This window comes from Pongo abelii, chromosome 3 (genome assembly GCF_028885655.2).
Source record: "Pongo abelii isolate AG06213 chromosome 3, NHGRI_mPonAbe1-v2.0_pri, whole genome shotgun sequence".
NCBI classification, from domain to species: domain Eukaryota; kingdom Metazoa; phylum Chordata; class Mammalia; order Primates; family Hominidae; genus Pongo; species Pongo abelii.
This window is the reverse complement of record NC_071988.2, coordinates 39,554,167-39,626,255: the sequence shown is the minus strand read 5'-3', so window position 1 is coordinate 39,626,255 and position 72,089 is coordinate 39,554,167. Positions and strand designations below refer to the sequence as shown.

Here is a 72,089-nt window from a genome sequence, read left to right as displayed (position 1 = left end):
CTTCTGCCTCCGCCTCTTCCCTTCACCCTCACCATGGCAGAGAATTATACTTGTCAAGTTTCCACAATATGATGCAGGCTAGAAACACTGGCCAGGCTGCCATCTCCCTCCTCCCTCTCCCTTCCCTCTGCTCCTCCCTCTTTCCCTCATCCCTCTCCCATAGCCTCTTCCACATGGATTCGCTTTTTCAGAGAAAGTGGATTGAGGTTGAAGCAGAAAAATGACTCAGTATGTGACAAGTCATTCTCCTACCAATAGCATGAAGAAAACAGACGCAGTTTTCAGCAGCCTCTTTTCTCTCAGCCCAAGCCTCAAGCTAGGAGAAATGTTGTGAAAAAGAACAGCCCATAAATGGTCCCTGAGTGACAGCCACAGAGTTAAAACCACAGGAGGGCTCTGCCTGCTCCCACAGCTGCAGGGTGATGAGGCTTGGCTGGGTTCCAGATCACAGGCCTGCAGTGGCCCAGGCTCCAGCGTTAGTCCTGTCTCCCCGAGGAGCCCAGGCCCAGGCTGGCTTCTTCCTGCCCACTACTCAGGAGGAGCTTGGACCCTGTGGGAACTGGTAATGTTGCCCCAAAGGCAAGCCCTCTGACTTTCTCGCTTCAGGCAGCCCCTGCTCGCCCTCAGGCACTAGGCACCAGCTTGGCCACTTTCCCAGGCCCATGGGGCATCTGCTCCTCCCATCTCAGGCCTGAGGGAGAAGCAACAACCCAGAGCTTGACCCGGAGCAGATGATGCAACCAGCTTTGCAAAAATCTTAACTAAGGCAATTATGACAGTGAAAGAGGTCAGACCTAACTGACCCCATCTTCCTTCAAACCCCTAAACTGTCTTTATTCATTTGTGGGTATAGGCTGAACTAGCCTTGGGAAGGAATTTAGTTTATAGTTTAAACTCTGAAACAAAATTGATAATAGCCTTTTCCCGAAAAACCCCTTCTTGCCTGGGGACCAGTCTGCCTTTGTAGGATTAACAAATTATCTACAAGATTAGAAATTACGGTTTAGCGGCCATGCAGCCTTTGGCTGCAAGAGTCTGAACTTCTCCAGATTGCTCCTGGGAATGACATCACTGTTGCAAAACCTAACATCAGTGCTTGAGATATTTTGCAGACCCTGCATTCCAGTGCAGCAGATGACACCACCTAGACTAATAATCTGGCTCAACCAGTTCTGCAATCCCACCCAGGAGCAGAAGTCAGCAAGAACAACTCACTTCGACCCCGCATGATTTCATCTTCAACCCGACCAAGGAGCACTCTCCACTCTCCGAGCCCATACCACCAAATTATCCTTAAGAACTCTGATCCCCAAGTGCTCAGGGAGATTGATTTGAGTAACAATAAAACTCCAGTCTCCCGCACAGCCGACTGTGCATGAATTACTCTCTCTCTCTCTTTTTTTTTTTTTTTTTGAGACGGAGTCTCGCTCTGTCACCCAGGCTGGAGTGCAGTGATTCAGTCTCGGATCACTGCAACCTCTGCCTCTTGGGTTCAAGCAATTGTCTGCCTCAGCCTCCCAAGTAGCTGGGATTACAAGTGCCTGCCACCACACCTGGCTACTTTTTTTGTATTTTTAGTAGAGATGGGGTTTCACCATCTTGGCCAGGCTGGTCTTGAATTCCTGACCTCATGATCCACCCGCCTCGGCCTCCCAAAGTGCTGGGATTATAGGCATGAGCCACCACACCTGGCCTGAATTACTCTTTCTCTATTGCAATTCCCCTGTCTTGATAAATCAGCTCTGTCTAGGCACCCAGCAAGGTGAACCCATTGGGTGGTTACGGTAATACCCTGGAACTCCAGGACTCTACTTGAGGAGATGTAGGGACAGCAAAACTCCATCCACCTCCACGCTCTTAGGGTCTCAGCTGGACCCAAAGGCTAAATTGACATAAGATCGATTAACAGGAGAAAAGCATACAACTTTATTTCATATAAGTTTTACATGGCACGGGAGCCCTGCTAAGGAAATGAAGTCCCCCAAAGAAGCAGCTAGAGTCAGTTACTTATTAATATATACTGGATTGGAGCTAGACTAGTAAGTTGTGAAGAAGCAACTAAATTATGTAGAGAGGCTTAAAAGATAAGAGTTATTTGAACAAGGTCTGTGCAGAATACTCCTGGTCTCTACTTCTCATCCTCGAAGATAAGGATGTTGTGTCTTTCACACTGGAATTTCATCTCCTGCTTTTTTTTTTTTTGAGACGGAGTTTCGCTCTTGTTGCCCAGGCTGGAGTGCAATGGCACAATCACGGCTCATCGCGACCTCCACTTCCTGGGTTCAAGCAATTCTTCTGCCTCAGCCTCCTGAGTAGCTGGGGTTACAGACGTGCACCACTACGACTGGCTAATTTTGTATTTTTAGTAGAGATGGGGTTTCACCATGTTGGTCAGGCTGGTCTTGAACTCCCAACCTGAGATGATCCACCTGCTTTGGCCTCCCAAAGTGCTGGGATTACAGGTGTGAGCCACCATGCCCGGCCCATCTCCTGCTTTTAAGAAACAGCACAGAGGTCAGAGTGACCTTGCACCCACTGTTTTCCATGTGCCTTTAACTTAAAAGTCAATATGCCAGAATGGCATGTTTTGGGTGGCATATTCTTAATTCTTTCAGAGATCAGGGGTCCATAGTCATCACCATCATCATCATCATGTGCATGTAGGATGCACTAATACATGCTGGGCAGATACCAGGCCCTTTACATTCCATATTCACTCTCACAGCCACCTCCTGGGGTATTATTGTCTCCATTTCACAGATGACAAAACTGAGACTCAGAAATACTATAAAGCTTTCTCAGGGTCACTGAGTCCCACCAACTCCATTAACCCATCAGAATTCTCTTCTTCCCTCTCTTTAGTTATGATCACGTGTTGTAACTGTATTGCAGCCTTTCTTCAAGAGAAATGGCCTCTAGGAGTCTATTTCCAAGATTCACACTTGATAGGGCATTTTATAGGCAAAGAGAATGGCCAGATAGTCATTGTTAGACTAGACACAGAATAAAAGAATGGCTGGTTAGGCCAGACATGGTGGCTCACGCCTATAATCCCAGAACTTTGGGAGGCCGAGGGGGGCCGATTGCCTGAGGTCAGGAGTTCGAACCCAGCCCGAACTCCTGGTTTTACCAGGAGTAACATAAAACATGGTAAAAACAGGAGTTTTACCATGTTTACCAGAACATGGTAAAAACAGGAGTTTTACCATGTTTACCAGAACATGGTAAAACCCGTTTCTACTAAAAATACAAAAGTTACCAGGCATGGTGGTGCACGCCTGTAGTCCCAGCTACTTGAGAGGCTGAGGCAGAAGAATCATTTGAATCCAGGAGGTGGAAGTTGCAGTGAGCTGAGATTGCACCACTGCACTCCAGCCTGGGTGACAGAGCAAGACTCCATCTTAAAAAAAAAAAAATATATATATATATATATGTGTGTGTGTGTGTGTATATATATATGTATATATATACATATATATGTGTGTGTATATATATACATATATATGTGTGTATATATGTATATATATGTATATATATGTATATATGTATATATATACATATGTGTATATATGTATATATATACATATGTGTATATATGTGTGTGTATATATACATATATGTATATATGTGTATATATACACATATATACGTATATATGTGTATATATATACACATATATACGTATATATGTGTATATATATACACATATATACGTATATATGTGTATATATATACATATATATGTATATATATACATATATACACATATATACATATATATGTATATATATGTGTGTGTATATATATATATATATATATGGTTAAAAGTCAACTGGGCTGTTGTCTGAAAGTCTGCAGGGGGTCAGGGAGCGAGGCAGGTGTGACTTGTTTCCCAGAACAGTCTTAATCCCATCAAAGTCCATCAGAAAACAGCTTGGGCGTTTTATTAGGAGCACTGAGTTTCTCCCCAGAAGGAAGTTGTGAATTACACACATACAAAAAAGGGTCTGTCCCAGACCAGGCCTGGGGCAATTTTTCTTTTCAGTGCTATCATGGTGAACATGACATTCTACTGATGACTAGACTATTCCAATTCTATTATATAATCATAAAACATGGTCATGGTGTCACAGCAATCACTTGCGGACAGAATAAGTCCAAATCATCTATATGTCTGGCTTATAACAGATATGTAATGAATGTTTTATTCTGTGAATGAATGAATTTCCCTAAACGGAGAAGGAATGAGTAAATTAGATCACCACTGTTCAAAGTGCAACCTGCCATCCAGGGCAGGTCTGTAAACTGTTACTGGATCATGGCAAGGTGAGAAAGAAAATAAACTTTTTGTCTGAGGAATATGAGCCCTTTTAAGTGATCAGGCCCAGAGAGGCATTAAAATGAGACGGCAGTCATGGCTCACTCCACCCCTACCTGTAGGAGATCCGTCAGGGTGGTAGGAAAAATTATAGGGAAAGACACAAAGCTTCTTAGAAGGCAGGGAGGTTTTGCAAAAGCTTCGGGAGAGGATTATGGCTGAAGGCAGCCAAATTCTCTTATCTGGGGGCTGAGAACAAAGGGCAGATAACAGGGGAATGTAAAGGAACTTATCTAGATAAATCTGTTTACTTATGTCTCCAGAAACCAACCTTTGCTCATTCGTATGCAGGACTGCTCTCTACTTGGGGGGTCGACAATGTTAATTACCCCAAATTGTCTTTGGGTGGTCGACAATGTTAATTACCCCAAACTGTGTTTGCTCCAAGCCTTTGTCGTTAAATCTGTACTAAATAAATGCCAGTGTCTCTGGCTTATGGGAGCTGCTGCTGCTGCACTCTTGCTGGTGGTGCTAAGCAGCAGTCCCCTAGCCACGCTGTCAGGTAAAATACCTGTGTCAACATACTTCCTTCATCCATCGCTCGGCCAGAGTCTGCAGGACACACTTGGCAGCAACTACCACCTTGAGCTAAGTATTTATTTTGAAGCCACCTGCTATATGGACTCTAGACTGAATGTCACCACCAAGTGCCTATAAATTAACCTAACATATGCCATATGCTAGACAACATTATTCACACACTATAGTTCAACAATATATAGCCAATTACTAATCAATGTTATCTCTGTAACCCTGTGAAAATTCCTGAAAAACAACTTTTGCAATTGCCCTCTCTCCTGATTGATCCTTTTTTCCTTAAAAACTTCTCCTTTATTCTCAGGAGAACTTCTCAGTGTTTCCTGGGTTACAGTCCTTAGCCTTGTCCCAAATGGACTCTATATTAATTTTGCCTCAATTTCCTCCTTTAGGTTGACAAAGGTAAGCACAGAAATTGAGAGAATGACATATGGAAAAAGTTTGATAGCAGTTGGACAACGTCTGTTGAGTCTAATACAGGAGTTCGGCTGGCACTGTGGCTCATGCCTGTAATCGCAGCACTTTGGGAGGCTCAGGCAGGGGGATCACCTGAGGTCAAGAGTTCCAGACCAGTCTGGCCAACATGGTGAAACCCTGTCTCTCCTAAAAATACAAAAATTAGCTGGGCATGGTGGCAGGTGCCTGCAGTCCCAGCTACTTGGGAGGCTGAGGCAGGAGAATCACTTGAACCCGGTAGGTGGAGGTTGCAGTGCATCCAGATTGCACCATTGCACTCCAGCCTGGGTGACTAGGGCGAAGCTCCTTCTCAAATAATTATAATAATAAAGGAGTTAAGAAGAAACTGCTTAGGCAGATAGTGAGGGTATGGGGGTCCTCGGTAAGGTTTTCCTTTTTATTATTTATTTTATTTTATTTGAGACGGAGTCTCCCTCTGTCCCCCAGACTGGAGTGCAGTGGCGCGATCTCGGCTCACTGCAAGCTCTGCCTCCCGGGTTCACGCCGTTATCCTGCCTCAGCCTCCCGAGTAGCTGAGACTACAGGCGCCTGCCACCACGCCTGGCTAATTTTTTGTATGTTTTAGTAGAGACGGAGTTTCACCGTATTAGCCAGGAAGGTCCCGATCTCCTGATCTCGTGATCCACCTGCCTCGGCCTCCCAAAGTGCTGGGATTACAGGCGTGAGCCACAGCACCTGGCAAGGTTTCCCTTTTTAATGAAAAGTAGCCCCAAAATCATTTTCTAACACAGAACAGCCTGTAAAATCGAGCTGCAAACATAGACAAGCAAGTGGAAAGCTTGCACAGGTGAATGCCAGCAGGAAAAAAGCTACCTGGGACTAGGCATGTTCAAAATGGCGGCTCCATCTTCCCTTCTCTTTGCCAGCCATGTGTATAGTAAGGAGCAGACAATATGGCGCAAGTCAAGTGGAAAGCCCATTTAATGGCATGGTAAGATTAGGGTGGGGTGGCCAGCCTTCACCGAGCACTATGTAAACGTCACACCTGATCAAACCAATCTGTGGGCCCTATATAAATCAGACACCGCCTCCTCCAGCCTGCCTATAAAATCCGGTGCACTCTGCCACTGGCTTGTCTTTCCTTATGGAAGGCACTCTCTCTCACTAGAGAAAGAGCTATTCTCCTTTCTCTTTATTTTGCCTATTAAACCTCCACTCCTAAATTCCTTGTGTGTGTGCATGTCCTAAACCTTGGCACAAGATGATGAACCCTGGGTATTTACCCCAGACGATGCCGCTTCATAATAATAATAATAAAAAAAAATAGATTTACATTTTAATATGTTCTTGGTTTTTGGTGTTTTTTTTTTTCTTTTTTTTCCTACTAATTATTTGTCCTTCCCCCCCACCCCCCCGACTTGGAATTCACTGTGCTTTTAAACAGTATTCAGCTGTAGTGATTGGGTTTTATTTGTTTGTTTATTTTATTTTAAGATTTTTCACCACAGCAGTTAATCAGATGATAATAGACCCGCTGGGAAGGGCAGACTTCAGCATATGAGAGGTTCCATTCCTTTTTTTTTTTTTTTTTTTTGAGATGGAGTCTCTCTGTCACCAGGCTGGAGTGCAGTGGCTTGATCTCAGCTCACTGCAGCCTCCCCATCCTGGGTTCAAGCAATTCTTCTGCCTCAGCGTCCCGAGTAGCTGGGATTACAGGTGTGTGCCACCACGCCCAGCTAATGTTTTTGTATTTTTAGTAGAGATGGGGATTCACCATGTTGGTCAGGATGGTCTTGATCTCTTGACCTCGTGATCTGCCTGCTTCGGCCTCCCAAAGTGCTGGGATTACAGGCATGAGCCACTGTGCCCAGCTGAGAGGTTCCATTCCTAAGAAAATGCCCTGGCAGAGAAAGGAACCCTGAGTCCCCTCTACACAAACTTTTAGCCAGTCAGACCTAAAAACAGCCCCACCTCAGCTGACCAGTCTTTTTCTGGAGGAGAGGGAAGTTAGAGGTGTCCATTCAGGGTTCCCCATCCGAAGCTTCTTAGAGCTGTGCTGCAGCTTGAAGCCTCAGCACATGTTCTCCCTACCCCACCCCCAAGCTTCAGAAAGAACCAGGGAGAATCAGAGACCTTAGCATCGAAGCAGAGCGAAATCCGAGGCTCTGTGTTGTGGCAGGATGGGGGTTTTCTTCCCCCCTTCCCCACTCCTTTCCTTCCTCCCCTCGACCCCCTCCCCTTTCTTCCTGGGGGGAAGTCTGTTAAAATGGAGGAAAGTGACTAGGCGAGCCTAAAACACACAGCAGTTTCTTCTGACTGGTGTCAAGAGTACCAAGAGGGAGGCGTGTTGGTTTCCTAGCTGTTCTACTCTGGGTCATCCGCAAGGCTTGAGCCTCCTCCGGGGACAAAGGGGATCTGATACAGCACCTTCACCATGGAGCCCAACCTTGCAGGAAAGGCAGAGAAGGAAAGCAGAAAAAAATGGAGCCCGGGGTGGGGATGTGAAGGAGCAGCAAAGACAGAGAGAGGAGAGCTGGCCGATGGTCGCCACACTCTGGAAGGAACGTGCAGGTGACTTGAAAGGAAGTTAAAGAAATCTCTGTGGCCACGCGCGGTGGCTCATGCCTGTAATCCCAGCACTTTGGGAGGCTGAAGCAGGCAGAACACCTGAGGTGAGGAGTTGGAGACCAGCCTGGCCAACATGGTAAAACCCCGTCTCTACCAAAATTACAAAAATTAGCTGGGCATGGTGGCGCACACCTGTAATCCCAGCTACTCAGGAGGCTGAGGTGGGAGGATTGCTTGAACCTGGGAGGCGGAGGTTGCAGTGAGCCAAGATCACACCACTGCATTCCAGCCTGGGCAACAGAGTAAGACTCAGAAAAAAAAAAAGAACTCTCTGGACTTTACATCTGTCATTGTAAGATTTTTCTTTCCAGGATTGGGATGTTCCCTGTAAACCCTCCCAGTTTATGTAACCAAGGAGTTAGAGTGTGCAACCTAATAGGTGGGCCCATTATTGGAAGGGTGGTGGTAAGGAGGCCAGGCTGGGGGCCAGGTTGCCTGGACTGAATCCTGACTCTGCCACATGCCAGTGTCTTACCTTAAGTAAGTTTCCTCATCTGTAAAGGGTGGATGAAAATTGTACTTTTATCTTGGGTGCTTACAATAAGTAAATAAATTAATATATGTAAAGTACATAGTGCTGGGTATATCTGAGGTTATTACTATGAGTCTAAGCAAGGCTATTTATATATGTGTATGTATATATCTATATGTGTGTGTATATATATATGCATGTGTGCATGCACACATACACACACACACACCCCTTAGAAGCCCATGGATACAATTAACAAACATGGTTACAGGTTCCTTGGAAAAATCTAGGCTAACACCCTGCCATTACACAGTGTAGGAGTATGTATATTCATTAACATACTGATATACTGATACTGAAAGCTGTTCACAATATAATAAATGAAAAAAGTAGATTGCAAATCAGATTGCACCATACGAACCTATTTTTGTAAAAATACACACATATGTGGATAAGAAAAAGTCTGGAAGGGTAGAGACAAAAAAAGATGTAACAGTAGTTATTGAAGTGATTTTTATTATCATCTTTTTGTTTCATTGCTTCTAATCTTTTCACCAATGAATGTGCAATATCCGTGGGTTTTCTATGTCTATCCTAATAGACATAGAAAAACATCAATATAAAGAATTTCTTTCCGTTATGATTTCTTTCACTTGTGCCAACCAGGCTAGATTGCAGATTTTCCTGAGGAGTATTTGGGGAAAGGGGTGGGAGAGTATCTCTGGGGTGCCCCTGAACACACAAAGCCCCAGCCTGAGTTGTTCAGGACTCACAGCTCTAGCAGTTGAGCTTATTGCTAATAAGGCAGGCAGTGCCTCTGGCTGGCTGGCGTGTCCTGTGTCTTCCTGTTCTCTACTCTTACTGGTTTCATGTGCTAGCCTTTTTCTCTGACATTTTCTTTTTTTTTTTTCTTGAGATGGAGTCTCTCTGTCACCCAGGATGGAGTGCAGTGGTATGATCTTGGCTCGCTGCAACCCTCTCCCTCCTGGGTTCAAGTGATTCTCCTGCCTCAGCCTTCCAAGTAGCTGGGACTACAGGCACCCACCACCACGCCCAGCTAACTTTTGTATTTTTAGTAGAGACGGGGTTTCACTATGTTGGCCAGGCTGGTCTGGAACTCCTGACCTCAGGTGATCTGCTCGCTTCAGCCTCCCAAAATGCTGGGATTACAGGCATGAGCCACCACACCCAGCAGCCTTGAAACTTCCATCACAGAAACCTGAAACGAATAGGCAGAGTCCAAAGCTCCAGGCTAGAGGCTGGAAGTTCTGAGGCCTGCAGGAAGAAGTGAGAGCCCTTGGGAGCCGAAGCCTGGCCCTCAAGTCCCAACTTGCCCGAAGCCATCTGTGTGTCTTGGGCAAAGAGGAGAGTCAGTTTCTTCATCTGTAAGATGATAGGATTGGGCTAAATCCTCCCTGAGGTCCCCTTCAACTCCAAAAAATGGGAGTCCAGTAAATAACAGAGAAGCCGGGGAAAACGTTCTGCCATGTTGATTTAGGTTTGAGCTCAATGAAAGGGTCTACACTAATAAGAGATTAAAAAAATTATATGGGTTTGCATGCAGTATCCAGAGAAGTAAGGTAAATACAGTTTGAGGCCTGGATTTATGGATTATTTCCTTCTTTCTGACTTTTCCATTTGTTAAACAGAGATAGCATCGATATCTGTTTACTCAATGAATGCCTAGCAGACAACCACACAGTAAGTGGGTTCAGTTAAAAAAAATGCTCTGACAATAAGGGTGAAAATAGTGACAGCCAAGGCTTGGATGGAAGACCTCACTTCTGGTCAGTGACTGCATGTGTGTGTGGCCTGGATGAGCCATGTCACCCTCCTGGACCTCAGCTCATATACTAACACCTCACAGGGTCATCCTGAGCATCAGATGAAAGCATCATCAAATGGAAAAAAGGGAGTTTGGAGCGAGAGATCTAAGTACAAATCCTGATTCTGCCAAGCATTAGTTACGTGGGCACAGATGAGTCATTTAGCATTCCTGAACCTTAGCTTCCTTGCCTGCAAAATGAGTCAAGTAATAATAACCTACAGCATTGCTGTGATGTCATAGGAGACAGCGTACACAAAGTACTATATAACCTCTAGAGTGCTGACCAAATACTGGCAATTGTTATAATAAGACAAGGAAAAGCACTTTGGAAAATTTTAAAGTACTAAATGAATTAATGTGCGGAGATGATGACTGTGAGGATAGATTCACTTAAGAAATGTGGTTCAGCATTACTATGGGCACACCACTGTTTGATGCTAGAGCAATCAAAATTGGGTGAGAGAGGTACCCCCGGGCTGCAAACAGAAGCGATGAAGAGGAGGAAGAGAAAGGGGAGAGGGAGGAGATGTATTTGAGAAGTACACATGTGCAGTGATTTACCTAGGGCTGTCTGAAAACTTTTTAAAAAAATATCTTCAGTCCAACACCTCAGTAAGTCAATTCCCCGAGACAACAGATCTACGATGCAACAACTGCCCTTGGGTTAGCTCTGGTGACTCACTTGTAAATTGCACCCCTATCTGTTTCAATTAGTGTAAAAGTTCTACAGGCAGACTGTGCTGCCTTATTATGTTCTATTTAAACACGGCTACAAAGGACGTTCAACTGCATCAACAGTTGGGCTCCAGCAAGCTGCAACCTCGCTGCTTCTCAAGCCTGTGCTGCCACAAACATACATGCTCAGCCTGCAGATTCTTGGAATCGCTCCTCAGGGCCCTGTAGGCGAGGTCTTCACTCTGAGTCCTGTGTAGGCCCTGAGTTCTAGTCATTTCCTTCCTTTTGTGCAGAATCCATTAGAAACCGCTTGCCTGTGTAACCCCCCAGCACCACCCTGGTTCTATGAATCATGCCAATTTTCTGTTCTGCTCTATTTGATAATCCATCCCCTGAAACCGCCCCAATTCAGTCATTCCCAGCAGGCAGACAGATGGATTAGAATCCCCAATGAAGGCAGTCACTGCTGGAGGGCGTTGTGCAATATCGAACACTCATCAAGGTAAAAAGCATGTGTGTCCCTCTCAGGGCAACAGGGAAAAACCTAAGCCTGCTTTCTTTTTCAAAGAGGTTGTTTGTGTTAAAATCAGATCACTGATGTGGTCTGTCAACATCATTCGGGCCTCTCCTCTATCAGGCCTCCCTCTCCTACCAAAATGCTAAATATCCTCTCTCCCGTTTCCTAATTTATTTTCTTAATAGCACCGAACATCCATCTACATTGTTCATTGTTCTTTTTTTTGAGACAGAGTCTCGTTCTGTCACCCAGGCTGGAGTGCGGTGGCATGATCTCGGCTCACTGCGACCTCCGCTTCCTAGGTTCAAGCGATTCTCCTGCCTCAGCTTCCCGAGTGGCTGGGACTACAAGCGCCCGCCCCAACGCCTGGCTAATTTTTTGTATTTTAGTAGAGACAGGGTTTCACTGTGTTAGCCAGGATGGTCTCGATCTCCTGACCTCATGATCTGCCCGCCTCGGCCTCCCGAAGTGCTGGGATTACAGGTGTGAGCCACTGCACCTGGCTACATTGATCTTATCTGTTTATTTTATAACTACTGTTCGCACCCCTATCCCTAATTAAATCCTTAAACTCTATGAAAGTGGGAACTTTGGCTATTGCACAGCTTGACACTAAGGCCAAGGTGCAATGATAGAAACATAAGTAAATAATTAGGAAACAACACAGCAAGTCCAGCTATGGAGAGATGCTCTGTGAGTCATTGAGTCCTCCACTTTCTCTGAATCAATCCCGTAAAGAACCTAAAGAACTCAGTATATTCTGAGTGAATAAACAAGTGAATGGAGATGTCTTCACATATGATAAGGGACTGAGCCTCTGTTGATCCCTTCTGTGAGATACTGAAAGGTACCTATTTGTGCTAAGAAGCAATACTAGAAAGAATTCAAGTACAGCAAACACGGATTGAAAAGCAAGTGTATGAAAAGCGAATAAGTGAAAACCCCAGGTTCCTCTCTTCTTAGGAAGTTTACAGAAAAGAGCAGCAAAGAGTAGGAAGAGTGAGGTGTTCTGGGTCTGCCACCAATTTGTGGGCTTAGGCAGGTCAGGCAATGGTCTCAAAACATAATGGTCTTCATCCATAAACAGTAGAATCCTGCCAGCTCTGAGGTGTATAACAATAGAATGACATAGCTGCCATTTATTGTCTAGACATAATGTAGCCTTTACCCACATTAGCTCCTTTAATGCTCACTATGTTATTTTCTCCATTTCACAGATGGGGAAACTGACACACAGAGAGGTTAGTTAACTTACACAAGGCTGCAGAGCCTAGTGAGTGGCAGAGCTGAGATTCAAGTTCAGACAGTTTTGCTTTAGAACCTGAACTTTAAATTTTTAAAATTAATTATATCATACCCACAAAAGAATACATAAAATATATCTGGATATTTTGAAGAATAAATAATAGGAAAAAATTAATGAACACTCAAGTGCCTATGTCCCAAACTTAAAAATAGAACATTGCCAATACCTGTGACACCCTGGGACCAGAAGAGGTAATCACTTACTTGAATGATGTGTTAATGATTTCTGTGTTTAAAACAATTTTTTTTTTTGAGATGGAGTCTCGCTCTATCACCAGGCTAGAGTGCATTGGCACTATCTCAGTTCACTGCAACCTCCCCCTCCCGGGTTCAAGCAATTTTCCCGCCTCAGCCTCCTGAGTAGCTGGGACTACAGGCATGCGTCACCACGCCCAGCTAATTTTTGTATTTTTAGTAGAGACAGGGTTTCACCAGTGTCGGCCAGGATGGTCTCCATCTCTTGACCTCGTGATCCGCCCGCCTCAGCTTCCCAAAGTGCTGGGATTACAGGCGTGAGCCATCACACTTGGCAGAAAACAATTTTAACCCTAATACTATTATGTTTTGCTTGCATTTGAACTTCATATAAGTGAAATCATACTCCATATATTATTTTACTACTTGCTTTTTTCCTTCAGCATTGTCTATGCTCATTCATATTGATATGTATAGCTAAAATGTATTCTTTTTTATTGCTGCATAATATTCCATGGGTGAATACACCATTTTTTAGCCATTCTCTGTTGATGCCATTGGGTCATTTCTAGTTTTTGCTATTATCTACAATGCTACCAATAACATTTTCGTATATGTCTCCCAGAAAATCTATGCCAACATATCTCTAGAGCATGAAATTTCTGGGTTAAGAGTATAGGATATTCAACACTACTGAGTAACGCCAAAATTTTATACCAATTTACACTCCTGCAAGCAGCATCCGAGTTCCTATTGTTTCATTTCCTTATTAATGGTCAATAGTGTCATGCTTTTCTCTTTTTTTTTTTTTTTTGAGACAGAGTCTTGCCCTGTTACCCAGGATGGAATGCAATGATGTGATCTCAGCTCACTGCAATCTCTGCCTCCTAGGTTCAAGTGATTCTTTTGCCTCAGCCTCCCCAGTAGCTAGGACTACAGGCACATGCCACCACACCTGCTAATTTTTTTTTTTTTTTTTTTTGAGACAGAGTCTTGCTCTGTAACCCAGGCTGGAGTGCAGTGGTGCAATCTCGGCTCAGTGCAAACTCCACCTCCCAGGTTCAAGTGATCCTTCTGCCTCAGCCTCTCGAGTAGCTTGAGTGATACACTCATTAGTGTATCACTAATGCATTACAGGCATGTATTACGCATGCATTACAGGCATGCGCCACCATGCCAGGCTAATTTTGTATTTTTAGTAGAGACAGGGTGTCACCATGTTGGGCAGGCTCAGCCTCCCAAAGTGCTGGGATTATAGGCATGAGCCACCATGCCCAGCCAATGTCATATTTTTAAATTCTCTTGCCAATATTGTGGTTTGAAAATGGTATTTTATGGATAGGTTTGTTTTCATTCCCCTGAGTACAAGTGAGTGTTTATTGGTCATGTATATTTTTTCTTCTGGGAAATATCCAGTTTAAAACTGGGCTGTTTTTCTTATTGATTTATAGTTGTTCTTTATATATTATGGATAATAGCAGAGCTTCTTGAACATAAATATATTGTTAGAAGATCCACAATTTTTGAATGTTGCTATCCCAGAACTATTCTTTTGTTCATTCAGATTAGAATTAACCAACCTCCTCCTTTCTCTTCCAAGCAAATGGATGTTAAGAGTGGTATTTCCTAGGTTTTGAGGCTCAGGAAAAGGCAATTGCCCAGACCTGCAACTCATATCCTTCAGTAGGGATTTGAGTAATCATTTAATGACAGACTATGTAGATGACTAATGAGTGTATCACTCAGAGTCCTACAGGAAATGAGATTTATTCCAGGTGGTTCAAATGAAGAGACTTGAATGACAGCACTACTTAGGTCAGGGTCAAAGGACCACATTAAGGATGCTGCTGCATCCAAAGACGAGGACCAGCAGGAAGCCATTACCCCCATAGGGTTGAGGGCGAAGAGAGGAAGCACCGCCCTAGGGCCCAGTAGAAGCTGGAGCCACAGAGGGACTCATGACTATTGCCAGATAAGTAGCACCAAAGCCAGAAACGTATAGGGAAAAAACACCCAACTGTTCTCCCCTGCTACCCTCTGATTTCCTGCCAGAGTGTCCACTGGCTGAACTCAAGTGGAAGCCAGGCAGGAAGAGATTCGGGTGATTCAGTCCACAGGGTTAGTCTCCCAGGCCCAGAGGAGGGCAGGGAAAGGTGGAAGATGGAAATGGAGGAGTGGGGGCAGCAAGCAGAGAGCAGCCAGGACAGTGGGACGTGAATTACCTGAGATTTTATTCTGGGAAGAATGACAAAAGGAAGCTCCTGTAGGAAGACTGCCAAGCTCTCACTATCACCATTTCCCTGTAGTATGTAACAACGATCATTGTCACCATCTTAAATTAGCAAGTGTAGTGAACACTTAATATAATTATAGATATGATTTTTAGCTGGTCAAGTTTAATTATGCCAAAATTACTTGGTAAAACTGGGACATTTTGTGGTTTTTTTGGTTTTTGTTTTTTTTTTTTTTTTGAGACATAGTCTCCCTGTATCCCCCAGGCTGGAGTGCAGTGGCACAATCTCGGCTCAGTGCAACTTCTGCCTCCTGGGTTCAAGTGATTCTCCTGCCTTGGCCTCCAGAGTAGCTGGGATTACAGGCATCTGAAACCACGCCTGGCTAACTTTTGTATTTTCAGTAGAGACAGGATTTTGCCATGTTGGCCAGGCTTGTCTCAAACTCCTGGCCAAAACTGGGACATTTTGAAAAGTAACTGTAAAGGGGAAGTATCTCTATATATCTGTCTCTCTCTCTTTTTTTTTTTTTTTTTTTTTTTTTTTGAGACAGAGTTTTCGCTCTTGTCACCCAGGCTGGAGTGCAATGGCACGATCTCGGCCCACTGCAACCTCTGCCTCCCAGGTTCAAGTGATTCTCCAGCCTCCCAAGTAGTTGGGATTACAGGCACCCACCACCATGGCTGGCTATTTTTTTTTTTTTTTTTTTGAGACAGAGTCTCGCTCTGTCGTCAGGCTGGAGTGCCGTGGCGCAATCTCGGCTCACTGCAACCTCTGCCTCCTGGGTTCAAGTGATTCTCCTGCCTCAGCCTCCCGAGTAGCCAGGACTACAGGCACCTGCCACCACGCCCGGCTAATTTTTGTATTTTTGTAGAGACAAGGTTTCACCATGTTGGCCAGGATGGCCTCGATCTCTTGATCTCGTGATCCACCCGCCTCGGCCTCCCAAAGTGCTGGGATTACAGGTGTGAGCCACCGTGCCCGGCCCAATTTTTGTATTTTTAATAGAGATGGGGTTTCATCATGTTATCCAGGCTGGTCTTGAACTACTAGCCTCAGGTGATCCACCCCACTCGGCCTCCCAAAGTGCTGGGATTACAAGCATGAGCCACCACACCCAGCCTCAGTGTCTTATCAACAGGAAGAGAATATCTACCTTGTGAATTGTTATGAGCATTAAATGAGATGACGTACCTAAAGTACCTACCAGGGGTGCTGGAACCAGCAGGCATTCCAATGTATTTCAATGTATTTTGTTGCTATTATCATTATCCCTAAGTATTGTTTTACTCATCTTACTCTAGCTAACAATGTTACAAGCGGTGCTTACGTCTGTGCCAATTTTTCATCCTATGACCCACTTTTTAACAAGTTTTAGGATATTCTAATCTGATCTGGAATGTTCAGCCTATGTCTCTGCATTGGGATCTACCAAAAACATAATAACAACACCATTTGAACAATAGTTTACAAATATAAAACACTTCCACAGTCTTTTTTTGTTGAGACGGAGTCCCGCTGTGTCACCCAGGCTGGAGTAATGGCATGATCTTGGCTCACTGCAACTTCTGCCTCCCAATTCCTGCCTCAGCCTCCTGAATAGCTGGGATTACAGGTGCCCACCACCACGCCCGGCTAATTTTTGTAGAGACAGGGTTTTGCCATGTTGGCCAGGCTGGTCTCTAACTCCTGACTTCAGGTGATCTGCCCGCCTTGCCCTCCCAAAGTGCTGGGATTACAGGCATGAGCCACCAAGCCCAGCCCGCAATCATTATTGTACCAATATTTATATAGTATCCTAGGAATTCATATCTCTGCTTTAAGAAAGGGAAACTAAGGCTGAAAGACACACAACCCAGATTTTCTGACCCCAAAATACATCACAATTGTCTGGTCTCTCCACTCCCTCATCATGGCTTTTTATCTACCATTAGTATTGAGTTCCAGGTCAGGATGCATTTTAGAATCTACCAAAAAGCTAATGTAGACTTTAGGTTTAATCAAGAACTTTTTATGAACTTATAGCTCAAATAATTTTCAGAGCTTATCTTTTCTTGTGAAAACCTGCTTGACATCTTAGCCATTGATTATGTTTCTTTGCTTTATCTGGACAGATACAGTGTCAGGAAAAGTAGGTTCTTACTGTTGAGTTGTACTGACCCCACTCGACTTGTAAGCATTTCTTTCTCAGCACTGGGGCCGAGCACTCACAGAGCCCTGTCCCCTCTGTCATGTCATAACTCTACAGATGCACCAAAGTGAGTCCTTCCATCACATTTCATTCTGGGTAAAGGGCCCCTCCTAAGTATGTAATCCTTGAAAGAAAAGAGCCAAACTCTCCTCTTCCCTGTCACTTCCTTATTCAAAGGAAATACCTGAAACCTGAGGGGTGGAAAAGTGAGATAAGAAAAAGAGAATATTGGCCAGGCATGGTGGTCCACGCCTGTAATCTCAACACTTTGGGAGACCCAGGCAGGTGGAGCACCTAGGGTCAGGAGTTCAAGACCAGGCTGACCAACATGGTGAAACTCCATTTCTACTAAAAATACAAAATTAGCCCGGCGTAGTGGAACATGCCTGTAATCTCAGCTACCTGGGAGGCTGAGGCAGGAGAATCACTTGAACCCAGAAGGCAGAGGTTGCAGTGAGCCAAGATTGCACCATTGCAATCCAGCCTGGGCAACAAGAGCAAAACTCCATCTCAAAAAAACAAAACAAACAAACAAGCAAAAAATGAAGAGAAACAGAATATTGGCTGGGCACAGTGGCTAACACCTGTAATCTTAGCACTCTGGGAGGCCAAGGTGGGAAGATCGCTTGAGCCCAGGAGTTCAAGACCAGTCTGGGCAACATAGTGAGACCCTGTCTCTACGATAAATTTTAAAATTAGCCAAGTTTGGTGGCGTGCACCCGTGGTCCCAGCTACTTGGGAGGCTGAGGTGGAAGGATCACTTGAGCTCCAGAAGTTGAGGCTGCAGTGAGCCATGATCACACCACTACACTCCATTATGGGTGTCAGAGCAAAACCTTATCTCAAAAAAAGTTTTTTAATAAAAAAAAAGAGAATATTTCCCAAGCTTTTTATAACATTAAATCATGGTGTATTTCATCTCTGCCCATTTATATGCAATCAGCCTTTGGAATTATGCTTTAAATACCAAGGATTGGAACGGAGACCTTTGCAAATGATGGTGTTGTGCGACATAGGTGGGTCCCATTCTCATTGCCAGAAAGAAAAGGGCAGGACAAAGGTCAGACTTGGAATATTTTATTTAAAAATATATTTTTCCAGCTACTCGGGAGGCTGAGGCAGGAGAATGGCGTGAACCCGGGAGGCAGAGCTTGCAGTGAGCAGAGATCGCGCCACTGCACTCCAGCCTGGGTGACAGAGCGAGACTCCATCTCAAAAAAATAAAAAATAATAATAATAAAATAAAAATATATTTTTAAAAATACAGGCTACTTGACTGACAGGGGTGGAGCTGCAAGCTACATGAGGTCGGATGTGGCAAAGCCATTCAGTCAAGCTGCTCTGGGAGGAAGTGAGGCAGGGTGGTTTTGAGCAGACCCACTTGAGACTCCTGGGGCAGCCACTCACCTGCTGCATGGGCTTGGCCTTGTCACATCAACATGCTGAGCCTCAGTTTCCTCATGTAAGATGGGACTCAGTATAATGTGGGCCTACACACATGTGGCAAAAGAATGCTTCACTCGGTGGCCGGCACAGCACATCTGAAGCACTGAACAAACTTAATCAGGATGCTTCTAGCTTTCTTGTCACTCACCGCACTGGATTCTGCTGCCCAGTTAACTAGTCAGTGTAAAGTAAGACAGAATAGAATTGCTATGGATGGAATGTTTGTGTCCCCACAAATCTCGAAATGTTGAGGCCTAATCCACAGTGTGATGGTATTTGAAGGTGAGGACTTTGGGAGGTATTAGATCATGAGGGTTGAGCCCTCATGAATGGGATTATTGTCCTTAGAAGAAGAAACACCAGAAAGATGATCTCTTGCTCTACCATGTGAGAACACAGCAAGAAGACACCCATCGCAAACCAGGCAGAGGGGTCTCACCAGAACCCAACCATGCTGTCCCTGGCCTTGGACTTCCCAGCCTCCAGAACTGTGAGAGAGAAATTTCTGTTGTTGAAGCCCCCTAGTCTATGGTTTTCCACTATAGCAGCCCAGGCTGACAGAGACAAGAATGAGTTACCTGACCATGAAAATTAACTCTTTAATGTCATCAAGAACATATTTAATGCTGCTACTTGGAATAGTTAAGAATTGATATACAATAGTCTACAAAAGGTACCACAAATTTTAAAGTCTAAGAAAACTGTGTCTGCATCTAGGTAGACAAAAGTAAGTATGTGCTCATGTAGAACACACAACACATGGATTCTACCCATATGACCTATTTTTCTTCTTACCCCTGCAAGGCTGGTGAGGGTCTGCTTCCTTTCTATAACCACTGTGTGGCACAGAAGCCCAATTACTGTCTTTCTCTCCATTTCAATTCAACACAACTTTAGCTCCATTGCCTTCCCTGTGCTGAGCCCTGGGGACACTGAGGAGACCAGGAGGCAGTACTACCTTCAAGAACAGCAGTCTAGCAGGAAGACAGACACTTATTGGTTCCATTTCTGCCAGATTCCGCCACTGGAAAGGGTTTACACATAGATTCCTGGTCTCAGGTGTGAGGGTTCCCAGAGGGAGCTGTTAAGCTTGGCTCCAGCCAACAGGTGGAGGTCTCACCTGTGTGTCCTTGCCCAGTTGACAGCAAAGCCATTTGAGTGTGCCCTCTCTGGCCTTCCCTTCCTGCTCTGCTGCCACTGTGGAACCACCTCCTCTTCCCTCACTTAGGATCATGTACGGTGGCCCTTCCCACTTTCAGATACCCACCCCCATCTCTCTTCAACAAGAGAGAAAGAAAAGCCTGGGGGACAGCCCACTGCAGTGAATAGAAATTCCTTCCCACTGACATGTTAAATACTTCTCACCACAAAGGCTGGCCCTGAACACCCGCATTCGTGACTTAAGACTCTGTGTGTTGAGGGAGAAGAAGAGAATCCCAGGGATATCAGGGGATATGAGATCCCTTCCCCTCCCCTGCCTGGTCATCTTTCAAGCCCCCCAACCCTGAGCTGAGAACTAGAGACAGGGGCTCTCCAGTCAAGGGAGGCGGGTGACTTAGAGGTGAGTACAAGCCACGGCCTGGAGAGCTGAGAAGTCTGGGTGAAGGCAGCTGTGTCAGCCCCAGGGAACCGAGGCAATCCTCCCACCAGAGATCAAGACCCTGGTCCCAGGCCTTTTACTGGCTGTGGATAGGAGGAGAGAGAGAAGGAGAAAGCAATGTGTGAATGAGCACACATTTGGTTTTTGATACTGATTCTAGCTATAAGGAATTGACTACACAAGGAAACAGAGAAACTGATTTGGCTATGTCAACATAATTCTAATCAAAGTCATTTATGCCAGCCGCCTTACCTTTTGTGTGTAATAGTCACGTTACCCCATAACAATGATGTACCTTCATAAAGGTGGTTCAGAGTGTTTCCAAGTTTTGATTAGGGCAGTAATTGATTGATCTATCTAGGTGCCAGTCTTTGCAATTTCTTTCTTTCTTTCTTTCTTTCTTTTTTTTTTTTGAGATGGAGTCTCCCTCTGTTGCCCAGGCTGGAGTGCAGTGGCGCAATCTCAGCTCACTGCAACCTCCACCTCCCAGGTTCGGGCAATTCTTCTGCCTCAGCCTCTTGAGTAGATAGAACTACAGGCATGTCCCACCACACCCAGCTAATTTTTGTATATTTAGAAGAGACGGGGTTTCACCATGTTGGCCAGGCTGGTCTTGAACTTCTGACCTCATGATCCACCCATCTCAGCCTCCCAAAGTGCTGGGATTATAGGCGTGAGCCACCGCACCCTGCCCAACCCAGCCTTTGCAATTTCTACCTTAAGTTATGTAGTCCTCTATTCTCAACTTTAACAGATGAGCAACACCATTGCTTTTAAACTATTCGATAGAATGGGGTTTGAGTTGTATGTGTGAGAGCAGGTTGTGTGCGAGTATGTGTGTGTCTATTTATTCAGTATTTCCCCTGATAACTTTCTGTTATCTGAGCAGTTGCTATATAGCTTTCTTTTTCCTGTGCTTGGAATTTGATTTTTCTTTTTTGAAGACTGTAAATTCTACCTTTTTTCCCTTACATACACATATATATGTAGATATCCCCCCAATAATCCTAATCAGACCTTACAATTCATAAATTATATTGCCACAACAGCTCAGTTTAGACAAATTTATAACAAATTTGTGAAATTAACAGAACTTTGAGCCCCCTGTCTTTCACAGGACCTGCAGTCGCCTGGGAACCACCCTACCAGAAGTGAAAGTGACACTCTCTTGCTTCTGTTCCAAGTCCTGTTGCCATTGCTTGGAGCAGTCTGATTCTCTACCTGAAAGACGGTGTTTCAATCAGTCTTGGTGAATGAGAGGAGAATATTTAGTGCATAACTGGAGTTGAGTGAAAGACAATATAATAAATAAATGAATGATGTTTTATCATTTCAGAAAAATATAGTGATAACTTTAAAATCATTAGGCAGTATTAGGATATCTTATGGAACTATATTTTATATCCAACGCTGAATAACAGGTAAGTAGAAAACAAGTTGCAAAGATTCATTTATGGTCATTTTTAAATTTGATTACCCATTTAAATCCAGCAGCCAAGTGGTTTCAACAGGCTTTCTACTTGAGGTGAAAATAATAACACTACAAACATATGGCAGAGCTTCGTACAAGCATTTCACTCACAGAGGAGTTTATGTTTTCGAGGATGTAGGAAAAGATTTTCCAAGTGTGAAAACTAAATATATACAAAAGCAATACATTTTGTTATTAGTTAAATAAAATGTGTCTTTAAATATGGAATTCTTTGAAAAACTCACTTCATCGTCCAAAATTATGGAGACTATTTCACTTTTTAAATCAAAGATGGAATATTCATTACAGTTCCCCAAGGGATTTTCTAACTGGCCCGGGCAAGGAGTTCACTTGTAGAGTGTAGTTAGTGAAAACATCCAGTGGCCAAGCCTCATCAATAACTGTATCCAAAAGGAGATGCTGCTTGGGGTGTACCCAGAGAAAACACCAAGCTTTCCTGGCTTCCCGGCCCTCCCTCTCCCCATTAGTCTTTGGGGCGCATACATAAGTGTTGTGTGAAGTCTTTTGGGGTTTAGAAGATCTTGCACTCGTTGATGGAGAAGAGCCTCCTTCTGTTTCGTCTCCTGGCCTGGTTGACGGCAGTTCGGACGGCGCACTCAAACACCTGCTGTACTCCCCGATTGCTAAGGGCTGAGCACTCCAGGTAGCCCTTGGCTCTGACATCCTGGGCCAGTTTCTTCCCTTCCATGGCATTGATGCAGGAGGCCCTGTGGGGCCCCATCTCCCGCTGGTCAGTCTGGGTGGCCACCACCAGCACAGGGGTACAGGGCAAGTTGCTCCTGATTTCACCAATCCACTTGTTCTTCAAGTTCAGGAATGAGTTATGGTTGGCCACAGAGTAGCACATCAGCACCACGTCTGCCTGCTGGTAGGACAGGGGCCGTATGCTTCTGAAAGCATCATTGCCGGCTGTGTCCCAGAGGCCCAGGCTGATCTGGATGCCATCCATGAAGACGTCCACCCCCGTGTTCTCGTACACTGTGGGCTTGTAGGCCTCCGGGAAGGTCTCGGAGGTGAAGCGCACCAACAGAGAGGTTTTCCCCACAGCAGAGTCACCCACCAACACACACTTGATGGAACTCAGCATCTTCCCAGCCTGCTCTCCTACTCTCAAGTCCAGAATCCCAGGAAAAAGAGCCCTCAGTGGGCAGCTGCAGCACACGCCATTCAGCAAGGGGAATGCAAGCCAGGTAGGTCTGTGTCCTCAGGACCTCTGACGGCGATTTGCAGAATGTTACTTCTCCCTGCCCTTCCAAGCACAGTCTGCTTTGAAAACCTCCAAAGCCTAGTCTTCAACTGGAACAGAAAGAGAAGGGGGAAAATGAAGTCTTACTTTCTTTCTTGCCTTTTTTGAAGACAAGGGGCTTCCTCATTGGCAAACTGATTAAATGTGGGGCAATCTCAGTGTAGCCATCCAACCCCACTTGTGCAATCCACTCTTCCCCTCACAGGGAGAGCTTAGATCTGTCTTCCCCTAACACACACACACACACACACACACACACACACACAATGCCTCCCGGTCAAGAAGCAGAAGCTGACTTTATCTGTAAAATCACTCAAGCACTAAAAAGCACAAGCAACTGCTCTGATTGCAACATGAAAAAACCTCAGTAGCAACCTGGTGTGTGAAGAAGACGTTTCCAAACAGCTCTCTGTCGGCTTCTACTCCAAGAAGTGGCAAAGGCCCCGAGAGCGTTCTCCACGGCTTCAGTCTCTGACGGATCTAGCCACGTTGGAAACTGCAAGAAACAAGAATGTTATGAGCGACAGATACTATATGCATTTCTTTTTGTTTATTGACTAATCACACAGTCCTTGGTTTATGGGAATATGTGTTGTAATAGGGGAAAAGAAATTACTAGAACTCTAAAACTTTGCTGTGGTTTTTCCCTTGAGGTTTTTCCAAAAACTGGTAAGAGATGCAACAGACTGGCCTTAGAGTTATCTGTATCTGAAATCAGGCACTGTCACCTACACGTGGCTTTGAGCACACTGCTTGAACTCCACGCCTCAGCTTACACATCTGCAAGATTGTGATAAATTTTGGAACCACTTCTCAGAGATGCTGTGAGGATTACGTTATTTCTTTCTTTTAACATTTTTGGTGGCCATCTGTGTATCCTGAACTCCGCTATGCCCCTGGTTAAACAAAATAACTTGCTTGAAAGCAACCATATTCAGTGCCTGTCACTTAAACAGGACTGCATAAATGGGACAATCTGAATTTCATGAAAGGCCAAATAAATTCTCATTCAGTGCAGTGGGAAAGCTCCAGGCAATGAGCTCCGCTTTGGAGACAGTGTCGTGTCTGCTGCGGCACAATATCACAAGGCCAGCCCAGCTCCAGACGAAGGAAAAGTCTTTCAGACCAAAATTCAGAGTAAAGGTTATTACTGCAACCTGGGCTTGTAACCTCCCATCCTTGGCGATCTTCCTGATGTATGTCGTGCAGGGCAATACAAAGCAAACCTACACGTCTGATTTAAAACATAATTTTTAAGTCACTTCTCTAAATCCTGGCATTCCTTTCCAAAACATTTTTTTTTCTTTTTCTTTTTTCTGAGACAGGATCTCACTCTGTCGCCCAGGCTGGAGTGCAGTGCTGTCATCACAGTTCACTGCAGCCTGGACCTCCTGGGCTCAAGAGATCCTTCCACCTCAGCCTCCCGAGTGGCTGGGACTACATGTGTGTGCCACCACACCAGGCTAATTTCTTGCTTTTTTTGTAGAGACACAGTCTCACTATGTTGCCCAGGCTGGTCATGAACTCCTGGCCTCAGGGATCCTCCTGCCTCAGCCTCCCAAAGTGTTGGGATTACAGGTGTGAACCACCGCGCCCGGCTGCCAAGACATTTTTATCCTCGTCAACCCACCGTCTTTGTTGTTTAATTATACCTAATAGCCTTTGCCAATGAGTTAGCCAAATAAATAATTCACATGATACTCACATATTCGTGTTTTTAAACACATGTAAGCCAGGTGACCTTGGCCAAATTACTTAACCTCTCTGAACCTTGGTTTTCTCATAAAAATGAAAATAAGAAAAGGACTTTCCTCATGTGATCATTGTAAGGATTCAGAATGTAAAGAGTCTGATTTAGCACAAAACCTGGCATCTGGGAATTATAGGAAGCCATCAAGTTATCCATTTCACTACTATCGGAAATGCCAAATACTGAATGTCCATATCGGAGGGACCACTTTGCCAAATGTTTACCTGGACTCTTTCTCCAGACTCACACCAGGTTACTGTCACACACCATGGTCATGGACCCCATTTGAGACTAGACCTTTGAGGAAGGACTCCTTGAGGGCTCCATAGGCTTTGGTTAAACTTTAGATCCTTAGACCAAGAGGCAACTTAAATATATGCATTTGTGACTTAGTCCAGAGCCAAGAGCTCTTAAGACATTTCTATGTTTTATTTTTTTAATTTAATTTAATTATCTTATTTTTTATAAATAGAGTTGGGGGTCTCATTATATTGCTCAGGCTGGTCTCAAACTCCTGAGCTCAAGCGATCCTCCCACCTCAGCATCCCAAAGTGCTGGGATTACAGGCATGAGCCACCGCACCTGGCCTTAAGTTTTATTTTACCCCAGTGTAGCAGGGCCAGAATTAGGAAAAATGTACACGCTTCGGGCATTTATTTATTTATGTATTTATTTTAATTTTATTTTTTTGAAATGGAGTTTTGCTCTGTTGCCCAGGCTGGAGTGCAGTGGCTCGATCTCAGCTCACTGCAACCTCCACCTCCTGGTTCAAGCAATTCTCATGCCTCAGCCTCCCGAGCAGCTGGGACTACAGGCATGCACTATCACACCCAGCTAATTTTTGTAATTTTTGGTAGAGACAGGGTTTCACCATGTTGCCAAGGTTGGTCTTGAACTCCTGACCTCAAATGATCCACCCGCCTTGGCCTCCCAAAGTGCTGGGATTACAAGCGTGAGTCACCGCACACAGCCACTGGCCACCTTTATTTATTTTTTGAGACAGAGTCTTGCTCTATCTCCCATGCTGGAGACAGAGTACAATGATGGTTCACTGCAGCCTCCACCTCCCAAGTGATCTTCCCACCTCAGCCTCATAGGTAGGACTATGAGCACTCACCACCGTGATCGGCTAATTTTGTTTAGTTTGTGTAGAGACAAGGTCTCACTCTGTTGCTGAGGCTGGGCCCGAACTCCTGGGCTCAAGTGATCTTCTCGCCTCAGCCTCCCAAAATGTTGGAATTACAGGCATGAATCACCACACCCAGCCCTTTTGGTTATTTAAATAAACTTTTCAATAAACTGACTGAGCTAAAGCCAAATTTCCTGTGTGAATATCTGCAAAAGGAAATTAACAAGGCATAACTGGTTTTTTTGGGGTTTTTTTGTTTGTTTTTTTTTTTGAGATGGAGTTTTGCTCTGTTGCCTAGGCTGGAGTAGAGTGGGACGATCTCGGCTCGCTGCAACCTCCGCCTCCCGGGTCCAAGCGATTCTCCAGCCTCAGCCTCCCTAGTAGCTGGGACTACAGGCGCCCACCACCAGGCCTGGCTAATTTTTGTATTTTTAGTAGAGATGGGGTTTCACCATGTTAGCCAGGATGGTCTCGATCTCTTGACCTTGTGATCTGCCCGCCTCAGCATCCCAAAGTGCTGGGATTACAAGTGTGAGCCACCGCGCCCGGCCATAAGGCATAATTGTTAAGGTCATGGGCTTCAAAGTCAGGTAGACCTGGCATTGAATCCGAGCTGCCCAACCGACTACCTATGGACGAACTTAGAAGATTTTCTTAACCTCCTTAAGCCTCAGTTTCCTCCTCTGTAAAATCAATATAATAATATTATATCTGCATCACAGGTTGTTGAGAGTATTAAGTGTGCTTAGAGCTTAGAGTGCAAAATTCTTTTATTTTTTTTCCTTGAGACAGAGTCTCACTCTGTCGCTCAGGCTGGAGTGCAGTGGTGTGATCTCGGCTCACTGCAACCTCCAACTCACGGGTTCAAGTGATTCTCCTGCCTCAGCCTCCCAAGTAGCTAGGATTACAGGCACCACCACCATGCCTGGCTAATTTTTGTATTTTTAGTGGAGACAGGGTTTCACCATGTTGGCCAGACTGCTCTCAAACTCCTGGGCTCAAGTGATCTGCCCGCCTCGGCCTCCCAAAGTGCTGGGATTACACGCGTGAGCCACTGTGCCCGGCCTAGAGTGCAAAATTCTTAGCAGGTGCATAATATAAACATACTGTATGTACATAGTAAACACACAGTAAGTAGTCCCTATTAATAACATTCTCAAATAACAATTACTAAATATAATGATAAACAGTTATTAACTCTAAGTAGGTAATTTAAAGTAGCACAAAAGAGGTTTCTCCAGCAAAGGGTGTTCTGTGTGTCTCACACCCAGACATGGCTACAAAAAGAGAAAGAAAGAGACTCCTGTCTAAGCTTTGCTACCTAGAGAGTCAGAAAGGAGAAAAAGTCTCTGTTCAATCAAGTGACCCTCATGTGCCAGCCAGTTCTGACCCCAAGTGGCCCATCAAGTCAGCTTTCAGGGCCTCAGTTTCCCAAACTGTAAAGTAGTTTCTGATAGTTTTATTAAAACTGAAGCCAAAGTAGGAACATTTATTACCTGCTGCAGTGAATATGAAAACATAAACCGCTGCATTATTGTGCAGCAGTAAAGATGGATGACAAGCCTTGAGGAGAGGAGGAGCCTTGGCAGATGCCTAACTATGGAGCTGTGGGAGGAGGAGAGGTAGGGGAGGAGCTGCGGTCCAAGGCAGAGCCATACCCTATATGGACATGACAGATAATCTTCAGAATGGGTCACATGTGTCCAGGAGTGAGCCGCCGCAAGTTACATCATCAGCATGTAAGTCTGATGGGCTTGAATTCAGCGGAATTTCTCCTAAAGAAATTCCCCCTAAAAGGGCTTCTGGGTGAAAAAAGTGAGTCTTCTGTGGTATTTCCCAAGTGGCTAACTGGCAAGAGTGGCCCAAGTATGTCTCTTCGTACGGAAGAGTTACGAGAGCGTCATGGGTGATGACACTGAGTGGCCCTCCAGGCCGTTCTTCTCAGGCCTTGAATCAGATAGAATTAATGAGCCTTCACCTCCAGAGCCTCTGGGGTCTCCATAATATGATGCTCTTGCCCTTTTTCCTCTTTCTACCATTTTCATGAAAAGGGTCCCTCAACAGGCCTCCAGGGTTCACACGCACAGAGACAGAGGAGGGAAGGGAGGCTTCACGTTGCAAAAGCAACAGAGTTGGGCCCTTCTGCCCACTCTGGCAAAGAGACCAAGATAGACACAAGTGAGGGATTAGGGGAAGAGACATCCTAACCCATTTCCTCCTCCGGAGAACTGAGGCTGTTCAGTAGGAAATCCTGGTTTCCTTTTGGCCTCAATTCTAACGGCCGTGCTAACAGACACCCATTCTCCACCTGACACCCTCCACAGGCTCGCTCCGTGCCATCCTGTTGGCGGGAAAGACCTGCTCTTCACTCAGCCCCCAACTCCCACTCCTTCTGGAAAGCCTTCCTTGACCACCAGTGCTCCCCAGCCCCTGCCAGATCAGACGCCCCCTGCTGTGTTCCCAAAATACCTCTATGTACATTTGACATGGAAACCACCACTCTGCTGAAATGGCTCGTCTTCTCAGTTGTAAAATGGAATCAGATTTGCCCTGCCCTCTTCACTGGGAGCTCATATAGATCAGGTGGAAATGATAACAATACAGAAATAATTTCCGTTTGTACTTTTACAATACTTCGTACATTTGGAAATGCTCTCTTGTTGGTTTTGCGAGAAAGTCTTTTTAGAACAATACATCATAATATAGAGCTAAAGTGAAATTATGACTATTCTTAACTGATTGTTATTATTGCAGGGTTGAAGTTAGCTGGGCTTTGGTGGAGGCAGCTTACTTCAAAATGCTGATGGAATCCTCAGCTGTCTTTTTTAAAAAATGTGAGTCCATCGCCAGTTGGGGATGGCCTATCAATTACAGAGAATACATCTAAATGTCATCCTCCTCAAGGAGCTTTGGACAAAGGACCTGTGCTGGTAGCAGCTGATTCATTCACTAAGGAAATTGAGTCCACCATGAATCTCACACAATTAAATGGCCAGGAAGTCACCACGCTCCTCAGCAACCCATCTCTAGCCAGCACCTTCAATAGCCCCTTCATAGCCTAGCAGGGACATCACAGCAAAAGCAGGCCTTTCTCAGGATGGGTGAGCCCATGGGGGCTCCCCAGCTGGGAAGTGGGGCTGAGTGCTTTGTTCTTTTCTCTTTTCTTTTTTTTTTTTTTTTGAGAAGGAGTCGCGCTCTGTCCCCCAGGCTTGTATGCAGTGGCGTGATATTGGCTCACTGCTGCCTCCTGGGTTCAAGTGATTCTCCTGCCTCAGTCTCCTGAGTAGCTGGGATTACAGGCATCCATCACCATGACCGGCTATTTTTTTGTATTTTTAGTAGAGAAGGGGTTTTGCCATGTTGGCCAGGATGGCCTTGAATGCCTGACCTCAGGTGATCCACCCACCTCGGCCTCCCAAAGTGCTGGGATTACAGGCGTGAGCCACCGTGCCCAGCCAGTGCTTTGTTCTTGTGGTGAAAGGGAAGCAATTCCAAAAACCTTAAGCAACTTTAGAAAAAAAAGGTGTAACCATCTCTAAACTTTTTCACTCCAAAATCTTACTAGTTTTCACTATCTAACAAATAGACACTTGTATATATCTTCTAAATATTTTTCAGATTTAAGCTTTTTAAAATTTCAACAGTGTCTTCACACTTGCTAGATATCAGCTAAATAGATTTCCGTGGTTTCAACAATTCCTAACTGCACAGCTATTCCTCATTGTCTTTGGGTTAGTTCCGTATTTCACTATAATTAGCTATATATATGTACATAAGTGCACGTGTAGAGATACAACTTTATGTACGTAAGGTATAGGTAAGTTACTTTTTTTTTTTTTTGAAATGGAGTCTCACTCTGTCACCAGGCTGGAGTGCAGTGGCGCGATCTCGGCTCACTGCAACCTCCACCTCCCGGGTTCAGGCAATTCTCCTGCCTCAGCTTCCCAAGTAGCTGGGATTACAGGAGCATACCACCATGCCCAGCTAATTTTTGTATTTTTTTAGTTGAGATGGGGTTTCACCATGTTGGCCAGGATGGTCTCGATCTCCTGACCTCGTGATCCACCCACCTCAGCCTCCCAAAAGTGCTGGGATTACAGGCATGAGCCACCGCAGCCAGCCGGTAAATTACTTTTATGTGGGATGATTTTCTTGGGAATGTATATATTCACAAGTGTGGCATTACTGGGTCAATGGGTCATTTTGTAACTTGATTTTACATTCATTGAACATCTTCCAAGTACTATACTGAGTACTTTGCACATATTATTTATTAATTGTTTTATTCATGTCCTTTAAAAAAGACATTTACTTAGGGTGTCCTGTGTGGCAGGCACTGTAACAGATTCTGAGGAAATAATCGTGAACAAGAGATGCTGTATTTTAGAGATTATCATGTCACAATCACAGAGGCTTCAAGAGGTTGGCAATCTTGCCCACAGTCTCACAGCAAGGAATGGCAGAGGCAAAGTTAGACCCAACTAGAGTCTGACTTCAAAGCATTGGCAACTCCAAGTGTCACCAACACACACAGTAATTCCCATCAGCCTTCTCCAAGACATCTCAAACAAAGTTGTTTTCTATGCAAACCCAGTTTGAAGACATTTTTCCTAGCCACCCCTTTTTTTTTTCTTTTTTTTTTTCTTTAAGACAGGATCTTACTCCGTCTGTCAGGCTGGAGTGCAGTGGCACAATCAGAGCTCACTGCAGCCTGGACCTCCCAGGTTCAAACAATCCTCCTGCCTCACATTCCTGAAGAGCTGGGACTACAGTTGCGTGCCACCATGACCAGCTAATTATTTTTATTTTTTATTTTTGTATAAACAAGGATCTCACTATGTTGCCCAAGCTGGTCTCCAACTCCTGGGTTCAAGCAATCCTCTTGCCTCAGCCTCCCAAAGTGCTGGGATTACAGGCATGAGCTACTGCTCCAGGTTGTAGCCAGCTCTTCAGACCAGGTCTCTACTCCTATTCCCTTCCTACAAATAAACCAGTTCTTGCTTTTTCTTTTTCTTCTTCTTTCTTTCTTTTTTTTTTTAATAGATGAAATTTCACTCTTTTTGCCCAGGCTGGAATGCAATGGCACAATCTCAGCTCACTGCAATCTCCACCTCTCGGGTTCAAGTGATTCTCCTGCCTCAGCCTCCCGAGTAGCTGGGATTACAAGGTGCATGCCACTAGGCCCGGCTAATTTTGTAATTTTAGTAGAGACGGGGTTTCACCATGTTGGCCAGGCTGGTCTCAAACTCCTGACCTCAGGTGATCCGCCCACCTTGGCCTCCCAAAGTGCTGGGATTATAGGGGTGAGCCACCATGCCTGGCCCAGTTCTTGATGTTTTAAAGGACATCTGTTGCTTCCTGATCTGGATGCTGGTTCCACAAGTGCGTGCAGTTTGTGAAAATCCACCAAGCTGTATACGCACGTGGTGTTCACTTTCCTGTATGTAGATAAAACTTCAATTAAAAGCATTTTAAAAAATAAGGTTACCACCTTTGCGGTGAACATCTTCTCAAGTGGCATTTTATCTTAAGTTTTACTTGCAAGAGTTTATTTCACCAATCTGAATCCTATCTTAATAATTCCCCCTACTGTGTTGCTAATTGCTACAAATAATCACTAGATTTTCTCTCAAAACCACAAAAAGAAATCATTTTTAAGTCAGTGTACTTTCATACATAGATCATCTCTGTTTGAAACAGATTTTGTTCTGAAAGTTTGTTTGCAAGATGCTGGTTTGCTTGGCCAGGCACAGTGGCTCACGCTTGTAATCCCAGTGCTTTGGGAGGCTGATGTGGAAGGACCACTTGAGGCCAGGAGTTCAATGCCAGCCTGGGTAACATAGCAAGATCCTGTTTCTACAAAAAAAAAAAAAAAAAAAAGATGCTGGTTTGCAACTTTTAACATAAGTTCACCAGAATAAAAAATGTTAAGCAGTATTTATATTCCTAAGCCTGAAGCATATTAAACCCCTTTATAGTTGAATTAAAACAAAACATTGCCAAGTCCTGAAGCCTTTTATTATTTCAACGTATTAAGCTCTGAAGCTTCTCTGAGCCGTGTGTCCTGCCCTCTGATCCCCAACCACACTGGGACTGTGGTCCCCTTCCCCTCCTCTGGTCCAGCAACTCTGCCCTGACTGGTCTCTTCCACTCCCAAGAGCACAATCAAGGAATCATTGCCTGAGGTCTAGAGTTCTTAGTCCAGTTCAATTTCAGAGTCAAATACAAGACTAGCCAGCTAGACAACTGCCCAGAGCACCCTTAGAACCTCACCTCAAAACTAAAGTGATGGGGAAATGCATTTCCTACTTCTTTTCTCAAAATAGTTAGAATAGCCTGAAAAACTGCTTGGAGTTGAGGGTGCAACCCCAAGAGGTGCGCTCAGGGAAGGACACGTGGTCTCTGAACTTCTTTTAGGGAATGTGGATCTTGTTTACCAAAGGACTCATGTTTTCTCAGTTGGGTATCTATCTCTGGGGCCTGAGCGGAACTGTTCTAGGAAAAAGAGAGCAAAAAGTCAAATCATGCCTATCTAATCTTTCTATAATGTCACGATGCTATAAAGTAAGGTTGTCAAACTATGGCCCATGCATGGCTGAATCCAGCACACCACCTGGTTTTGTAGGGCCATAAATTGAGAATTGTTTTTACATTTCATTATTTTATTTTCTTTTATTTTATTTATTTAATTTTATTTTATTATTTTACTTTACTTTATTTTATTTTATTTGAGAGGGTGTCTCACTCTGTCACCCAGGCTGGAGTGCAGTGGCATGATCCCGGCTCACTGCAACCTCTGCCTCCCAAGTTCAAGTGATTCTCCTGCCTCAGCCTCCCAAGTGGCTGGGATTACAGGTGGTTTTTACATTTTTTAATGGTTAAAAAAATCCAAAAGAGGAAAATATTTTATGACATGTGAAAATTATATGAAATTCAAGTTTCAGGTTTCACAAATAGCATTTTATTGGAACACGGTCATGCCCATTCATTGACATGTTGCCTATGACTGCTTTCTCGCTGCAACATAAAGTTGCAACCAAGCCTAAAATATTTTCAATTTGGTCTTTATACAAAAAAGCTTGCCAACCCCTACTAGACAGAAAGGTAGTTCAGAATAAGAAGGGGCATGTAGACCTGGGGTCAGGCAGGCTTGGGTTTGGCTCCAATGTCTGCCACTTAAATGTGTGACCTTGGGGCAATTACTTAACCTCTCTGAGCTTTGGTTCCTTTGACAACAAAGTCAACTAAGCATAGTGTCTACAGCACGGATTCTGGAACCATACTGCTTTTCAGCCCCACTGGCTATGTGATCTCATAAAGGTCACTTAATTTCTCTAAGCCCCCCTTCCCTAATTGAAAATAGGCAATAATAATGGTACCTACCTGGGGTGAGTTGGTTGATGGTATTATTTTTAATAATAAAAATAAAAATAAAATAATGGCACCTACCTTACAAGGTGGTTGCACAGAATTAAATGGGTAGTGCATGTAAACCACATTGAATAGTGCCTGGCACAGAGTGAGTACCGTAGAAGTATTTACCATTATTATCATTTACCTTGAGGGGTTGTTGTAAGATGGTTCTGAGCTAGTGTATGTCATGAGCCTAAAACAGTGCCTGGAATAGAACAGGCACTAGCAAATAGTAGCTGCTATGATGATGATGATGATATGAACCAGTACTACAGACACACAGGAGAGGGAGCATTAATTCTCGAGATGAGAGAAAGGAGTGGTGATTTGGGAACCCTGCATTTAAAAGGTGACAGCTGATCTGTAGGATGAGTAAGATTTTGATAAGCAAAAGAGAAGAAAGGCTTTGGGGGTGGGGAGAAGCATGTGCAAAGGCCCAGGGGCATGAAAATACATGTTTGATTTGCGGAAGCAGAAGAAGTTCAGGGAGGTTGCACTGTGGGCTGCTTAGTGGGGAGCAGGAAGTGGCCGGTGGAGGGATTATGGGAGATGAGCCTGTGATTTAATACAATCCAAGGTTGCCTTCTGCTCATCAGCAGCCACAGCACACTATTAGCTCCAGCTGACTCCAGTTAAAATCGGTTAACAGACAATTAAAATTCCTGGGTCTTTGGCACATAAAACTGTTACTAGCCAGGCACAGTGGCTCCTGCCTATAATCCCAGCACTTTGGGAAGCCAAGGCAGGAGGATCACCTGAACCCAGGAGTTCAAGACCAGCCTGGGCAACATGATGAGACCCCCCTCCCCCAACCCCACCCCTCACCACCAAGTCTACATTAAAAAAAAAAAAAAAATTAGCCAGGCATGGTGGAGCATGCCTGTAGTCCCAGCTACTTGGGAGGCTGAGGCAGGAGGATTACTTGAGCCCAGGAAGCTGAAGCTGCAGTAAGCCATTACCACACCACTGCACTCCAGCCTGGGTGACAAAGCGAGACCCTGTCTCAAAAAATAAAAAAACTGTTACCAATCAATTCTCTTTTAACTTAAATGTTACTAACCTCTTTGAGCACCTACTCTGTGTCAGGCATTGAAGCCAAGTTAAAGAAGACACAGCTTCTGCCTTCAAAAAACTTACAGTCTAATGGCAACACCAGACATAAACTTCAGCAAGGATCTGAGGGAGGAACAAATAAAGTGCCAACAAAGCGAAAAAGGTGCTACCTGCAACTAGCTGGAATCAAGGAAGGCTTTGTGGAGGCCATGATATTAGAACATGACCCTTAAAACCACTGAGCTTGAGATGCACAGAGAAGAAAGAGAAACATGAGCAATGAAGGAAAAACCTAGGGCACCTAGAAGGGTGAGAGGCAGTTCAGCTGGGCTAAAAGGCAGAGCCCAGAATGAGAGATCAAGCTGGGCTGTAGGAAGCTCATTCTTGTGGCAGGTTAGGCTGGATTGCAGGTGGGAAAGACCAAAGAGGCAAATGGGAGGCTCCTGCCGTTGGGATCAAGGATGGCTTCATCCAGAGCAGATGCTGTGAGACAAGAAAGAGGGAGAGAGGCCCCAGCAACATCCACGAGGTGGAACTGACACGCAGGCCTGAAACAAGGTGATTCTGAGGCTGTAGGCCTGGGGGCCTGGGAGAAGCTGCTGGCAAACACAGGCAGCACCAGAGGAGAGAGACAGATCTGTGAGATCCATGAAGATGTGGGTGTTTCCCACTGGGGGGCCTGCTGAAGAGACAGAGCACTTTCAGGAGAGCCACGGGCTGCCCTCGTATGACAAGGCTATCGTTTACTGAATGAAGGGGAAGAGAAGTGGGGTAGCCAGGGTCATCTTCCTCTCCCATGAGCTTTGACATGAAATCTTTAGCTAGAAACATGTTCTCTACTATGTTATGTAAAGAAAAAAAAATCACCTAAGAATAGGTGGGTCTTGCACAAACCAGTTTGCTCCTATATTGAAATCCATTAACATAACAGCATACGGGTCTATTCACAGACACAGGAAAAGGCTTCCTAAGCTAAATGGGTGGAAAGCAGGTTTCAAAATGGCCTGTACAGGAGATTCCAGAGCTGTGAAAATGTCTAGAGTGGTGCCCCCTGGCTTGACTCTGGGTCCTGGGGTTGTATGTGATTCCCATTTTCTTCTCCTTGCATTTAAAAATGTGCCCACGATACGCATGTGCTATTTGCGCAGTTTTGAAGAAGTGCTTCCTGTATGTTGTTTTGTCTTTTTAATGTGGGCTCAGAAGGGAACAAAAAGGCTGGGCTGGTCCCTTGAAGCTACAGAAAATTTCTGTGAATCCCTATCAGTGACTCTGAAAATTTTTCTAGGTCTACACTGCTGAATTCGTTTACAATTCCTAGAAGCACTAACTCCAACTTCTGATTCCCTTTTAAAGGTCTGTTTCATTCTCTCCTCCTTGCAAAGGAGATGAGCGAAGCTGAATAATTCTGCCTCCTGAATCACAGCTGTTCATAGCTATCCTCAGCCCCAAGCCACCTCTTCTTTCTTCTTACTCTTAAGAGTTTTAAAAGTCCAGGCTGAGAGCCAGGCGCAGTGGCTCACGTCTGTAATCCCAGCACTTTGGGAGGCTAAGGGGGGTGGATCACTTTTAGTAGAGATGGGGTTTCGCCATGTTGCGGCTAGTCTCGAACTAGCCGCAACATGGCGAAACCCCATCTCTACTAAAAACACACACACAAAATTAGCTGGGCCTGGTGGCCTGTGCCTGTAATCCCAGCTATTCGGGAAGCTGGGGCAGGAAAATCGCTTGAACCTGAGAGGCAGAGGCTGCAGTGAGCTGAGATCACACTACTGCACTCCAGCCTGGACAACAGAGGGAGGCTTGGACTCAGAAAAGTCCAGGCCAGGTGCTGTGACTCACGCCTGTAATCATAGCACTCTGGGAGGCCAAGGCGGCGGATCACTTGAGGTCAGGAATTCTAGACCAGCCTGGCCAACATGGCGAAACCCCGTTTCTACTAAAAATACAAAAATTAGCCCGTCATGGTGGCTAATAATCCCAGCTACTCAGGAGGCTGTGGCAGGAGAATCGCTTGAACCTAGGAGGCAGAGGTTGCAGTGAGGGGGGATCGTGCCACTGCACTCCAGCCTGGATGGCAGAATGAGACTCCGTCTCAAAAAAAAGAAGTCGTTTTTATAGTCTTTTAGATATTCAAATAAATTTGAATATGGCCTGGGTATTAGATGACATTTAAGAACTATTGCTAATTTTGTTAGGTGATAACTGTATTGTCAGGCCCTTATTTATCAATCAATTTGTCAATTATATTTTAAGGCCCTTATCTGGTAGAGATGTTGATGTATTGATAGGGAAAATAAATGTCAGGGATTTATTTTATATTATTCCAGAAAACAAGTAAAAACAATGGATAAAATAAGATTGGAAAAGTGTTAAGAACTACTGAGGTTGAGTGGTGGGTACACAGGGGTATATTAGCCTGTTCTCTCCTCTTTGGTGTAGCTTCAAAACTTTTCATGTTAAAAGTTTTAAAGGGTGGGGGCTTTTGTTTTCTTTCTTTTTTTTTTGAGATGGCGTTTCACTCTTGTTGCCCAGGCTGGAGTGCAATGGCGAGATCTCGACTCACTGCAACCTCCACCCCCCAGGTTCAAGCGATTCTCCTGCCTCAGCCTCCCGAGTACCTGGGACTACAGGCATGTGCCACCATGCCAGCTAATTTTGTATTTTTAGTAGAGACGGGGTTTCTCCATGTTGGTCAGGCTGGTCTCAAACTCCCGACCTCAAGGTGATACACCCTCCTCAGCCTCCCAAAGTGTTGGGATTACAGGTGTGAGCCACCACGCCGGGTCCCAAGCTGTAGTTTTATTCTTACTCTCTGGTTATAGAGAAAATGCAGAGAAGCATCACCAAAAGAGAAAAGTATACTTTACGCTATAGTGACTTTTTCAAGTATTTGAAGGCATGTTCATGGAAGTGGCAAAAGGATGACAGCACAGAGGCTTAGAGCCTGCCTCCTGGTGGAGGGATATGGAAGAGGAAAGCCACAGTCCTGGGTAAGGATTCCCAGACAAGTCAGGGAAGAAAATCTTGCACTTATACAGACTCTACCTGCAACTCAGTAAGACATCACTATCTATTCCTGGGAAGTAAGGGCCATCTCTAGAACATATTCCAACCAAAGAAGGCCCCTGAGATGACCCAAACTCAACTTTCTAACTGGTATCATTACCTTCACTAACTTCCCTTGGCCCTCCCTGGGTAGAATTCTGCAGAATTAGCTCTTTGCAAAAGAACAAACGTCATAATGAAAATACCTTAAAAAGAAAAGAAACTCAAGAGTGAAAATGCATTACCCACACGAAACCAGATGAGAAGTCAAAGTAACTCTGAGAGTGAGGAAGACCCTCTGCCCTGGGGGTTCTTGTTGTCTGAAAAGGTGAGGGGGCTTTGGAGGTTTCTTAGTATTTTGTGTTTTCCCCTTAGACGTAAACGTAGCCTTTGTCTGTGAAAATATGAAATCTGCCTGATGTCTGGATAGACCTCCACCAAGTCCAAGATACTTCCTAGCTGTAAAGCACCATCTCTAAGAAAACCATCACATCTCAAGGTTTCCCCCATCCCCAACCCCAGAACCACCAACCACCACCACCATCCAGCACACATATTCAAGCCATTGGTGGTGGGCAGCATTTCCTGCTTTTACTTGCTGGTCCAAACAGATTGAAGATGACCTCCCTATTCTAACTTCTCTCCTCATTTTTTCTAGACCATTTCTATATATCCTATTTTCTGATTATAAAAGTAGTACATACACATTATAGAACATTTCGAAAACACTGATCCAAAGAAGACAAAAATCAGTTACCACCTAGAACCAAAAGCTGTAAAATATTAGCGTACATTTTTCTGGGATTTTTTTGTTCAGTGCATCATTTTTTTCCAAAACTAAGAATACCATACTTTATATGCGGTTTGGCATCTTGTTTTTCTTAATTTAACATTTAGGTCTTAATTTAACATTCTATGTCAAGATTCTTGACATAGAAAATGGCTGCATAAAATTTCATTATGTAAATATAGCATCATTTATTTAACCAATTGCCTACTGTTGGATAGTTTAATAATTCCTCATTTTCACTATAACAACATTGAGTAAATATTTTTACTATAAATATATGATTATTTCTTTAGGATAAATAGATATGAGAGCAACTGCTGGAACAGAAGAGATAAAAAATTGAACCAATTTATATTCCATGTATGGGCCTATCATTGCATCGCTCTATCAACTCTCACGGGGTATAATATTTGCAAGTTTGATTTGTTTTCATATGCATTTCATTTACAACTGGTGAAGATTAAAATTTGCTCATCTGTTTTTTGACAACATATATTCTTTCTTTTGTAAGTCATTGGTTTTACCTACTTTTCCAGCAAGACAGTCATTGTTTCTTAATGACTTTTAAAATCCTTTTAGAGATTAAGGATATTAATCTTTTCTGATTAAATGCGTTGCAAATATATATATATATATATATATATATAGTGCCCAGGTATTCTGGGAATTCCCCAAATTTCTGGTACTCCCCCTTCACTGAGCAAGCCCTAAACAGAATGTAAAGTAGCATGTTCCCTGCTGTGGAAAAAAAACTCAGCATGATGAGATGCCTGAAAGGTCATCTAATTCAACATACTCATTTCCCCCATGAGGAAACCAAGGACTTGAGAGAAGTGGTTAAGCTGCTGGGGGCCCACACGAGGCCCAGAAACTGAACCAGCTGAGTCAGCACACTTTCCATCTACACAGGATTTTTTCAGATACACATTATGCCTACATCATATAGCCCATTCTTAATTGCCTTAACATTTTAAGCACAATGCTCATATAGCTAGATAAATATGCCAAATTATTCACACAGTAGCAACCTTTATTTCTTTGCCTTTTTCCCAGCGAAAGATTTTATTGTGTACTGATGGCTTTTTACTCAAAAGGTAGCTCTCAATGTTTTTTGTTTGTTTGTTTTTGTTTTTGTTTTTCATTTGCTTGTTTTCAGACAGAGTCTCACTGTCACCCAGGCTGGAGTGCTGTGGCGAGATCGGCTCACTGCAACCTCCACCTCTCAGGTTCAAGTGATTCTCGTGTCTCAGCCTCCCGAGTAGCTGGAATTACAGGCATGCACCACCACACCTGGATAATTTTTGTATTTTTAGTAGAAACGAGATTTCGCCATGTTGGCCAGGCTGGTCTTGAACTCCTGACCTCAAGTGATCCACCTGCCTTGGCCTCCCAAAGTGCTGAGATTACAGGCGTGAGCCACCACACCCAGCCACAGCTCCCAGTTTTAATATAAAAATACTTTTTAAACATCTGTTCCCTTTCTCATCCACTTCCTTCGAGATGGATCATCTCTCTTTAGGAGAAATCATTAAGCTTTCCAGCATTCTCTAGAAGTAGGATAAACCCTTAACTTGCAGATTGCTTAAGCTATAAAAGAAGTCAGGCATTTAATAATTTGTTCTGGATATGCAGCCCAGAGCACTGGAAGGAGTGAGGTGATTTAGTTTTAGTTTCAATATGTAAGACTAACGATATGCAATTGTTTGCAAAGGGCCCATGTTGTGGAGTTGACAGTCATGGTTAGATTTTTTTTTTTCTTTTTCTTTTTTTTTTTTTCTGAGATAGAGTTTCACTCTTGTTACCCAGGCTGGAGTGCAATGGCATGATCTCGGCTCACCACAAACTCCGTCTCCTGGGTTCAAGCGATTCTCCTGCCTCAGCCTCCCAAGTACCTGGGATAACAGGCATGCGCCACCACGCCCAGCTAATTTTGTATTTTTAATAGAGATGGGGTTTCTCCATGTTGGTCAGGCTGGTCTTGAACTCCCGACCTCAGGTGATCCGCCCTCCTCACCCTCTCAAAGTGCTGGGATTACAGGCATGAGCCACCGCACCCAGCCAGTCACAGTTAGATTTTCATCTCCCTTGCTGAGCAGCAGTATAACCTTGGGCAAGTCACATAACTACAACTGCAAAATGTGAATTGATCATGCATCATTTGTAGGATTTTTTTTAAGGTAACTGAAAAGAATCTATCTCCCATGCCTAGATGAATGCCTGGCCCTTAGCAGATAAGGATAACAATAAACACATTTGCCAGACGCTGTTTTAAGTGCTTTATAAAAATTACCTCCTTTAATCATTACAACAAGACTGCATGGGGTCAATATCATTTTTGTCTCATTTTACAGCTGGGAGAACTAGGGCACAGAGAAGTAAAGTACCTTGCCCAAGATGACAAGCTAGTGAGAAGAGATGCTGGGGTTCAGACTCTGGCAGTCCAGCCTCTGAGCCCATTCATAGGTCTCTACCTCCCCTCTCCCTACCTCTCTCTTAGTGGGAGCCTGCCTATCCTTCAAACCTTGATGAAACTAAGCAATCCTAAAACAATGGCAGAGGGTGAGGAAGAAAGGCTGGAAATACATTTTTCTGCTGGTGGGTGATTTCCTTCTTACTACAAGCCTGATTTCTTACAGCATTTTAAAGATTCTTCCTCAATCAGACACTCTCACACACCATTTGATGAGCACAAGACCACCATCTTTGTAGAGGGCACTTGAACAGAATCCAGTGGCGTCCTTAGTGTATTTGACACCCACAACTGATCATCTGTCAACCTCTCTCCTCTAGGTGACAAAATTATTTTCCTAGTAATGTGTAAGAATCAGGAACAGACTTTTTATTTTTTATTCCTTCTTTAGCTTTAAAACGAACAAGTTACTTTTTTTTTTTAATTGAACTTTAAAAAAATCATTCAGGTCAGGTGTACTGGCCGACATCTATAATCCCAGAACTTTGGAAGGCCGAGGCAGGAGGATTGCTCAAGGCCAGGAGTTTGAGACCAGCCTGGGAAACAGCAAGATTAGCTGGGTGTGGTGGTGCATGCCTGTAATTCCAGCTACTTGGGAGGCTGAGACATGAGAATCACTTGAACCTGGGAGGTGGAGGTTGCAGTGAGCCGATTTCGCCAGTGCACTCCAGCCTAGGTGACAAAGTGAGACTCTGAAAACAAACAAACAAAAAACAAAAACGAACAAACATCTCTACCAAAAAGTGTTTTTAATTAGTTGGGCATGGTAGCGTGTACCTGTAGCCTTAGCTACTCAGGAGGCTGAGACAGGGAACGGCTTGAGCCCAGGAGATCAAGGCTGCAGTGAGCCATGATCACAACACTGCACTCCAGCCTGGGTGACAAAGTGAGACCCTGTCTTTAAAAAACAATAACAGTAATTCAGTAAAACATTTCATGTACGAATTAAAATTTGCACTTACCAATCAGAATTAATTATACTTTGTAGTTTGCATTCTCCTTTGTTGTTTTAAATTTAAATACGAAACTCTGAGAGAATAACGGAATTGAGGTAACTCGAGTTCTGTTCCGGGGTTTCTACAATCACTGTGCTATCATTGTTTATGTCTAATCTGCAGCTTAAACTCAGGACTATGCTGTGCCATAGGAGCTGAAGATGCAACTTGGCCCCAAAGCTCTAGTGAAAGCTGTACGCACCATTAAAAACTTACTCTGACTTTATCACTGCCAGCGCATGGTGATAATAAAAAACAGACCCACACTGGTTTTACTACTGTTTTAAAATTCTATATAAATGATATGCCCCCTTACTTCCTGTATTTAGGGGGGACCCCTTGCACCACTCCATCCTTTAAGTCATTGCCAGTATCTATTAAACTTTTAAATGCGGAGACGTTTTCATCCAGCAATTCCAATTCTTTCAACACGTTGTACTGATGTGTCTACACAAGTAGTTAAGATATGCAAGAATTTCCATTGCTACATTACTCATGACAGCAAAAAAAGAACTGGAAAGATCTGAAAGGTCCATTAAGAAGCAGAGGTTAAATTAATTATGTCATATCCATTCCGTACAGTCTACTCAGCATTAGAATGAATTAGGTCAGCCTGTTCGTATTGCCCAGGAAGCGTATGATATACTGACATACCTCAGAGATATCGCTGGTTCAGTTCCAGACCACTGCAATAAAGTGAATCTTGCAATAAAGTGAGTCACACAATTTTTGTTTGTTTCCTAGTGCACATAAAAGTTATGTTGGCCAGGCGCAGTGGCTCACGCCTGTAATCCCAGCACCTTGGGAGGCCGAGGCAGGCAGATCACCTGAGGTCGAGAGTTCAAGACCAGCCTGACCAACATGGAGAAACCCTGTCTCTACTAAAAATAAAAAATTAGCCAGGCATGGTGGCGCATGCCTGTAATACCAGCTACTTGGGAGGCTGAGGCAGGAGAATTGCTTGAACCCAGGAGGCAGAAGTTGCAGTGAGCCAAGATCGTGCCATTGCACTCCAGCCTGGGCAACAAGAGCGAAACTCTGTCTCAAAAAAAAAAGTTATGTTTACACTATACATGATGTCTGAAAGTATACATGGCTTAATTTAAAAATATTTTATTGCTTAAAAATGCTAACAATACAGCCTGGGCAACACAATGGGACTCTGTCTAGATAAAAAATTTTTTTAAATTAGCCAGGTGTGGTAGTGCACACTTGTAGTCCCAGCTACTCAGGAGGCTGAGGTGGGAGGATCACTTGACTCCGGGAGGCTACAGTGAGTTATGATTGCACCACTGCACTCCAGCCTGGGCAACAGAGCAAGACCCTCTCTAAAAAAAAAAAAAAACAAACAAAAAAAAAACTAACAATCATCTGAGCCTTCAGCAAGTCCTAATCTTTTTGCCTCAATGTTGATGGCTGCCAATTGATCAGGGTAGTGGTTGCTGCAGGTTGGAGTGGCTGTGGCTATTTCTTAAAATAAGACAACAATGAAGTCTGCCACACTGATTGATTCTTCCTTTCATGAAAGATTTCTCTGTAGCATGAAATGCATTTTATCCACAGCAGAACTTCTTGCAAATTAGAGTTTATCCTCTCAAACCCTGCCACTGCTTTATCAACTAAGTTTATGTAATATTCTAAATCTTTTGTTGCCATTTCAACAGTTTTCACAGTATATTCACCAGAAGTAGATTCCGTCTCAAGAAATTACTTTCTTGGCTCATCTGTAAGAAGCAACTCCTCATACATTAAATTTTAACATGAGATTACAGACATTCAGTCCCACCTTCGGCCTCCGCTTCTAATTCTAGCTCTCTTGCTCCTTCTACCACATCTGCAGTTACTTCCTCCACTAGCATCTTAAATCCCTCAAGTCATTCATGAGGCTTGGAATCAACTTCTTCCAAACTCCAGTTAATGCTGATATTTTGACCTTCTCCCATGAATCACAAATGTTCTGAATGGCATCTAAAATGGTAGATCCTTTCAGAAGATTTTAAATTTACTTTGACTAGATCCATCAAAGGAATCACTATCTATGGCAGCTATAGCCTTACAAAATGTACTTTTAAATAATAAGATTTGAAAGTTGAAATGACTCCTTGATCCATGGGTTGCAGAATAGATACTGTGTTAACAGGCGTGAAAACAGCATTAATCTCCTTGTACATCTCCATCAGAGCTCTTGGGTGACTAGGTGCATTGTCCATGAGCTGTAATATTTTGAAAGGAATCTTTTTCCTGAGCAGTAGGTCTCAACAGTGGGCTTAAATTATTCAGTAGACATTGCTGTAAATAGATGTGCTGTCATTCAGGCTTTAGTTGTTCCATTTATAGAGCACAGGCAGAGTAGATTTAGCATAATTCTTAAGGCCCTAGGATCTGTTGGAATGGTAAATGAGCACTGGCTTCGTCTTAAAGCAACCAGCTGCATTAGCCCCTAACAAGACAGTCAGCCTGTTCTTTGAAGCTTCAAAGCCAAGTATTGACCTCTCACTAGCTGTGAAAGTCCTAGATGGCATCTTCTTCCAATAGAAGGCCGTTTTGTTTCCATTGAAAATTCTATTGTATACTGTAGCCACCTTCATCAATGACCTTAGCTAGATCTTCTAGATAACTTGCTGTAGTTTATTCATCAGAACCTGCTGCTTCTTTTTACACTTTGGTGTTATGGAAATGGCTTCTTTCCTTAAACCTAGTGAACCAACTTCTGCTATCTTCATACTTTTCTTCTGCAGCTTCCTCACCTCTCTCAACCTTCATAGAATTGAAGCAAGTTAGGGCCTTGTTCTGGATTAATCTTTGGCTTAAAGAAATTGTATAGCTGGTTTGATCTTCTACCCAGACCGCTAAAGCTTTGTCCAAGCAATAAGGCTGTTTCACTTCCTTATCATTCATGTGTTCCCAGGAGTTGAACTTTTCATTTCCTTCAATAAATTTTCCTTTGCATTGACAACCTGGCTAACTGGCACGAGAGGCCTAGTTTTTGGCCTCTCTCAGCTTTCAACATGGCTTCCTCATTAAACTTAATGATTTCTAGCTTTTGATTTAAAGTGAGAGACACATGACTCTTCCTTTCACTTAAACACTGAGAGGCCATTATAGGTTTATTAACTGGCCTAATTTCAATATCGTTATGTCTCAGAGAATAGGGAGGCCCAAAGGGAGGAAGAGAGGTGGGGGAACAGCCAGAGCAGTCAGAACACGTACAACGTTTATCCATTAAGTTTGCTATCTTATATGGGCATGATTCATCATGCCCCAAAACAATTGCAATAGTAACATCAAAGATCACTGATCACAGATGACCATAACAGATACAATAATAATGAAAACATCTGAATTATTTTGAGCATTACCAAAATGTGACAGAGACATAAAGTGAGCATATGCTGTTGGGAAAATGGTGCTGATAGACTTGCTCAACACAGAGTTGCCACAAACCTTCAGTTTGTATAAAATACAATATCTGTGGAGTGCAATCAAATGAGGTATTCTAGTAACTGAAAAAAAGCAACCAGTTGAACAATCTGGGAAGGGTTTTCCATTTATGTAGAAAGATAAATGTGCAAACTTAGTCTGGTGCGATCTATACTCCCTTGCCGAGAAGGACACTGGCCCAGGCAGAGGAAAAGTCTCTGCAATGGTGGGCAAATCGAGGTTTACTGGGAATTCTCAGCTCACCTTTCACATGTCCCTTTATAGAATAAATTGTACTAGGAACATAGCAGTTACTCCCTCAATTGCCTAAGGGAGAAGAGGAACAAAGAGGAATAATCTAAGAACACAAGTTTATTCAGATTTTCTTAGATTTTTTCAATCTTCTTTTGAAATATAGACATATGTACTTTTTATACAGATAATATTGTAGATACACAGCAATAGGATAAAATATTTCCCTAGATGCTCAGCTTCTGATTAAGGATCAGAAAGATCAAGAAACTGAGCAAAACAAATACATAATGACCCTGAAACTACCAGGATATTCCAGAGCAAAATTCTTTTTTAATGGTTCAGTTCATTGCTTATGCATATATAGTGTTCTGTTAACATGACATTTCAAATCCATAGAAGTCTAAAAAAAGTGACAAAATATCTGCCTTTAATTGTCTTTAAAGTAGGCCTACTTTTAAGGAGCCTAATGGGGCAGAAGATAATAAAGAAAATGTTAATGTAGTTTAGACTAGGCCCAGAGGTTTAAAAAAAATTTTTTTTTACTTAGTTAATAACGTCTCTGATCCTCACTATTTTTTCTCTATAGAAGAAATGATTTCATTTGGAGAGGTCATGCAATGGCCACACAAAGGCAGTATGGTGTGGCTGTACTTCATCACCATAAAGTACCCTATAGCTAGGACCTCAGAGAATAAAATGCTAAATTAGAGAGAGGAGACGCAATGTTCTGCATATAAATGACCTCACTCTCCGGTTTGTCCTGCAAAAAATTAAAATTTAAACAGCCAAGTTCTATAATAAAGGTAAATGCAAACTGCCAAGAGAACACTAAGGACAGAGTGTTAAAATCTTCCAGGGTGGTGGGGTGGGGAGGGGGAGAGGAGGAACATTTGAACTTGGTCTTGGAGGAGAGAGAGAAGATAGGACTGGTGGACCGCACGCAGGCAGAGGAAGCGGCTGGTGCCCAGGTGTGCACGTGGGTATTTGGAGAATAGACAGCTGGCTATGGTGGCTGAAGCACAGGTGGAAGATGATGTTGGAAAGGGACAATGGGGCCAATTTGTAAAAAGCCCTTTATGCCATATTAAGTATAAAATAACCTCCATCCAGCCGAGTTCTCTCTCTTTACTTTTCTCCTCGGCCCTGTCCCTGCTTTACCTAGCCAATGCCGTTTCTCATGCATTTTTCTGAAGCTATTACATTATTACATAAATTCACATGCTGTAGGTATGAATGCATATAATGATTACACACACATTTTTATATACAAACAACAGCATACTACTTTGCTGCAATTTCTCCAGACTATGCAACATCGCTGACACTCTCCCTGGCCTTTCCTGCTTTGACAGCTTCAATCCTGCTGTCGTAAGCTTTCCTGCCCTGGCTCTTCCTGGTGAACTTCTACCCATCCCAGAGCCCAGCTCAGATGCTACCTCTTGTATGAGGCCTTCCCAATAAGCAATATATTTCTCCCTTATTTGAGCTCACATGTCATCTTTAAATGTTTTTACATTTTTTGAGTAGTGATTACATGCCTATAGTAACATTTTAAAAGTATAAAAGTGAAAAATATACCTCCCTCCTATGGTGCCCAGGCCATTTTCCCAGAGGCAACCATCAGACTAAGTTTCTCATGCATTTTTCCAAAGCTATTACATTATTACATGAATCCACATGCATATATATATGAATGTATGTGTATAATTATCACACACACACTTTTTTTTTTTTTTTTTGAGATGGAGTCTCACTCTGTCCCCAAGCTGGAGTGCAGTGGTGTGATCTTGGCTCACTGCAACCTCCACCTCCTGGGTTCAAGTGATTCTCCTGCCTCAGCCTCCCATGTAGCTGGGACTTCAGGCACGTGCCACCACGCCCGGCTAATTTTTGTATTTTTAGTACAGATGGAGTTTCACCATGTTGGGCAGGATGGTCTCAAACTCCTGACTTCAGGTGATCCAACTGCCTTGGCCTCCCAAAGTGCTAGGATTACAGGCGTGAGCCACTGCGCCCAGCCACACACACATTTTTATATACAAACTACAGCATATTATACTATACTCCATGATGCCTTTCTCACTTAGTAATAGATTGTAAATCTTTTTCCTTATCGGTAGATTGAGTCACCCAACTCTTTCTAAATTCCTTTAGTACAGGACTAAACAATTCCTTCCATTATGGATCAATCTTAAAATACAAATATAATATTAAATATAAACGAAGAGTCAACGTGGTGGTTGAGACTTTCTCACTATACTGTATATAGAGGCAGCTTGTGGTGATCAGAGCCCTGGACTGACCGTCAGGCTTGAATCCCAGCTCTATCACTAGTGACACAACCTTGCTCACGCCATTTAGCCACTCCAAACCTGTTTTCTCATCCGCAAAACGAGGCATTGACCTAGATGGGCTCTCAGGGCCCCTCCAAGGCTGGTAGTTCATGTTTCTGTGAACCATCAATATCACATGCTGCCTTGAGAGCAGATTTGAATAGAGAAAAGGGTGAAGGAGCAGAGAGCCTAAAGCTCCTGCCACCAGATGAACTTTTCCCGCTGCCAAGCTGTTCCTCATGCCTTCCTTGACTTCCCTAGCCTTCCCTCTCCACCCCCAGCCTTGGCCCTGCATTTTTTGGCATGCCTGCAAAAAAGCCCTCAGCCTGGGCTCATCAGCCAAGCTAAGCACAAGGGGCCCTAGCAGGTGTCTGATTTCCAAGACTGTGTTCAGTAGCCCCTGTCTTAGATTTACACAAGGTAGAACAGAATTTGGGCATGTTTTCCTGGGAACATGTTCCAGCCCAGTTTAGAGTCCACTGGTCATTGTAGACAGAACACTGTAGACAGAACAGCATATAATAAATACCTGAGAGAGCTCTCGGAAGCTTGGAGAAACCACCAGCTCATCTGCAGACTCTCAGTAGCAGAACAACCACATGGCCAAGGAGGCTGAGAGGCCCAGAGGTGAGTGTCATTTGGACTCGATGAAATCCTTCCGTTCTCCAAAGCATCCTCGTGCTTTGCCGGACAAAAAGGCAGCCATGGGTCATATCACTCACTTGCCTCCCAAATGTTCATACTAAGGACAGAAGTTTTGGACCTTGTAAAAGCATTCCACACCTTAAAACAGTCAAATATCATGGACCAGATGTCCATCAGGAGAGCAACTTGTATATGCCCTAAACTGGAAAGGTGCTCCCTGACCACCGGCTCTTAGAAGGGTGATTTGTGGCTCTCACTAGGTTACCCACAGCTCCAATATGGAGTTGGACATCCATTTTTGACGCCACTCTAGTAGCCCACACAGCTATTATCGACATGTTTGAAACCAGAAGGCATAATCCTAACTCCGTTTCTAGCAGCAGGGACTTTCAGAAAACACACTCCTTGTGGAATTAATTTGCCATTTCTATTTATTTTTGCCTTAATTTGTCTCTACTTCTAAAATACAAGTCAAGCTGCCACACAAAATAACTTGTATAAGGTGGGAGGAAGACAATACACCTCTTTTATCATTGAATTCCTTACTATCGTAGAACAATATTTAATAATGTGGGGAAAAGTATGTGACAACATTGTTGTATGGATCAAAGAAAAGCAAGTTCAAATTGGTATGTGCAACGTAATCCTGATTTTTTAGTAAAAATAGAGAGAGGAAAAAGTAAACTATACCAAGATTTTAACATGCTCATACTGGTGCAATTACAAATTTTTTGTGTGTGCTTATCTATGTTTTCTGAGTTTCCTTCATAGACATATACCACTTCTATAACAAAAAAAAGTAAAAATAAAATCTCATGATCCTTTGTAAAAGAAAATATAAACACATCCTGTCATTTCTTCCCTGGAAGAGGTAACATTTGCTAGTGTCACTGGATAGTCACTTTAAGAAAGTATGGCCCAGCAGGACTGGATCCTGGGTCAGGATTGACCCCTAACTGATGAAATTACTTGAACAACTCCAAGACCCCAACCCTCCTGCCACATCTGACAGAGGAGCAAGCCTCAGTAGGTCTGTAAGTTCCCTTCTCACTCATTCCAGAAGTCCTCAGAGCAGGGCTCTTTCACACACCACTCAAAACAATTTTTTAAACTTGTAATATTCCAGTGATTTGGATTGTGTCCAACCCATCCCGCTCAGCATGCTAGAAAGATTTCTAGGAGAACTAAGATCCTAGGAATATTGGTTTCTTGGATAATATCATTGGGTTCCACTGTAATGACTTACGGGAACTTGTTTCCTTTTGTCATTGAGACCAGAATAGTCAAGTTAGTCAAAATCTGAAAGATCATCTTCTAATCCTGCCCCAAATTTCAGTCATCTGATAACCATATTTGAACTATTATTTATTTGATATGTTTTTAAAATCAACTCTAAGTGAACTCATATGGCCTTGTCCTAAGCAATTAAATAGATGAAATCATAGATTTGATTGTAACTTATAATTTTTTCTGAAAACATTCAAAGAAACATATACCTATTAAAAACATTTTTTAAATGCTTGCCCTAAAAAGATCTTGTTTCCCACCATTGGTACACACATTGTACTTGGGGAAATTTATATCCAATCCAATCCTCAAAGTTTTCAGAGAAACTGACACTTAGAGAAATAAACCTCTTGCCTAAAGAATCATATTTTTGTGAAAAGTCCTTATGTTTTTATTTTTTGTTTCTTTTTTTTTAATTGAGATGGAGTCTTACTGTGTCGCCCAGGCTGGAGTGCAGTGGTGTGATCCCGGCTTACTGCAACCTTTGTCTCCCGGGTTGAAGCAATTCTCCTGTCTCAGCCTCTGGAGTAGCTGGGATTACAGGCACCTGCCACCACGCCCGGCTAATTTTTGAATTTTTAATAGAGACGGGGTTTCACCATGTTGGCCAGGCTGGTCTCAAACTCCTGAGCTCAAGCAATTCACCCACCTCGGCCTCCCAAAGTTCTGGGATTACAGGCATGAGCCCCTGTGCACGGCCTAAAAACCATTTTCTTAAAAGTATCAAAGAGCTAAAAAAAAAAAAAACAGTAACTGTCAGGCCAAAACCTAAGAATAAAGGAGAAGCCAGTGAGGTAAACAGCATTTGTCAGCTGAAAGAAATGGAGATGAAAAAGCGGAAAACGAGCTGCAGTTCCGATGGCCTCATGGGGCAAGGATGACAGAAGTCAAAGGTCAGAGTCCACCCAGGGTGGAAAAACTAATGGACCCCAATATATATATTTTACTTATTTGTTTGTTTTTTGATACAGAGTCTCGCTCTGTCACCCAGGCTGGACTGCAGTGGCGTGATTTTGGCTCACCACACTCTCCACCTCCCAGGTTCAAGCGATTCTCATGCCTCAGCCTCCTGAGTAGCTGGGATTACAGGCATGCACCACCACGCCAGGCTAATTTTTGTATTTTTAGTAGAGACGGGTGTTGGCCAAGCTGGTCTTGAACTCTTGACCTCAAGTGATCCACCCGCCTTGGCCTCCTAAAGTGCTGGGATTACAGGCATGAGCCACTGCGTCCCACTTCCCAATATATATATTTTAGCCAGAACCCCAAAGGGGACACCATAAGGGTAAGGGTGAGTCAGAAGTAATTCCACCCCCTTCCCTATCCCAAGAAACCAGAGTGGGGCATTACCTTAGACTCTGTTTAGAGAAGGAAGGAAAGGAAGGAGGGAGCGAGGGAGGACCAGGAAAAGAAATACAGTGCTTGAAAGATTGGAGTCCACCCAGGTAACTGGCATAAGTTTTCAAAACCCTCTCTGAAGAAATATTTTTATCCGAGGCCCTGGGAAACTCATACCAATCATTTTTCTATGGCAATGAAGAGCCCACAAAGACAGACCTTTTATTATCTTAAGGCATGCATTACTACCTAAAGCAAGAGGGACAAAAGGAGAAGAGAAATTGCTGTGGTGCTCAAAACTCACGGTCTCCTATTTCCCTCATTCTCAGGACTCCAGCTTGGCACCCACTCCTGATACCCCCGATGTCTCGTAAGAGGAACCTCACTGGACATACGGTGTTGCCGTTTGAAAGAAAATGGGCAGCCTTACCGGGTAGTTTTTATCAAGATAATGAATTTGCCATGGTTCTTGGCTTCACCTCTTACCCTCAGAAATCTGACTCCCTCAACTAACAAGAAAGTATATGACTTTACAGAGTGAAACTCACTTTAACCAAGGTCACAAGATTTGCTTATATATCGGGATGCCAATTCATTTGCTGACCATGAGAAACTCAGCTCTCGTGAGGACTAGAATACCATCAACACAGCCTGTGTATTCTTTCCCCACGGGGAGAGCCATTGGAAAGCCAAGCTATGACACCAAGATGTTCCCTGGTCAACAGGGACTCAAAGTGGAAGGAGGTGACTGAATGATCCAAGAATATCCTTTAGCCTAAGCCTTACCTTCTCCCCCATGGTCTTATCCATGGGATCAAAGCTGGGGAAGTCCATTAGCCAAGGTTCTCTCTCCACTGACAATGCATGGATGGGCACTGCCAGAATATGATTCTCAAACATGCCTGTTTTCCATGGATGACTAACTCCCAACTTTCTGATTAGTATCTCTTCATGTGAATCCAACTTCTCCAGAGGACTCTAATCCTCTTCACGTAGTGGGCTTCCCTAGGCTTGCCTTGGTAGCCACAAGCCTACCTGAAATTACTTTCAAGAGATAATTGTAACTCAGAGGCTGAGGTGGGAGGATCGCTTGAGGCCAGGAGTCCGAGACCAGCCTGGGCAATATAGTAAAACTCTGTCTCTAAAAAATGAAAAAGAGACAACAAAGAAATACAAAAGAGCCCACCCCAGGACGTGAGCATTAGCTAACCTCCTGAAATCTCATAACCCCAAAGTGAATTGAAATGTACCAGAGGGTAATCCCCAAACACCATCTACCTTTCTCTAACCACCTCACCACCTGTGCATGATGCCCATATCTTGTAACCTTCTCGTATACTGTGCAAACATTGATCAGAAAGCTTCCTTCTGCTCCGCCATCCCCAAAGTGCCACCCATACCACCACCTGCGAACCAAATAGCAAAGGAGGAGATTAAGGAACCTGCATCACATCAAGCAAGTCTTCACAGTACTGTATGCTTCATGCATTTAAGCTTTTAAAACAAAGGAACTAGGCCAGGCACAGTGGCTCACACCTGTAATCCCAACACGTTGGGAAGCTGAGGCGGGCAGATCACTTGAGCACAGGAGTTTGAGAGCAGTCCGGCCAACATGGTGAAATGCTGTCTCCACTAAAAATACAAAAATTAGCCGGGCGTGGTGGCACATGCCTGTAATCCCAGCTATTCAGGAGGCTGAGCAGGAGAATCACTTAAACCTGGGAGGCGGAAGTTGCAGTGAGTGGGGATCGTGCCACTGCACTCCAGCCTGGGAGACAGAGCAAGACTCTATCTCAACAAAAAAGAAAAATTTTTAAAAAGGAAGTAGAAGAAGGAAAATTACAATGGAGAGGCTCAGGAGCAGCAGTCGAGGGCAGCTGTCCTAGGATGACCTAGCTGAGTGCAATCGCTACCCGGGTACCATCTGGAATTTTTGCCTCCACTCCTCTCTCACCAGAGCGATTCTTTGGTAACTAGGAACTATGCCCTCACATCTGTTGTTATTAGTTGTCTTAAGCAGACCCTAACAAGGATTTTTTTTAGAGCATTTTTGTTTTGTTTTGTATTAAGAAATCTTACTAAATCTGACTAAAATTAAATTTTAAAACCTCCCAGCAGATTCTTCCGTGTTCCATTTCCCATGAGGCTTTACAAACCTGGCCCAAGATGGGTGTGTGTGTGTGTGTGTGTGTGTGTGTGTGTGTGAGAGAGAGAGAAAAAAAAAAAACAGAGAAATGAGAGAGAGAGAAGTCAGGAACTAGAAGAGTGAGACCCACACTTGCCATTTTTCTAAAACAAGGTTCAAGGCAACTTTCACTATCATAGTTAGCTACCCATGGGTAAACTGTGTCTCCTATTTTTTGCACCGTTGTTCACATAATGATACAGAGGGTTTGTTTTTCTACCACACAAAAAGTCTGTTTTCCCTTCTCTCTCTTTTAATGATATTCTCCTGGCTGAATTCTAGTGTCTTCCCAACCATGAGTCATCACTGCTATTCCTGCATAAAGTAGAGTGTTCTGGGCCTCTCACTTCTAAGAAGGACTATAGTTTAGAAAAATCTGATAAGATGATAAGATCCCCACAGCACATGTCTCGCTCTGAGATTATTAGAGACTCAGTTTAGGGGAACCCTCCCTATAGGGAGACGGCAATGGAAGCAGTTCCCCAATCTATCAGCAGCGGCTGCCATCCCCATGATAAGGATCCCTTGCAAGGAAGTCTGACCCTCAGGGTTTCAGCCAGCTGGCACGGCCAGCATCCAACAAGTCCCCATCAGGGAGCATCTTACCAGAAGATCCCTGCCTACATGGAGTGAATCAAGGGTGACAAAAAGTCCTCTCCCTACCAAATATATCTTCCATCCTTGGAGCAGCCCTTTCTCTTGAGGTTTGATACTTTGTTGAAATGCAAATATCCCTGGAAGGTAAAGACTTCTTTTACCATTAGCATGTTTACACAAATGTGCATCCAGTCCCATTCTTTCCTCAAAGCCAGTTTTGATTGGAGGAGAAGGAAGTTTTTTAAAACATCACCTATATACAAAAGAGAGGTGAGGATCGGAAGATATATCTTACTGGGCATTAATCCTATTCTCTTGCCCATTCCCAGCTAAGTGCAAGCCCTCGTTGACTTCAAATAGCACGGTAGCCCACCAGTTTTCCATGTCATCTGTGCATCTGTGGATTATCTGAAGTGACATTAATCTGAACTCTCAACAATATCAATCATGCAATAATTCCTCAAACATGTGTTGCACTCTAACAATAGGCTGTCAATATTCTAGATTTTGCACAGAGGACGAAGTAAACTGAGGAACTCTAATCCATCCCAAGGTCAAGTGTCCAATGTATGGATGAAGATTGCCTAGGTTCATAATATTGATCATAACGAAGATGTTAAGGAAGGATTTGGCAGTTAATTCGCTTCATTTGCTATCCACCCTACAGTCCTAGGAAGTATCTCTATTCATAATTTATAAAGCAGTTGAGGCCCAGGGTAGTGAAGTCAGGGCAGCCTCCAGATTTAATCATCTAAATCATTATGTACCCTGGGAGTTGTTTACAATGTTTTCCTGGGAAGCTGTATTTTTAAAGCATCGGATGACTCAGAAGCACAGTCCAGCTGGAGGAATACTGTTAGACAGCCCGGGGCAGCTTTCTCAGACAGCTTTTCATTGACCATCACAATTCGAGAAGGAAGGATTTTGACATTATAATTTCCATTTTACAACTGAAGCAGCTTAGGCACAGAAAAAACAATCCAGCTAAAAAGTAAAACAAAACAAAACAAAACAAATCTCCTCTCTTTTTCCATTTTATTTCCTTTTCATCTCTTACAAACAAACTAACGGAACTATCAGAACTAATTATCTCATGAACAATCATTTATGACTCCACTGTTTGCAAAACCTCTTTTGGTCTTTGTACCATCCACATAAGAGCAATCAAACAGCTCGCTAAAAACCCAGTGAAACTACCCCCAAGACATCACCTATGATGCTTAAATGTCTTCCTGCATCACTTCATTTTTGCCATTAAAAATAATCAACATTACACTTTGGGAGGCCGAGGCAGGCGGATCACTTGAGGCTGGGAGTTCAAGACCAGCCTGGCCAACATAGTGAAAGCCCGTCTCTGCTAAAAATACAAAAAAAATTAGCCAGGCATGGTGGTGCACGTCTGTAATCCCAGCTACCTGTGAGGCTGAGGCACGAGAATCGCTTGAGCCCAGGAGGCAGAGGTTGCAGTAAGCTGAGATTGCACCACTGCACTCTGGCCTGGGTGACACAGAGAGAGGCTGTCACAAAATAAATAAATAAATAAAATTTTAAAAAATAGAAATAAAATGTGTGTTAAATAAAATGTTGTTTGTTCCATTCAACTTACAAAACATACCTCTTGAGGGACTAGTGTGCTAATATACAAAGATATACATCCAAATAAGACACAGTTCCCACTTTTAAGATGTTTACACAGTACAATGAGAGAAGACCAACAACAATTACAACATAAAGTAAGCTGTTCATTAATTTAATGTATGACATTCTCTACGGCAGGCATTGTTAGTTTTCCACTCCATACCTGTGCCTCTCTTTGTCATCAGTAATAGATAATACGTAAGCTTCAGGCAATGGATCATGTTTGGTCTAGCCCAGTATTTCTCAACTTTTTTTCAACATCATCTCCCTAAGAGCATTTTTAGACGCTTTTTTCCTAATTGCCCCATCCATGAAATTTTAATACCAGAGACAAATTATATGTCTGCATATATGCTGTATGTATAACTGTGCTTTATACATATAGAATGAGATATTTTTCCTGCCTTTTCCCTCCCACAAAAGCAATATCCTTCCCTTAAGGGATGATATCAACAGCACCACCCCATCCACGCCCCACCACAACCCTCACCCTATTCTCCACCATGTTCCCCACACCCACCCACCCTGCCTGTTAGGAATGTATGGTCTAAGGGAATTGTTAATAATAAGTCTATTTCCTGTTTTCCACCTTCACGGCAGCTGGAGTGGCTGTGTAACCTAGTTCTACCAATGACACGGAAGCTAACATCTGTTTGGGAGGCCTCCGGGAAAATTCTTGGTTTCCTGGAAAATGAGACAGCCACTGCCAACTCATCCTCCTTTCTACCCCAACCTTTCCATGCATCTTGAATGGAGTACATGGCTAGAAGCTGCAGCAATCATCGTGCAGCCATGACAAAAGACAACAGAATGGCAGGCAGTCTCATTGAGCCATTGGCCCAGGGCCGGAAACGCAGACCTCTGAACTTCCTGTTACGTGGAGAAATGAATCCTGGTTGCTTTAAGCCCCCGTTGGTAGGTATTGTATCACTTTCAATTATACAATTGTTATACAAAGCATTGTTAATTGATCAGCTAGGTGCCTTACAAGCAATAGCTGTCCTCTTATGATCATGAGTTATTGTTAAACCAAGCCGGAAAGAAGCACACACACACACACACAAAATGTAATCAGGAATATTACACAAATCAGACACGAGATTTCACTCCATTTAAGAGGAAAAGTCTTTTTCACTAAACGAATCAACTTTTCAAAGAGTTATATGATATTCCAACTAATATTTGGCATTTTGAATTAACAAACTTTTAGATATTTGGTATTACTGTGTAGAGAAATGGCCATGAAAAGATACAAGGTAATTTTCCTTTATTTTCCTACTTTACACAGAATGAATATATTTATGATTTACCTAGGAGATATGTCTTTCAAAATATTTGAAAGTCAATTCTTTTCTAATTGAATATTTAAGATGCATAAGGAAAATGTGCTTCTTAAAGGATCTCTTGACTGGGCGCCATGGCTCAGACCTGTAATCCCAGCACTTTGGGAGGCCGAGGTGGCTGAATTTGCTTGAAGAGTTCAAAACCAGTCTGGGCAACATGGTGAAACCCCATCTCTACAAAAAAATACAAAACTTAGCCGGAATGGTGGTGCATTCCTGTAGTCCCAGCTCCTCGGGAGGCTGAGGTGGGAGAATCACCTGAGCCCAGGAGGTGGAGGTTGCAGTGAGCCATGATCATGCCACTGCACCCTAGCCTGGGCAACAGAGTGAGATCCTGTCTCACTAAAAGAAAAAAGAAAAAAAAATCTCTTTGGGAACCTTTTTACAGGTTAAAACGTAGAAATAATCATCTGTATTCATCACTTGAATATTTTATATTTTGCTTAAAGTCTAATACTAGCTAATGCTAATTATCTCATATTTTAAAAACAGAAATCACTCACAAACTTAATTGATAATTCCAACATCTCTCACTAAAAGTCGTTTTCTATGCTTTGAGAAACTCAAAATCCCTCTAAATCTAAAGAGCCTCTAAATTTTATTAGATACAATTTAATTATAGACTTAGGGCTTTCAAAGCATTAGGTTTCTTTCAAAATGTCAAAAAAAAAAACTCTCATGTCAGAATCATTTTAACTAATTTTGTTATTAACCTCACACCAAAAACTGACATTCTTTTAATAAGGATTATTGGCCTTTTTTTATATACAAACAATATATGCTACTTATAGAAAAGACAGGAAAAAATGAAAAACATTTTAAATCATGTAATCTTATCACACACTAGATAATTTCTAACATATTTATTTACCTCCATATTCTGAATTCATGTATAAGAATACATATATAGGCCTTTTTATATTATAAATACAAATATTATATATATATATTTTTTTGAGACAGGGTCTCACTTTGTCGCCTTTATCACCTCATACATTTCTGTTGGGCATTTTAAGTTGTTTCTTGGTTTCTCTATTATTAGCAGACACCATTGTGTTGAGAAGTCTTGCTTTTATAATAAAAGACTTTGCATTGTTTTCTTAGGAATAATTCTTAAACGTGGTCAAAGACTATGAACAATTTAAAGCTGATCATTCATGTTGCTGCCCAAAACTCACAATTTTTCTGAAAAGAGGCCTTTCGAAAGCCTCCTAAAACAATTCAAAATAATAATTGAGAACAGAGCATATTAAGTGGAGAGAAGAAGGAATATTTAGCTCATTTTCCGGATTGGCTGATGATTTTGTTTATAAATTGTACTTTGGCCAATATTTTGTAGGAAAAGAAAAAACTTGATTATAATTTAAAAGTTTCTAAGCAAACCTTAAAGACTATAAAGGCAACTGAACTTGTTATTTATTCTGCATTTTACATTGGTTACTAGTTTGTTAATGAAACAGTTCTTAAGAGTTGTTAAGCACTCCCAAAATTGGCAAAGGAAAAAAAAGTAACTATAATTAATGGATAAAATAATGAGCTACGTACCTGTTGAGAAATAAAACCAATCAAGACCAAATTTATAAAGGAAGGAGCACCAACATTTAAATTCCAAATAGCTCGAGTGATTGTAGGGAAATAAAAAGAGTATGATTATTTTAGTCCTCCAAAGAAAGGACAAGTAAATCAGAGGAAGCTGGAAGATAATATAACTTTATAAGATTGGTTGGTCACAGGTCCAAAAAAAAGTAGATATAAACGTAGGCTGAAAACGCTGGTGATTTTTTTTAACACAATTGTACCATCTAGTTTTTTTAATTATTATTTATTTATTTATTTATTTTGAGACCAAGTCTCACTCTGTTGCCCAGGCTGGAGTGCAGTGGCATGATCTCAGCTCACCGCAACCTCCGCCTCCTGGGTTCAAGCAATTCTGTGCCTCAGCCTCCCATGTAGCTGGGATTACAGGTGTGAGCAACCACGCCCGGCTAATTTTTGTATTTTTAGTAGAGACCAGGTTTCACCATGTTGGCCAGGCTGGTCTTGAACTCCTGACCTCAGGTAATCCACTCGCCTCGGCCTCCCAAAGTGCTGGGATTACAGGCGTGAGCCACAGTGCCCAGCCACCATCTAATTTTTAAACAGAAACCACAAGAATCTAGCCCCTGCTGGAGGAGAAACTTTAATTTTTCCTTCCATATATGTGTGTGATGGGTCTTTCCTGGTGACATATTAAGTAGGTAGTACTTGGGGAAATCCAAAACTATTAGTTTGGGGTTTGAACTCTGGACCGACGTTTTACGTAGAACCCTCCTGTGCATCCTGAAAACCATCCGTGTGTTTTCATAGCTCTAGAATGTAATAGAAACACTGCCACAATCTACATTTCAATTGCTTTTCCTGAAATGTAGAGGATGAAAAAAAAGGAAAGATAGCTATAGGACTCAGAAAAAATACTCATAGTTGCCTTTTGTTAATTCAAATGATCCTACAATTATTAGCTGTATTTCTATCACATTAGGAAGCAATGTTTATGCTTCTTTCTATAGATTTTGCACATCGCGGAGGGAAAACACTGCGATGATGACTTTTATTTATTTTTTTTTTTGAGACAGAGTCTCAGTCTGTTGTCCGGGCTGGATTGCAGTGGTGCGATCTCTGCTCACTGCAACCTCTGCCTCCCAGGTTCAAGCAACTCCCTGCCTCAGCCTCCCAAGTAGCTGGGATTACAGGTGCCTGCCACCACGCCTGGCTAATTTTTGTAGTTTTAGAAGAGACGGGGTTTCACCATCTTGGCCAGGCTAGTCTTGAACTCCTGACTTCGTGATCTGCCCGCCTCAGCCTCCCCAAGTGCTGGGATTACAGGCATGAGCCACCGCGCCCAGCCTGATGGCAATTTTAATACATAAACACTTACAAATAAGATGTATACAAGTATATTTAACCTAAAAGGCATATGCCATATTTGCTACAACAAATATCCATTACTATTATATTTTTAAAGTAGATATTATTATAGATATTTCTCTGATATTGCCAGATATTCTGTGTTTAGGAATATAGTGACAATATTGTTTTGGCACATATAGGAAATTGTGGTATTGTCAATAGGTAAGGGTTTTTCTGGCTTTTCCCCTCCTATTTCCTGTATGTGCCTCCAACCCTCTCTCCTACTTCCTTATCACATGAAGAAGACAGAGAAAGACTACTATTGACATAAATTTCAGCAAGTTACTGCCCAAAGAGTAGAGCTTGAGGAAAATCAGGTTTTATCAAGAAAAAGTATACCAAAGGGGACTTTTAGGCCCTGTAAAGGTTTTTGTAGTTGATTTTACATCATTTAAATTTGACTCTAAATATATTGAGTTTCCTTTTCCTTGTTAGAAGGAATAATTACAGGCATTCTTATGCTTCTCAACCACAGTTGGGATCATTTTCAGCTCAAAACTGGAACAAAGACCAGAAGAATTTTTTGTGGCAACTGAGAAAAAAAAATGCAAGAAAGGGAGAAAAAGGTTCATAGTAAGGGTTGTGTATTTTGAGTCTCTCAAGAAGGTGACAGCTGGACTTGGAGGGAAGACAAATTAAAAGTAAGGGTCCTGCCTGAAAGAAAGGAAAAGAGCCAAGAAAGAGATGTGTGCCAGTCCATTCTCTGCATGGGCAACTAGGTTGCTAGACATAATGACCTGGCAGGGGAAAATCATCTCCAGGAGGTAAGAGGAGTAGAGACTTTGCTACCAGCCTTTGGTGTACATGGAATATTTGTGTTTTGAGGGCTGTGACTGTATGATGCAATATTGTTATTAAAATAGATATTGAAACTTACAAGAAACCTAGTCATGGATGTGCAATAATTAAAATGGTTATAGACGTTAAGGCACACTGATTACAGGAACATATTTGTTATAGATTTTCCCTTTCTATCTCAAAGACAGATTTCCAATTTTTATGCTATCCCACACTAAGAGAACCTTGACTCACCATGTATTTAGTCAATTCACATTCTTTTTCTCTGGAGTGATGAAGATGAAGTGCATTTCTCTTTCTCATCCAGTGTCAATCCACTGTAAGACCGTGACATGAGAATGCGGCCTCATCTTACCACTTCCAGCAGGGTTGGCTAATTTAAACAGACGGGTTTGGGGTAAGTCTCCATACCCTGCCTGATACCACAGTCTGGGAGGACAGGAAATGAACAAAGCCGTGAGCTTTCAGCTGAAAACACTCAGTTCCCCAAATTGCAGGTCAGATACCCACTAATGGAAGATGACCAACTGGGCTTCTGTGATCAAAAGGCTACACAGGAAAAGAACTATCTTCAAAGTTATCAAAGCCCAACAAGTTCAGCTTCAGATAAGACAACTACATCTTACACTCAGAAGCGAGCACTTTACCCACTGGCTAATGCTAATGCCTTTCACCCTAAAAGCAGCTGGGCTGGGTCTCCAGTACATTGCTTAGGGGCATCAGCTGACCCCACGCTACTCACTACACTCTAGAGTTGGCCAGATCAGTGCTTACAACCTGCCTGCATTTTTCTTTTTCTTTTTCTTCTTCTTGTAAACTGAGTCTCACTTTATTGCCCAGACTGCAGTGCAGTGACACGATCTTGGCTCACTGAAACCTCTGTCTCCTGGGTTCAAGCGATTCTCCTGCCTCAGCCTCCGGAGTAGCTAGGATTACAGGCTCATGTGCCACCACGCCCAGCTAATTTTGTATTTTTAGTAGAGACGGTGCTTTGCCATGTTGGCCAGGCTGATTTCGAACTCCTGACCTCAGATGATCTGCCTGCCTCGGCCTCCCAAAGTGCTGGGATTGCAGGTGTGAGCCACCTCGCCTGGCCCTGCCTGCATTTCTTGTGCCACCCAAGGCATCATGAGCTGATAAGTAAGACATTAAAGTGGCATCTTGAGAGACTGCTTTCCCAAATGGGAACTGACCCTGGCTTCACATGAGAGAATCCAGAACTAAGGATTTAGAGCATTAATCATATGTTATCTGAAGGGAAACAACTCTAGCCCCACATGCTACTCATTTTAAGGATCTGATGCTATAAAACTACATATGTATCCGCCATCTTACCCTCATTTCAGCCATCAATTGGAGAAGCAGCATTTCTGTCTTTAGGGGCTTAATCTGATGTCAGTAATAACCAGAACTTCCTCTGCAATGCTCCCTCTGCTGAGGCCAGAGCTCCTCACATGAGGCCTCTGGATCCCTGAGAGTCCATGAATGGGTTTTGGAGGGTCCTTATATCCCCTAGGACTGTGCAGCAAATGTTCATGTCCCTGTATGAGAAAGTCTTTGGCTCTCATCACATTGTCAAACGAATCTGTGACCAAAAATAGTGATTAGGAAACATTGCTCCAAATCATAAGCCAGTCAGTCCATGAAAAACCCTGTTAGGTGGGGAATAGAACAGTCAGCGCGTGCTTGTAGAAAGAGGTCTGATTTCAGGTGTTAGACCCTTGCACATCCAACAGACCCTGTGAGTTGCGCCTCCAATGTTAAGATGGGTTGTTAACTTATCCTTGATTTACCACATCATGTCTCAAGAGATTAGAGGCCCTGACGATGGGGAATGTGATTAAAGTAAAAGAATCATCTCCACTGTAAGAAGAGCACGAGACATTGAAGGCTATTTGAAAGCTATTACAATCACTAAACTTCCAAAGCCAGGTGAAGCAGATAATCTCAGAACCGTGGCTACTGCGATGTCACTCACTTTCATATGTTTATTTTGTGATATAATGTTGTTGTGGCATAAGTCTAATTGTTATTACTACTTTGAGTACTGAGTTCTGTACGTAAAATACTACATTTCATCAAAAAATATACTTTCTTTTCTTCTTTAACATAATGTTATCATACAGTAAGGTCCAGAGTGTTTTCTGTCCACAGCACTCCCATATTCTACCACGGGTTTAATAACCACTGCTCAATGGCCTGAAATAGAATGTTTATGGGTCCCAGACTCTCCCCATGACCGTCTTTCTCTGTGCTTATAGTTCCCCTAGTCATGGCTACTTTTAATTGGTTCAAATGCTGAACAAAATTGTTTAACTGTGGAAAAGAATTTTGTGCCACAAACTATATTCCTTTAAGGAATATCATAAGTACAGCTTCCTGGTTTTTGCTGTTTGTTTCTATAACAAATAAATAACCTGTCCCTCTGGGCTTTCTCTGTTTTCATTCCCCTTTTACATTATAAGTCCTTCAATTCTGAACCTTTAAGTAACAGCTTCACCCTCAACACACACATACACACTCTCTCACACACACACACACTCACAGATATACCTTCCCTGGACAAAACCAAACTGTTATCTTTATTCCACTAGCGTTTCTCAAAGTGTAATCTGCAGGCAATTCACATCGGAGTCTTCATAGGGTGAGATATGCATAGGTTAAGAATGCATATTCCTGCCAACCTCCAGACCAACCGTATCAGAATGCATGGAGATGGAACCCGGATGCTAAATTAGTTAACTCTTCCCCCACTCATCCAGGTGATTCTTAAACACACTAGAACTTGAGAACTGGCCGGGCGCGGTGGCTCACGCCTGTAATCCCAGCACTTTGGGAGGCCGAGGCGGGCAGATCACGAGGTCGGGAGATCGAGACCATCCTGGCTAACACGGTGAAACCCTGACTCTACTAAAAATACAAAAATTAGCCGGGCATGGTGGCGGGCGCCGGTAATCCCAGCTACTCGGGAGGCTGAGGCAGGAGAATGGCATGAACCCGGGAGGCGGAGCTTGCAGTGAGCCAAGATCATGCCACTGCACTCCAGGCTGGGCAACAGAGCGAGACTCCATCTCAAAAAATAAAAAATTTTTAAAAACCCCTAAAAATAAATAAATAAAACTTGAGAACCATTGCTCTACAAAAATCATTTCCTCCCTGATTTCAGCCCCTATTTTTTTCGGGTCAAAATGGAGTTATTTACTTATCCATCTTGTTCACCTCTGACATCGGCATCTCCGTGTCTCTTCCTAAGAAACCTTCTCTCCCGTGTCTCTCTGGCCTTTGATGGTAGCTTTTCTCTGACTATTTCTCATTCCTTGAAGTCTACTTTAGCAAGTCCTCAGGACACAGTTACTTACTTCCTCCTCCTTAAGCTGCTCTAAAGAAACCCCTTTAGCATCCACAGCTCACACTGCCTAGCTCCAAACTCCCTTTACAATACCCTGCCCAGGGATTCACAGTAACATCTATTGGTTAAAGGTAAAGCCCCATGTGGTTCACAAAACTCATGGCCTTCCTCCTAAATATTAAAACTACTCAAGATCACTTATTAACAGGTGTTCTCCAAATTTCTTAAATGCACACATACCACGACTACAATAAACGAAATAAAAACAAATTCTACTATTTCACCATTCTAACATATCAAATGCTGTCATTTTTTTATGGCTCACATTTAATTCTTATTCATAACAAAATCAGAATGTAATTAAAATTTTTAATTCTGATTTTCTAACCTAACATCATATCAAATATATTTTCATAACCATCATAACTATGATTTTTAATGACTTTAAAACAACCCATGGGCTGTGCACAGTGACGTGCCTGTAATCCTAGCACTTCGAGAGGCCAAGGCAGGAGGATCACTTGATCCCAGGAGATGGAGACCAGCCTGGGCAACAAAGTGAGACCCTGTCTCTACAAAAAAAAAAAGTTAGCCAAGTGTGGTGGCCCACGCCTGTGGTCCCAGCTACTTGGGAGGCTAAGGCAGGAGGATCAAATGAGCACAGGAGGTCAAGGCTGCAGTGAGCTGTGATTACATCACTGTACTCCAGCCTGGGTGACAAAACAAGACCCTGTCTTAAAAAAAAAAAAAAAAACCTCATGAAGTTAATGTTGCCAGAATTCCTATTGCTTAGTGTTTAGGTTATTTTCAGATTTTGTTGCTATAAATGATAATACAGTGAATATGTTCATGCATATTATTTCTTTTTTCTTTGAATTATTTATTCAGAATAAATTTCCAGGGGTGGAATGAATGGATCAAAGTGTAGGAACACTTTAATGGTTCTTGGTACATATCGTCAAATTGCCATATTTGTATTTTACACAGTTCCTCAGTAGTATGCTAGTAAATGTTTAACAACATGCTTGCCCCCCGCCCCGAAAAAAAAAAGGTGGGGAGGCTGATTTATTGTGTTTGCTGATTTTCACAGTGTACTTTTACCATAGCCAATTTCAAGCCACCAACATGACATCACTGAATGCAAAATTGAAAAGAGATGCTCAGATAGCACAATATTATATAGCATTTCCATCACACAGATAAAGAGAAGTCAATAACTTCACTGGCTTGGAAAATTTCTGAAAATATTACAATCAGCACTTGCGAGCAAGCCTATTCTAGAACACCACTGTAAACATCTCCCTTGATATTTTGCAAGAGCATATCTTTTTTTTTTTTTCATTGAAATCATTGAAAATTCACCCTGTTCCCATCTGTGTGACAATGAGCATGCTTTTAGGTCCATAGATGATGCAAATAATGAATAAAACCTAATGCAAAAAAAAAAAAAAAAGGATAGAGTGAACATCTAACGCCTGTCTGGGTTGAATAATTCTGTCTACCCACCCTCAAGCATTCATTTTACGGTGTTTTTTTCCATGAGGTCATGTATACAAATGATTCAATCATTTATTTACTTAACGAGGCACTGAATGGATGACTATATGTAGTTCTCAGGCAAATGTGATGAGAACCATATCTTCTGTTTCTTAACCACTCTCTTCCTTGGGTTTCTTTTCTACGAAATGGGGAAGAGGTCACTGTGACTTCAGTTTTACAAGAAACTGAGTGCAGAGATAAGAAAGGTTCAACTTATGCTCTAAGAAGCACTTGAACATTCAATAATGCTCTGGAAATTTCTTCCAAAAGCAATTCATTAGTATTCTATTTTACCAGAAAAGAATGTGATTTGGCACTTTCGTTTGAAAGCAACATCCCCTCTTTGGGCTCCCCGGAATAATATATAGCTTCTACATGTATACAACACTTTGGTTTTTAAATTAGTGGTACCCTATGTTTGCATGTTAAAATATAGGTATGACTGAGCTAAACATCCTCACAAACTTGACCCAGTCACCCCACTCCCAATAACTCATCCCAAGGAATAAACTCAAGACAAAGGAAAATACTTTCTGTGTGAAGATATTAATCACAATAGAGAGTAGATCAATTTGCCTCATTTCAGCACTTACTCAACTTATGGTTTCTGGGGCCCTGGTAGGAGACTTCTGGATTCTTGGTTCCTAAATCCCCACCTGTAAAAAGACCACTTTCCAAGTTGTTTTGGGGCTTGTATTTTTTAATCACACAGATTCCTGGACCTCATGTGAGGGCTGGGGTATGAGACATGGAATTTCAGTTTCTTAAAAGCTCCCCAAGCAGTTTTGCTGTCCAGCCAGCTTTACAAACCACTATTCCACACTGAGACACCAGACACATGATCATGGTCTCTGAACAACTGTCCACATCCGGGGAACAGTATGACAACTTCTTGTGCAAGTCGTCAAAAGGTTGTTCAGGGCATTCAAGCAGTTGCTAGAGACAAATGGCTAAAGAGCCACAGAGGAGCCCTAAGTTTCTGGCACCCTTCCACCCCCCTGGGGTCATCCTTTCCATCTCTGACACCCTCCTTGCTCTCACTGCCCACCCCAGCCCCCCACACAGTCATGCTGCCTCCCAGCCTCCACCTGTGCACCCCATCCTGACTTGTGCCCATCCCTTTTCATACACAAAGCTCCAGAGTCTCCTCCCTTAGGACACCAGTGGGACTCTAGAAGGAACACTATCATGGTTTGACTCAAGTCATCTGCACACATAATTAGGAATCCCCTGTACAATTAACACGCCGGGTGGATTTGCATTTTTTTAAAGGAGGCTTTTAATCCAAAAAAATATTTATAACCTAGAGAGTGGAATGGGGAAGCAGGATGCTTTTTAATCTTGGCTTTCACCCAGATCCAAGCATCCCAAACCCAAATAAGCACTCACTGCCACAATGATCCCCACTCCTAAGTAGAAATGGAATTTTAGCTGTGCCTTGCTAGCACTAAAATTAACACATTGTAAGATAAAATAATTTAATTTAAACTGGGCAAGGAAGAAAGGTCATGCTCTCTGCCTCTAATGAAAAGCACCTCTAGAATTCCACCCCAAGCATTCAGAGAGCGACGTCAACCAAGGAGGCCCACAAGTAATGCAGTGGATACTCAGAGGACCTCTTTCATAAGCTAGAGAAACTGTTACCAAACGGCTTAAAATAGCAGTTTCCAAGCTTGTTTTCCTTCTTTCATATATATTCTTACTAGAAAAACACCCGACCCCTGTGCCTTGTCCATATTTGGTGCTCAAAAAACGTTAATTCCCAGCCTCCTCCTGTCACCCTACTTTCCCTGGAAAGGAATGTTGGGATTAGGAGAGTTAGCTTTGCAGGCTTCTTGCTCTTAAGCCAGGGCTCATAACACCTTCATTTGTGGCAATAGCCAAGTCCTTAATAAGAATCATAAGAGTTGCATCTATTGAGAGATTTTTTTTTTTAATCAGGCACTAGGCTACATGCTTTATGTATTTTTATCTTATTTCATCTCTACAACAACCCTCTGAGGTAGGTATTTTCAGTTATTATTACTGTTATTAGAGCTATTTGTGAATTTCTTTTTAATCTGAGCGTTGAAAAGTAACTTCTCTGAGGTTCCCACAGCCCAGAAATGATAGAATGATAGAATGGGGATTCGACGCAAAGCGATCTGGTTCGAAAGTTGGGTTCTTATTCACCGTGCTGTATGTTTGTTATTATATGGGTTCAGATATTTTATGGTCCAGAAAAAAAGTGTCTGAATTATTATGATCTACTGACTCTCTAAACAACGTCCAGAAAAAGAACAGAAGCATACCCATGCCATCTCATTTAGACATGCAAAGAAAGTAGCACATATTTCATGGGATTTGGGGACTGGCTTTTGAGGAATAGAGACTTGCTTATCATTCATCAACCAACTCGTCCTCCAAAGAGGAAGGCCACTTTAATTTCTGGATAATTGAAGGGCCTCCTTAAAATGTAGAAACCAGATGTAGAGGTCTTACTGGTACCCCGAGCCACACGAACCTTTCTCTGCATAAATGATGTCCTAAGGGAAGACAGTAGAGGGCAAATGGAGGCCCACAGCCAGGCGTAGGGATGCAGAAAGCAGCCCCAAGTGGGAAGAGGCCACGCTCGAAAAGCTCCCTCTCACGTGGAATTCTGCTAGTGCCGTGAGAGCCGAGGAGGAGCAGCCGCAGGGCAGAAGGAGACCAAGGACTATTGAATGGGGTCACTTCTCCCCAGTGCCTGCAAGGTCCTTGCTTTTGTGTCCACACCCTAACTGTCTAATCTGATTTCCTGCAATGTGTAAAACAAACTGTCTTCTCTTCTCCAGTGTCTCTTCAACTGGCCTTATCATCGCCAGGTCAGTCTCGCCTTTGTGCCTTTGCCCACAAGGTCCTCCCAGTCTGAAATCACCTGCCCCTTCTCCTTCTACTGACACTTCGCATCCTTCCAAAGCCCAGATCTTCCCGACAACTCCAGTTTGCCCCCAGGCCCCCTCCATGGAATTCACAGAACTCTTCAAGCCTGTGCTGCCCTGCTCATCACTGAATTCTCATCTTGCATTGCTTCCTAAATTTTACTTCTTATCACAACTACCAGATTATAGGGTCCTTTGAAGTAGAGATTTTAAAAATATTTCTCTTATATCCTCCACAGCACCAGCTTAGAATCAATAAGGGATCACCAACTACTTGTTACCTGCTTGAATACATCAACGGCAACTTTCGTTTAGTAAAGCACCTACAACCGGTGATTTCCCAAACTTTGTTTAGTTACAACTCAGGCTACTGACTGGTACCTCGTAGCATATCTCCAAATCAAACCACCTCAGAAGAAAAGTTTAATTTAATTTAAAAATACATATTATACATCATAGAGCACTTTTGGGAAATGGGCATTAACATTGGCAATAGGTGAAAAACACAAGCTAGAAATTCCAGATTGAAATCTACATCATTTAGACTTCGGTTCTGCTTCTTTTCTGAACTAGACAACTTTAAAATTCATATTTGCACAACTTAGAGAATCTTTAGATTTACTTCATCAAACCTTGGGTAGTATTTAAACTACCCGTACAGTTGAGCTCAGCCACAGTCGCAAGCATATGCATTCTCTAGAATATCTGGAGAACCAAAAAGCCAACTATTGTAACTTTTCATGTTTCAAAAATCTTGTTAGGACTGTAGTGAGAGGCAGTGAATATCAAAGCAACACTCCCCCACCCGACCCCCGTCCCCCTATAAATTGATTCTACACCTTACAGCAGGTAGATCAGAGTCATTACGATGTTTGGCCTAGAGTAAAAGCTAAATAAAATTAGAAAAATTTCTTTTGACACCAGAGAAATACTTTTAAGGAAGCAAAATCCTTACCTGTTGCAGAATGCCGCAGAAATTTCTTGACAGTAAAATGACTGACTCCGGAAATCAAATTTGTTCAGCAAAAGGAGGTGAAAACAAAAGCGGCCCAAGCCTTTTCACTGTGGTTGATTTCCTCCTAGGATCAACCTCTCCCTCGTTCCCGATAATATTAACTGATTCACACTGGAAGAACTGAAAATACAACTGTTGGGCTGGCAGGGAGTCCACCGCAAGATGGTTGGGTTTAGTGTGTGTGAGGCAGCAGGAGCAATCCGAATGTGACAAAAGAGATTAGCAAGTTCCTGTGCCTAAGTCAATTTCCTGTAGCCGGCTTCTCCGCAGAGGGGGTTTCATTTGTGTGGGTTTAGGGGGGTGTGTGTGCACGTGCGTTTCTCTCCATTAGAATATGAAACTTCCCCAGATCAGAGGCAGAATAAGGCCTTTGCCGCACCACTGGGTTTGCGTTTAATTTATTCCCCACCCCACTCCGAGACTGTGTTTCTCTCTCCCTTAGCCTCATTTTCCTCCAGCAAAGCCCTATGTAAAACTGAAGAAAGGAAGACTGAAGAGTCCAAATGACTCCTCATGGAAGTAAAATTACCAAAAAAAAAAAAAAAAAAGTCCATGCCACTGACCAATCTTGGTTAATTTGAGCTTAGGAAACAACATCTTAGAACTTTCCCCCCATCAGCTTGGGGAAAACAAGAGGTGGATTGTCTGCTTTGCTTTGCTGCATTAAAAACTATCAAATAATATTTTGCAAAGAACAGATGCAGGCATAGTGAGAGTTCAAGCAGCCCCCGCAGTGCGTTCACCCCTATATGGACGAGCACCTGGGCTGGGAGGTACCTGGCGATGAGTTGTTTTTTCAGACTCCTCAGAGTTTCATTATTTGCCTGAAAACACAAGTTTATTTGTTTTGTCCTAATGGGCAATCCAGGTGTAGAGACCATCTGCAACTACTTAGGTTATGGCTAATTGCCTAACCCAACAAATTGAACTTCTGTGATGTGGTCACAACCCCCTGTGCCCCAAATCCCTGAATAACTGTTGATGCTACTGCTCACGGTGATAGCTTGGTCAAAATACCTGCCGATCATAAGGATAAAGTCAACTCCATGCCTTTTATTTTATTTTATCAGTGCATCGGCCTCACACTCAAAGATCTGAGTTTCATTGAGCTGCGTTGGGACCAGACATCAATATTATTTTAAACCCCTCTGATTATTCTAAAGTACTGCTGCCACACTAATGGATGAGAAAGAGGAAAGAATATTCCATGTAGAGGCAAATAGTATGTGCAAAGGCCCTGAGGTGGGAAAGAGGTTGACATGTTCAAAGACGTGAAAGCAGATGACTGTGCTTGCAGCATAGTTGTAGAGGGAATCAATGGTACAAGGTGAGCATTCTTATCAACAGACACCCAATTACCACGTTCACAAGACTTCCACATGAATCCAAGTGTCAATTTGTTAATGCACAGTAAGAACTCAATCTGCCAGCTGAGATCCTCGAGCCTTCTGAAGAGCACATTATCTCCTAGAAAATCCTCTGTGGGAGGCCAGGTGCAGTGGCAGTGGCTCACGCCTGTAATGCCAGCACTTTGGGAGGCCAAGGGGGGAGCATTGCTTGAACCTAGGAGTTCGAGACCAGCCTGGGCAACATAGTGAGATCCCATCTCTACAAAAATTAGCTGGGCAACATCTGTAGTCCCAGCTACTCAGGAGTCCGAGGCAGGAGGATTGCTTGAACACATGAGGTTGAGGTTGCAGTGAGCTGTGATCCACCACCACACTCCAGCCTGGGGACACAGCAAGACCCTGTCTCAAAAAAGAGAGAGAGAGAGGGACAGAGAGAAGGAGGGAAGGGGAGGGGAGGGGAGGGGAGAGGAGGGAGGGAGGGAGGGAGGGAGGGAGGGAGGGAGGAAGGAAGGAAGGAAGGAAGGAAGGAAGGAAGGAAGGAAGGAAGGAAGGAAGGAAGGAAGGAAGGAAGGAAGGAAGGAAGGGAAAGAAAGGAAAGAAACGGAAAATCCTCTGTGGAAAGCCAGATCACCATGGTGATGTTATCAGCTGAGCAGAACATAAGCTTGTGGATATTTTCTTTATTTACTTCTGGTTTTGTTCATCAAAGGATTTAGAGCATCTTGCAAAAATACTTACACCTTAGCAAAATGAAACTATTAAAAACAAGAAATTTGAAAATGAGGCCAAGAGAAGTAAAGACAAAAATGACACTAAAACTGGGGGTGAGGTTAATTACAGAGAATGTATGCCACGTGGTTCTATGCTCTTCACCAACTGGTATGAAGCAGGAAATACCACCACACAGAAAACTCATTGCCCGCGGGAGAAACATAAACACATAGCTCAGAATCATGAGGTCTTCCTGGCTCCCCAGTGCTGAGATTAAAGAGAAACTTTGCCCCCTGGATTCCCATAGAGAAGACAACAAGGCTGAAGTGAAACACCGTGTTTAGACTCCACGCAGCCAGCCACAAGTCTGTGAGGTGGTTCCTTATGCTGTTCCTCCATGTATAGTGATTGCATCTCACTGAAAAGTTTACTAAAAGCAACTCCAGGGTGTGTAGCAGGGAGAGTGCAGCAGGAGATTAATAAGAGTGTGCCACCCCACAACACCACTTTGATGTTCCAGTTTTATCCAGAGATGAAAAATGACTTCATGGGCCGGGCACAGTGGCTCACACCTATAATTCCCACACTTTGGGAGGCCGAGGCAGGCGAATTGTTTGAGCCCAGGAATCCAAGACCAG

At 43.1% G+C, this 72,089-nt stretch overlaps 1 protein-coding gene across 2 annotated transcripts; it reads right to left on the bottom strand.

Moving 5' to 3' along the window:
• Positions 1-21,470: 21,470 nt before the first annotated feature.
• Positions 21,471-69,720, bottom strand: RHOH (ras homolog family member H). Of its 2 annotated transcripts, XM_054553841.1 has the most exons (4): positions 69,332-69,720; positions 48,341-48,553; positions 23,534-23,654; positions 21,471-23,208 (listed from the first exon to the last, which is right to left on the bottom strand). In XM_054553841.1, the coding sequence occupies exon 4, from the start codon at positions 22,997-22,999 to the stop codon at positions 22,424-22,426; it is 576 nt and encodes a 191-aa protein (XP_054409816.1). In that variant the 5' UTR covers positions 23,000-23,208; positions 23,534-23,654; positions 48,341-48,553; positions 69,332-69,720; the 3' UTR covers positions 21,471-22,423. The 2 variants fall into 2 exon arrangements, with proteins under 2 accessions (XP_054409816.1, XP_054409815.1); XM_054553840.1 differs by lacking the exon at positions 48,341-48,553.
• Positions 69,721-72,089: the final 2,369 nt, after the last annotated feature.

Bases quoted from the DNA above. Each gene is read 5' to 3' on its own strand.
- RHOH (XM_054553841.1), bottom strand. From the start codon at position 22,999: ATGCTGAGTTCCATCAAGTGTGTGTTGGTGGGTGACTCTGCTGTGGGG.